At 33.3% G+C, this 72089-nt stretch overlaps 2 protein-coding genes and 1 long non-coding RNA gene across 8 annotated transcripts; 2 read left to right on the top strand and 1 right to left on the bottom strand.

Moving 5' to 3' along the window:
• Window positions 1-7484: 7484 nt before the first annotated feature.
• LOC107961825 (uncharacterized) lies at window positions 7485-12144 on the bottom strand. Of its 2 annotated transcripts, none has more exons than XR_001701435.2 (6): window positions 11849-12144; window positions 10973-11036; window positions 10397-10498; window positions 9499-9577; window positions 8953-9052; window positions 7485-7754 (listed from the first exon to the last, which is right to left on the bottom strand). It is a non-coding gene; the product is annotated as an uncharacterized lncRNA (long non-coding RNA). The 2 variants fall into 2 exon arrangements; XR_001701436.2 differs by having other exon boundaries at window positions 10926-11036; window positions 11849-12100.
• A 12950-nt stretch (window positions 12145-25094) lies between these two features.
• On the top strand, window positions 25095-32434 carry LOC107961824 (ornithine aminotransferase, mitochondrial). Of its 4 annotated transcripts, none has more exons than XM_016897989.2 (11): window positions 25095-25267; window positions 25391-25902; window positions 26537-26645; window positions 26894-27124; window positions 27536-27695; window positions 27863-27918; window positions 28510-28662; window positions 29690-29787; window positions 30016-30096; window positions 30590-30823; window positions 32067-32434. In XM_016897989.2, the coding sequence occupies exons 2-11, from the start codon at window positions 25748-25750 to the stop codon at window positions 32224-32226; spliced, it is 1437 nt and encodes a 478-aa protein (XP_016753478.1). In that variant the 5' UTR covers window positions 25095-25267; window positions 25391-25747; the 3' UTR covers window positions 32227-32434. The 4 variants fall into 4 exon arrangements, 3 of the variants coding, with proteins under 3 accessions (XP_016753478.1, XP_016753479.1, XP_040971535.1); XR_005928597.1 differs by lacking the exon at window positions 32067-32434 and adding an exon at window positions 31176-32056 and having other exon boundaries at window positions 25135-25267; window positions 30590-31048; XM_016897990.2 differs by having other exon boundaries at window positions 25155-25902.
• A 33534-nt stretch (window positions 32435-65968) lies between these two features.
• On the top strand, window positions 65969-68554 carry LOC107961822 (F-box protein At5g46170). 2 transcript variants are annotated; one of them, XR_001701434.2, is made up of 3 exons: window positions 65971-67453; window positions 67803-68054; window positions 68148-68554. XR_001701434.2 is itself a non-coding variant. In XM_016897988.2 (2 exons), the coding sequence occupies exon 1, from the start codon at window positions 66263-66265 to the stop codon at window positions 67439-67441; it is 1179 nt and encodes a 392-aa protein (XP_016753477.1). In that variant the 5' UTR covers window positions 65969-66262; the 3' UTR covers window positions 67442-67453; window positions 67803-68554. The 2 variants fall into 2 exon arrangements, 1 of the variants encoding a protein (XP_016753477.1); XM_016897988.2 differs by having other exon boundaries at window positions 65969-67453; window positions 67803-68554.
• The last annotated feature ends 3535 nt before the right edge of the window (window positions 68555-72089 follow it).

Here is a 72089-nt window from a genome sequence, read left to right on the forward strand (position 1 = left end):
TGTTGGGTGAACCACGTTGGCTCGTGTTAAAAATGGGACATCCTTCAAAAAAACCAAAGACTTGAAATTTCTCGTGTTTTGATCGGATTACGATTAAAATTTAAATTGAACTCATATTTTTTAAAATTAAGACAACACATGTTTAACGAGATACCAATTTTGGGCGTCGCGAAGGTGCTAATACCTTCCTCGTGCGTAACCGACTCCCGAACCCTATTATTTCTCTAGCTTTTGACGTAGACCTAAACTCGGCCTTCTTTTTGTTTAAAAAATAAATTTTCTTTTAAAAAGAGGATTTATTAGGTGTCAGATCACACCTAGGAAAAAGGATCGGTGGCGACTCCCTTTTTTAATAAAATCGAAAGTTGATTTTTAAATTTCCAATAAATCGCCTCAACTAGCGATCGAAAGAAAAAAATTTACGTCGCTACAGGCGTATTCGGTGAGGCCCGTGTGGTGTATTCTATAATGGCATATTCAGTAAAGCCCATGTGGCGTATTCTATGATATTTGTATGACGTGTTCTGTAAGGTCCTTGAAGTGAAGTTTGGTCAAACGCTTCTATGTCATGATCTGGGTAAGCTTTGAGACTTCTCTGCTAGCTGATGCTATGATAAATTTATAATAAGTATAATGGTATATCTATTTGGTTAGTCTTATGGTAGAATTTGAATTTGACCTAAAAGATACTCCTAAAAGAGTTCCCAGCAGCATTATCTGTATGTTGAATCTGCCATAGTAGTCTGTCAGTACAGGTAATTTGGTGTAATTGAAATCATGAGTAGTTTAAGATTTGTCATATTTGAATTTTTTTATGCTATTTAAAGAGGTAATTTTAATTATTTGGTATTGGTCAAATCTGAGTGTTTCAAATTGTATAGAAAAGGTTATCGAAAGTTTAAGTTATTTGCCAAACTTGGCGTTCTTATGATATGTGATATAATTGTCTAAGACTTCCTAAGTTGACTTAAAATGTTACCTCCGTCAAAATAAGGTGAGGATTGGGTTGTTTCGATATATGATCTGATTGGTATCTGGTAGTTTTCAAATTCATTATGAGGACTCATCTAAGATTGGATTTGTAACACCCCTAACCCCCCCCCTCCGTCGTCAGATTAGGGTTACGAGTATTACTAACACATCATACAATTAATCAATCATAATTACACACACATATATATACTAGTCATTAACAATATAATATATAGGGCCAAGTCATAAACAATCAAATCATATCATAATAGAATATTATACAATCGAATAATGATTCATGCTATGCAATGCTAAACTTGGTCTTCCACTGCCTACACTCTTATCACTATTTATCCCTTCTAGAATGTCAGAATTTGGATACATACAAGACTATTCAAATTATTAGCAGCATATTATTGGTCTATACTTTGTCTACGATTATCTTTTTAATTTATCTTCGATAATGTTAGTAGAATGCACCTAATATAGGTTTGCTAATTCGTTCCAATTCAGAGTAAAAGTTACTCTTACAACCCTTATTATGAGTCTACGGGACCCTAAAAGTAGTTTAAAAATAGGTAGGGACTAATTTGAAACAATTCTGGAGGTTTAGGAAATAATAACAAAAATTTTGATTTCAGGGGTCACACACCCGTATGGCCAGGCCGTGTACCTCACACGGCTGAGACACATGCCCATGTCTCAGGCCGTGTAACTCTCTTACTTGGGTCACACACCCATATGTGTTGCCCTTGTGTGACACACGCCCGTGTGGCCAGGCTGTGTGCACCCAAAAGTACCTTAAAACTTAAGTTTACCATTTCCTATTTACTTTAACACTAAGGAACTTAATTACCAATCATTTAACCTATTCAAAACACGAGTAAACACGCCCAAAATACACGAAATTCATCACCTAACATGCCCAACCAATGTACCCTTATTGGTACCATATTTTATATGTTCAAATACATCAACAACACATCAAACATTCAAAACTTTCATTCCTATCCAGCTTACCATATTTGAACTACCTTTCAATCTTCTAAAGTTACCAAATATGAAGCTAAGCACATACCAAGCATTATGCTAAGCTACCAAACTTTAAACTATCACATACCAAAATATAAACTAGGCTAGCATAGCAACATAGCCTCAACCACAACTATATACACATTTAACCATTATTTCAATAGCAACTAAGTTAACAACATCATATAAATGATATCAACAAAAGACTCCCTAGGTACATGCCATTACAAAATGAAATATCACCACACTTAAGCTCGGGATTTGTGATTTGATGCTGAGCCGGCAATAATTCGAACAATACGTAGTCTACGCACGGAAAACAAAACCGCACGCTGAGAAAAACTCAATGGTATTTCTATAATCTGAATAACATAAACTTGATACAAGTTTTTAAAATGCAAAATGCAACAAGTAAGCTATGTTCGTGTGTTTCAATTCAATAGTATAATTTTTTTTCATTCCTTATTCACATCTACTAAGATTTTTTCACATGTTCAATTATATAAGTATATATCAATGACATTTCATTTAATATTTGAATACATCACCTCATGTAATGGCATGATTCATATCTTTGACTAATACTTGAATTCATTCAAGTTTCACATCTCAATTCATGATTTCATATTTCATTTCTCATTTCATAATCATTTCTCATATTTGCCACTTCAATATTTTCTCATCTCATAATCATTTCTCATATTTGTCATTTCAATATTTTCTCATCTCATATTCATTTCTCATCTTTTTCATTTCAATATCAATCACATAAATTATTATTTTAGTTTTCCCTGTTAACATGCTAGACTCAGAGAGATACACAGATCCAACCAACACACCGGTTTGGCACCCAATGCCTCATTGGATAAATTCGAAGTAATAACTATGCCCAATGCTATATAAATTGACACCCAGTGTCTTATTGGTTAAACCAAAGCAAATTGGCACCCAGTGCATCATCGACTCAAGGTCGAAGCAATCCCTAAACTCTTCCTATCCTATGGCATGCCATCTATGTCCGACTCAGCCCCATACAGTTAATAGGGTTTCATTTCACTTTTCAAATACAACCAATATCCAATTTCATGAATATATATCATCACATATAAGCATATATTCAATTTGATAATAATCACATTTATCTCAATACACATATATTCATAGTTAATATATTTCATAATATACAAAATCAATCCATTTCATTTTAATTATGAATTTAATTCAATTCCCAAGTACCAAAATACTCACCTCAAATGCTTACCATATGCAAATAATTATATATGCAATAATCTACTATTTAATTCGGATTATAGAAACACAAACCGTAATTTTCTAGCTATTCGATGTCGATTTTATCCTTCCCCTTTTTACTCGAGGATTCCAGTACGACGTTAGCTACGAGATAAAACAATTAAATCACATTAATATTACATATTTCAATTTCACATTAAATTTCAATTTTTACACTATATTTTGTTTATTCTTCAATTTAGTCCTTAAATCAAGACTAATTTTAATCATCACATTTAACTTCATTTATTAATACTAATTTCACTCTAGACTACATTTAGCATCCTCTTTTCCAATTTGACCCCTTAATTTTAAATTTTTCACAATTTAGTCATTTTCCATTTCTAACTTAAAAATCTATCTATTTAATCCTTAATACTTAAACTACTCAACAATGTAAACATCTAAAATCTTGAGCAATATTAAAAATTACAACATGGGTCGAGTAGCCCTAAGTACCAGGATTCCAAAAATATAAAAATTACAAGAAAAGGGGACTAAATTGACTAACCAATTGAAATTTAAAAGTTTGGAGCCCTTGGTGCCATCGACCACTTTGTTTCTTTCTTTCTTTTCTTTTCTTTAATTTGCATGCAACTTTTTCATCTTGCTTTCCACTTTCTTTCTTTTCTTTTATTATAACTTTAATTTTAATTATGATTATAATATATATACATTAATGTTAACACATATATATAATATATACATGCATTTTACTTAGCCATATTCGACCACCTATACACAACCATTTATTAAATGGTTTAATATTTATTTTATCTCCTTTAATTTATTTCAATTTATAATTTAACTTTTATCTGTTACGCGATTTAGTCCCTATACTTTAATAACTCCTAATTTCACAAAATTCACTAATCCAAAAATTAATTAGCTACCTAACTAGTTTCATAAATATTTAATTAAATATTTATAAGTCTGGTTTACGAAAAGAGAGTCTCGAAAATATATTTTCTGACACCTCCGACTATTGGGTCGTTACAGGATTCGTATGAAATTTGTCTTAAAGATTATTTACTCCGCCAATAATAGTATTCATGAGTATTCTAATCCTGAAAGAGTATACATTATCCGTTTGAGTGAAGATCTATCGAAAATAAGTTTTATATAGGTATTGTTCTAAGAAATGTATCTACTTTCTGTAAAGGATATAAGATCCATATTGGGTAGTGAATTCAAAAATCTGTCTATGAGATAAATTTTGTATAAAATGATCAAGTATGGAAGTTGGCATATAAGCATGCACCTGATAATGGAAAGGTATCCGCCAAAGACAGAAAGGAAATCTAGAATAATTAAAATAAGGAAATAAACAACAATTACTGCAAGGTAATTTGGGGTAAACTCACTAATTTCATTTGGACTTAAAAGTGTTTGGTTATGTTGCAGGTTCCACTTTAAGAGTGGGTACGCTAGAAGGGACCAAGCCAGGATTGCGCCAATGTAGCAAATCATGTTGCAATATTATGCATACAAAGAACATTATAGGAATATGATGATTAGTTCACCATGCCATAAAAAGTCTATGTTAACTAAGTTTTATGTTGTAACGTCATAACCTAATTTTTGTAAGTTGATGTAATCCTTAAACAGTTTCTATTATAAACTTTTGATGTAATTCTTAATGCCATAATAAGTATTTTTTGCAGCAGTTATAAAAATTTTACTAAGTGTTTGTGTTGTAACATCCGATATTTGGATCTGGTAATTCGGGTCAGGTAGAGGGTGTTGCAGTATTGGTTCACATTTTCGTCGTCACCATCTTTTCGTCTCTGTTTCCATGTCACCATCACCACCAGCCACTATTAGGCTATCTTGGGTCTCCATCACACTGTCATCGCCCACCACCATACACCGTCAGACCATCATTGGCTATCACTAGCCACCACTGTTGGCCACCGTCATTGGCCCTTGTTGTCAAACATTACTATCGGACCATCGATAACCTTTTGCTACCGGACTACTATCAGTCTCACACTGGTTTGGCTGGATCGGGTTTGCATTGTCCCAATTAGCTTGCATGTGTCTCGATTCTCCAGGTTCCATAGAAAAATTTAGGTTACATAATTCCTATGTCCATTTTCAACTCACATAATTTATTCAAAAATAATAAAATTAAACCCTTCATTGAGATGATAGTCTAGGATCTATTTTATACATGCCCAAGAAATTAATAAAATTATATTTAATTTTCTAGGAATCAGAATTTTGACAAAATTACTTTTTCATTCATAACAATAAAATAATAGCATACATTCATTTGCATGCATTCCCCTAAACATGCATACAATTACAAAAATGTCACATTTGATCAAAATAATGACACATGAAGAAAAGAGAGAATTTTTGTCTTGGTTTATATATAAACATAGCACAACCTAACACTCTAATACTAATTTTTAGGAAAAAAATTGAGCTGGTTTGTGATATTTATATCTATAAACCCTTTAATAAAATCGCACCTGTGTTTTCGCTAGATGGATCCTTATCATTCCCGGCTTTCAACCAAACAATTTTCTTCTCTATTCTCCTACCAATAAGTGTTTCGAGTGTGGGGCCGAACTAATTCAAATCAAAGACAGAACCAGAAATAGTTTTCTTTTACTTTTAGTGTGAAAGCAAAATCTCTTTCAATAGAAACTAGTAGAATTATTATTTCGGAAAATAGATTTTAAAGTTAGAGAATTAAACTCTCAGTATTTTTGGAAAGTAACAATATCTCAAAGTATGTGTATTTAGCCCTACCGGTGTCATTTATTTATATAGAGAAGAGGTGAAATCCTAATTGAATTGTAGACGTCTATTTTAAATAAAAAAAATGAACTCCTAGCCTAACTAAGAGTATAGAGGCAACAACCCTAGATAAGTATACTAGGATTTATCATCCCTATCATTATCATGAGGGGTTTTTGAGACTCTCCCATTCGGGTCCAATTATAAGTAATTTTTGGACTTTTAACCCAGTATTATGTAATTCATTCCAACCCGACTTCTGCAGTATGTAGTGTCATTCACAATAGTGGAATTCATAGCTCGAGACATGGGGAAATGATATCCTCTCATTGGCATTACATGGTTGATGAAAAGTAAAGGTGGCCACGGGTCGTTCGTCTTTGAGATAAATGACTTGATTACTGTTTGATAGTAATTGGCTTTTCGTGAAGGAAGATGTTATGGTTACCATTAGATAAAATAAAATTATATTGGGAGAACAGATTTATCTCAAAGAGATTAAGGGTATCCTATGAGGGTAACACACTTATGACAAGGTCATTGGACGAACACTAATCGAGTTGCTTTCGCAATGGTATGCCGTTAGGGAGAGCTCAGTCACGATACTATAGTAGAATGACTTGAGTTTATAATTAATAGGTGAAAAGTTGAAACTTAATTATAATTTATTTGAGCATTAATCACGCATGTTTAATCAAATGAACATAAATGATAAAAATGGAGAAATGAGAAACATTTAGAAATGCATGTGGTTTTCTCCAAATTGAAAATGACTTGAAAATGAATTTATGATTTTCGAATTAAATGAAGTTCGAAAATGGAAATAAATTGTAATAAGCCAAATTTTCCCGGGCATAATAGACCCAATAAATTAAACCAAATAAATAAACACTACAGCAAAACAAGTTTTTAGCGACGTTTTTTTGGGCCTATAGTGGCGCTTATAAGTGCAACAAAAAGTGCCGCCATAGATAACGCTGCTAAATTTTACGGTATTTTTTTTTGTAAAAAATGCCTCTATAGAACATGACCTTTAGCGGCGCTTCTCATAAAAATGTTGCTAAAGAACATGACCTTTAGCGACGCTTCTCATAAAAACGTCGCTAAAGAACATGAACTTTAGCGGCGCCTTCCCCAAAAACGCTGCTAAAGGATATGACCTTTAGCGGCGCTTTCCCAAAAAAACCGCTAAAGAAAATAACCTTTAGCGACACTTTCCCCAAAAACGCCACTAAATACATGATTTTTAACGACGCTTTCTCCTCAAACGCCGCTAAAGACATGACCTTTAGCGATGCTTTCCCCAAAAACGCCACTAAAGACCATATCAAATTCAACTTCCTTTTTAGTCATCTCATTTACATTCTTACCTTAAATGATCATACAAAATTTAAATGACCTAACAATGGACACATTTTAAATTGTTTTTTAGTTCAAAAACATTTACAAGAGAACTTTTCATAATTTTTTATCAAAATGTTAACATAATCATCTTTGAAAACCCAATCTAATTACTACAATACACTTTCTTCTAAAAAGTAAAATCTTTGAAACTTCTGCCAAATAAACAACATGATGTTCACTATAAGAAACTTCAACTACAAGCATACTACAATTACTTGTCAGTTTAATTCCAGCAGAACTTCTTGATTGACCTGCTCTAGACTTGCACAAGTCCTTGTCAGTTGAAGCTACTGCACCCATGATCATACCTAAAATTGCAAAAACATAGAATCAATGAACTCATATAGAGTATAACAAATCATCTGTGAGCTTTGAAGTTCTTAAAATGCTACACAAATAACATTTAAACACTTCAATTTACAGCATTTAAATACTTTAATTTACAACATTTAAACACTTCAATTTACAACATTTAAACACTTCAATTTACAGCATTTAAACATCAGCAACCATCAATTAAATAAAAGGAATTTTAAACATTTAATAGTCATTTCCATCATAATCGACAGCAAATCATCCACCATTTAATTAGCTTAGTTTCAACATTAATTCGGTAATGAGAAACAATATACAGCAGCATTCAATCTACCATACAAAGATATTTCAAACATCAATTTACTCATTTCTGGACCTCATTAATAGCAGCAATTTAACTGATTTCTTTCATACAGTTTTTCCAACCCAAAACAGCAAGATTAAACCACCAAGGATTGAGCATTTTATGTGACAAAGACCAAGAAAAGCTCACCAAAAGATCTGTTCAAAGTGCCGAGATCATCACACTAGCATTTTATCAAGAAAGGTTTGAAACACTAGTACCGGATTACTAACTAAAAAGTACTTTGTAGTGCAAATAATAGTAAACAATTGTAACCATGATAGATTTGCATTCACCAATATAAAGTTGGTAAAACCAAGATCATTGCATCAGTATCTTGATAACATATAAAACAAATAATTAATCAAAGTTGAGATACCTTCATTAGTGATGCACTAGCAGGTTAATTAGAGCCTGAAATTGCTTCATTAAAAAATTATAACATATACTTCAAACATTTTACTTTAGAAATTGAGGGTAGTAAGCAATTTATTAAAAAATTAAAAAAAAAAGTTATATAAGATTTTTATTATAAAATATTTAATAAAAAAGGTAAAATTACAAATAATTATAATTAAAATCAAATGAATATAATGAAACTTAACCAAACCGAGAGATATTGATTCATTAAAGTTATCAAAACCTAAATAGTTTTTGTTCTTAATTTACGACAACATTAAACTGATTATTTTACGACAAGTAAGATCTGGTAATTGATTATGTTGACTAAATGCCATTTGAAACATGAGTATGATGACATAGTAGCAAAGATATGAATATAAACATGCAAACAGATGCATGTAAGCCTGCAAACAAACACATCAAGAACATGCACATGTCTATTAAACCTTTTTCTCCATCACACGGCTCAACCCAATTTCCAGAGATTTTTCTAGCTGCTGTAGTTCTTCAATATCTAATCCATGGAGTTCCTCACCTCTCATTTTCCTGTTTCAAGGCAAAATCCATGGATGAAAAAGTCAATATCATTTTTAAGTAGATAGAATTTAATGGTGAAGATACAATAATCATATTCAAAGGCTTGTATTATCTTATACAAATATTTAGTTTTATTATCTTATACAAATATTTAGTTTTAATGGATATATTTAATCCTTTTTAAATATTTTCATATATTCGAAAAAAACCATACACTGATACCTTTATACCTAACTATGTATGCATATGTATCGAATACAACGAATAAAAATAACAAAATAATGTGAAACAAGAGGCTCACCAGTTAGACTTTCACATCTACTGCTCTATAAAATAATCCAAATTTTCATTCATCCCCAAGTAATTTTCCAGCCGACTGATTACATATTAATGTAAGAACTAAAAGTAAAGAAATATATCTACATATATACAAGAAGAAATAAAAAGCCACTAACCTGCAGCCCAAGACAAGGTTGTTCCAGCTTCTCAAGGTTCTTTGAGCGCAAATGGTACCTTTCTAGTATATCCTTCATGCTTCAAGTCAAAATATTAAACCATCAGTTTTTATTTTTTTTATTTTTATCTCAACCTATAAAAATGGTTTCAATTCAAATATGATATCCTACAACTTTTTTATGATAACAATTGTATATAGTTTTAAAATATCATTTTTCAAATATAATGTCAAGCTTTTTGCCCGCTAACTGCAATTATTATCTAAGTTTATCTAATTTGAGTAGGAGTATTGGATATAAATATATATTTTAAGATTTATATAATATCTAAATCATCCTTGTTTTACATAATTTGAGCATGATGTGTAAATAGATTTTTTTTCTAAAAATCCCACTAATAGCTATATTAGCATATATCATAAGCATAAATACACACCTACATGCATATATATACACGCATATAGTTAGATGAGTGTCCATTCTCTCAAAACATACTGGAGTATGCTACTGCAAAGTAATTTAAGGTGAAAAACAATATGTTTCAGTCCCTAATAGTTTCCCTGAAGAAAATCTGTAAACTAGCAAAACCAACCAAGTGACACTAGAGGGTAAAAAATGAATTAGAAACAAAAAAAAAAGATCCTGACCTGAGACCAATACTTAAACTGTATATATATTATACATGAACTATTTCAGAATTCAACACTTCAAACAAAATATATGCACAAACTATTTCATGCATGCTCAACGAATCAACAAGCATTCAGTTCGGTCACATATTAAAATAACACGAAACTTATTAAAGATTTCTTGAGGAATAATCATGAGCATTAAAGCTTCAATAACCATTAAATAGCAAAAATGCAAAAATAAGAGAGAATTGATTAAAAAAACATACCAGTCCAGCACTCCATTCTTGCGCAAGGAGATATTTTTATTACATCAGGTGGATCAACACTGATATTTAAACATAAACTAGGGTCAAACATCCTGTCTTCATCTGCATATGAAGTCGTAAATCGTAAGTCAAATGAATATGGTCAAGCACACCATATCAAGACAAATTAAAGGAAAAATAGTTCTTAGGGGATGGTTTCTAATATTTATTAAGAAGAAACATACTATTATCTAAGAATCAAATTCAGTTCCAAGAAAGAAAATATTACTTAATGTATTGCAAAGAAACCCGAGCAATTTAGCAATACTTTCGTTAAGTTTTAACCTCCTATTTAAGTAAACCAGGTTGTAAACCAGCAACTCTGTACCACTACTGTTTACAAAAATTAGGCAGAAGATGATAAGAACAGCGTTTAAAATATGCTATTCTAATCATCTAGGCAACGGGCATGACATTGCAATAGAAGAAAATACCCTTTTAACAAATTGCAAAATGCAACCAGTCTCAAGTAGCAGGTAAGGATACTTACAACAATTAGCTCAATTGCCACCTAAGCAAGTTCAAATTGCCACCTACCTTGTTCAGTTCCAAGTGCTAGGCCACCTGAATCTCGAATCAATTCTGATAGCTTCTTGCCAACCTAGAACAATGATGAGTTGAAACCAGTAGCATTAACTAGTGTATCACCATACCAAATAGATCATAACATCTTTTTTCAAGGTAAGCAATTCAAAGGGAGAGAAGCAATGAACTTTTGAATGCAGAGAAATACAGCAAAAGATAAAAAAAAGTATAAGTAAAACTGAAGCTAAATCAAATAGAATGCGGTAACAATCATCTTTACCTAAAGCTTGGTCAATATATATGACAATCTGTTGGAACAAGATGACAATCTGTTGGAAGAAGATAAAAGCTTCTTATCCATGACTAGACCAAAAGTATAAGTAAAACTGAAGCAATGATCATACATGTTCCATTCACACAAGTTTTATTACACAATTACACTATTTTCGAAATTCAAAAGTTCCTAAACTAAATTAAATGAACTAGGGAAAGAATTTTATAGTTGTTGTTTTTTTTTAAAACCTAGAGATTTAGGAAAGATAGAACAAAGGAAAAATTAGAAAAATTAACACATTTCACAGGAAAACAATTGATATTGCTTTAGGCATAGAACATACAAGATAAAAGAGAAAAAAGAAACAGAAACAACTGACTGCATCACATAGAACTGCACCAACAAATTGAAGCTATAGAAGGAAACTAGAAAACTATATAATAGAAATAAGAAACCCAAACAAAAAAAAATCAAAAATTTCTAAGACAATTGAAAACTAATATAATAGAAATAAGAAGCCCAAATTAAAATTTCTAAAATTTTAAGACGATTGAAAATTAAAGGAAGTAAATTTCAACAAACCCAAACAAAAAAAAATCAAAAACCTCACATACTTGCTAAGACTGAGTTCGCTGCTAGGTAGAATGGCTAGGCGTCGGGACACTGGGTGTTTAGGGTTTTGGGAAATCAAAGAACAAACTAAGAAATAAAATAAAATAACAGGTTGAGAGGATTTTCGGATATAAAATAGAAGAACAGGTTGAGAAAGGATGAGAAAAAAAAGGAAATTGGGAAAGAAAAGGGAATTGAGGGAGAGAAATAGAGGAACAATCTGAGAATGGCTAAGAAAGAAAAGGAAATTGGGAAAGAAGAGGACATTGGGGGGAAAGAAATAAAACGGCGTCGTTTCAATCAAAACTAAAAATTAGTGGCTTTTATATCAAAACGGCGCTGTTTTCTTTAAATTGATTTTTTGTGGCATTTTTATCATAAGCGCTATTATTGTTTGCCTTTTGCGGCATTTTTATCATAAACGCCGCTAATGCTTGACTTTTTTATAATTTTTATATTGAATTATTATATCTTTGAAATCAATTTTAAATAAATATTTTTTAAAATTTTAAGTAATATTTAAAAGAATTAGATAAAATTTGTAATTTTTATATAATTTTTTATTCAAGAAAAATAAAAACAAAAAATTTCAAAATATGAAAAAAAAATAAAAGAATTTTTTTTAAAAAAATCTCTTTTTTAATTATATATTCTTTCAATATTTTAAGAAATTTAAATAACTTTTTTAATTTACTAATTAATTTTGTATCTCTAAAGACGTATAGGTTAGCAATTTTTTTAATTTTAATATATATAAAGTTTATCTATTATCTCTTAAATAATTTAAACTATATTGATAATTTTAATATATTAAAATTAATATTATCTCTTTTACAATTATATAAGAAATTATTTAATATATAAATTAAAAAACGCTAATTAATCTAAACCCTTAACCCATATCCCATAAACCCTAAACCCTAAAACTTTAACCTTAAACCCATAACCCTTAACCCATAACCCCTAAACCTTAAATCCCAACCCTTAAACCATAAACTATAATCCCTAAACCCATAATCCATAAACCTTAAAATAGTAACTCTTAAAGCTTAAACCCTAAACCATAAACCCTAAACTATAATGATAATTAATTCAATATTTTAAAATTAATACTATCTCTTTTACTATTATATAAGAAATTATTTAATATATAAATTAAAAAACAATCAGTCATATACCCAAAAACTTTAAAATTATTTTAAATAATTGTATTTTAATTTTTTTCATTTTTAACAAATATTTTTCTATTTTTTACTTTCAAATTTTTTCTACGTGTCATTATTTTTTTAAGAATTTAAATATTCAATTAAAAATAAATTGTATTTTAATTAATATAAATAAACCAGTTAAATAATAAATAAAAAGATAAAATGTTTTTTGCGGCCTTTTTGGTAAAGCGCCGCTAAAGCTCGATCTATAGTGGCGTTTTTCAAAAAGCGCCGCTAAATGCCACTAAAGTTTAACATAAAACGAAGACATTGTGCTTAATTTTTTTGCGGAATTTTTCAAAAAGCACCACTAATGGTCGACCTATAGCGGCGTTTTTCAGAAAGCGCCGCTAATGGTCGACTTATAGCGGCGTTTCTAAAAAGCGCCGCTAATGGTTAATCTATAGCGGTGTTTTTCTAAAAGCACCGCTAATGCCACTAAAGCTCAACATAAAACAACGGCGTGTGCTTGATTTTTTTGCGGCATTTTTCAAAAAGCGCCACTAATGGTCGACCTATAGTGGAGTTTTTAAAAAGCGCCGCGAATGGTCGATCTATAGCGGCGTTTTTCTAAAAGCGCCGCTAATGCCACTAAAGCTCAACACGGCGTGTGCTTAATTTTTTTGCGGCATTTTTTAAAAAGCGCCGCTAATGCTCGATCTATAGCGGCGTTTTTCAAAAAGTGCCGCTAATGCTCAATCTATAGCGGCGCTTTTTGAAAAATGTCTCTAATGCTCGATCTATAGCGGCGCTTTTTGAAAAATGCCGCTAATGCTCGATCTGTAGCGGCGTTTTTATCCAAATGCCGCTAAAAACCTGTTTTGCTGCAGTGAAAATAAAGTTCCAACTTAATAGCCCAAAAATATTAAACCCTAGCCCAAAATATTACAAGCCCGTAACCCAAAAATGTTTAGCAGAAATGAAAACCTAACCCTAGCCTCGTAACCATGTGCCGCTTATGCCTCTGTACACCCCACGCCTCGTACCGCCACGTACCTTCGTACTTCTGTACCTGCAAACCAAAAACGACAGCCAAAGGGACAGCACAGCAAGATAACAGATAACAAAGAAAGACGAAAGCAAAAAAGGAATAAACTTTGTAATGAATCGGCTATAAAAGCCCTACAAAACACAAGTGTATTTTTCACACACATGAATATTAATCAAAAACAAAATAGAAAATTTCAGAGGTGATTCTTTCTTTTGATCTTTTTATATTTCTTTTTATTTTTCATTTTATTTTTTTTAAAAAAAGAAAAGGAAACCTTACCTTTCTTTTTGTGTTTGTGCTGCCATGGATGGCCAAGGAGACCATCTCCGATGATAGAGGGTGTGAAAATGGGGTCGAGAGTCAAAAAAGTCAAAAAATGGTAAATTTTTTTATTACCGGTCACCGTGGACGGCGACGCCGGAGCTAGGCCAGCTATGGGGGCTGAGGGTAAGAGAGGTTGAGAGAAATTTTGGTTTTTTTTTAAATGAGTGGTTCAAATGTTTTTTTTTGGTTTATTTTAGCTTATATATATGTATAAAACGGCGCCGTTTTATTAGACCCCCCAGATGCCCAAAACGGCGTCGTTTTAAGGGCCGACCCGCGACTCGACCCACAAGCCTTAGGATCCGCGTGTTTCTGCAAAATGGGCTATTTTCCCTTTTAGCCCTTCCGCCTTTTTGGGTTTTTTTTATTTTAGTTCTTTTATTTTTTTTAATTTGGCCACGCATTTTTTATTCTGTTTCAATCTGGTCCTTGGGTCAGTTTTAAAGGACGAACGCGAAAGGGAGCCTGGAAGAATTACACATTTAATCCCCATTCATTTTCGTGCATCTCATTCTAGCCCTTAATTCAGTTTTAGCTATTTATTTATTTACAGATTATCCTTTTAATTTTATTTTGATTTCAATTGAGTCATTTATTAAATTTCAGCCTTTTAAGAGTTATTTTTTTTTGTATTTACTTATTCTTTATTTCATTATTATCTATTTATTGTTTTATTATTTTAATCTCATAAAATACTTTTATATATCATTTATTTATTTAACTAAGTAGTATTTCATTTGTTCGTTTATTATTTTTACATTTAAAATTAAAATTATTTTGTATTCTTCTACTTGTGCAAATTTTATTATTATTTCTATTATTTTTCATTTGTTTATTTCATTTCGGTTTTTAATCGCATTTATATTAATTTTTAATTAATGTTTTTGGCATATTCTTTTTACATTTCTATATACATGTTTTTATTATTCCATTTCATCCATTATTTAGCTATTTGTTTATCTGTTATTTGTAGCACCCCAAATCCGGCCCAGACGTTATGACCGGATCTGACATGCCACATCGAAGCGTTCAAAACATTTTATATTGTTGATCCAGAAAAAACTTACTTAGTGTTTTAAAAGATAATTTCATTATAGGTTAAAGTAAATGGAAGTTGTGCACCAGGTAGGAAACCGAAAAAGAGGTGGTGAGTCCATCGGACTGCTTAAGTACCAAGCTCCCTTCAGATCCAATCCTAGATGTGCATACCGCCATTGCCACACCTTAACGTCATGGATATTTCTAGGAAACCGATTTTGATTAAGTCATTTTTAGGAAAAGTGATTAATTTTGGAAAATACTTTCATTGCGGAAGCTTTGCTTGTTGTCGTATTATTTTGAAATCAATTGTTGTTTTTGAAAACGCGCCCTAAAGCTATCCAATTTCAACAGTTAAAATAAGTAATACCTATCTTAGTAATACATATTAAAACCATCAAAAATAATTAAGCGGCCTTATTACATTTAAAAAACCCAAAACTTCAAACGTAAATAAAAGGATGTCCAGTTCACCAGAAGAAAACCAAACTTTCAGAACGGGTGGCCACTCCGAATTCCCTCACAGCTCCAAGCCCACTATGGTTGGGGATTTCCTGTGTGGATGAAAATAAAAGGGGTGAGTTTGGGGAAACTCAGCGTGTAAGGAAAACCCATTCAAAGCCCAAGTCAGCTCAAGCCCATTGGGCCTAAGCCCATTCAGGTAACAGTGATACTGGGCCAGAGCCCTTTTCAGATTACAATAAACTAGGCCTTAGCCCCTTATTCAGATAACAGTATGGCCCATAGGCCCATTTCAAAATACATGCAACATCAATAACATATGCAAGCCCATTTAGGGAGACTACTCAACCCACCAACCACTACACTCCACCCGTACCAGCCCTACACTCCATATGGGGAATAGCTCAACCCACCCAACCCAACACTCCACAGTTGCAGCCTTGCTGCTCAGTTAACAGTAAATTGAGGCAAAGCCTCCAGTACGTGGACAAGCCACTTTCAGTACTTCCTCCGTCAATATCCCAATCCCATGCATCAGATAATAACAACATGGCATGCAGTAAATAACAACAGTCAAACATGCATTTAGGTCAATTTAACTCTAGGGGTATTTCGGTAATTTATCTACTAGGGGTAAAACTGTAAATTTTCTACTTTTTAAAGGTATTTCAATAATTTATCTATTTTAGGGTTTTTCATGCATATTCTTACTTTTCATGTACTAACAGAATCACGCACCGAGGGTTCTTACCAAATTGGGCCCGTTGGCCCATCATTCCAATTTTGGCCCATTAAGCCCAAAAATATCGAGGGCACAGAAATCATGCACTTTGCAGTCCAAATTTTGCAGCTTACCAAAAACATTAATCGATTTACCTCACGAGCATTCGCACACTCGCAAATCTACAAAATACCAGTTTTTGGCATTTCGGCTTTTCGACTTTTGCCGATCCAAACTAAGAAAGAGGGTGCTAGTTACACACCTGTTTGCGACGATATGCTGACGAGATCCACACACGAACCGCCTACAGTTGGATTACTAACACGTTAATCTAACTATTCAAATACAAACTACGTATTAACCCCTTACGATATTCGGCCAACCACACCTACAGATCATAGTAAGCTTATAAGAAATCAATAAGCAACTCATTAACAAATTTTTGTCAATGTTTACCACATAATCATAATTTCACTGCAAGCTGTCTTCCTGAGCAACAGTTACTAAATCATTTATAACTGGAGCTACGAAACTCCAAATCAAGTACCGTTAAATTTCCCTGAAAATAGACTCATATATCTTCTATCCATAAAATTTCAGAATTTTTGGTATGGCCAATCAATACCAGATTTTTCTTAAAGTTTCCCATGTTTCACTGTTTGACTAATATGACCACTCTTCATTACAAATCAAATTTCTCATTGTACAGAACTCAAAATATGTTCTAGTTTATTTCATTTGAAACTAGACTCATTAAGCTTTAATTACATAATTTATTCAGCTTCTAATTCATCTCCCACAATTTATGGTGATTTTCCGAAGTCACGTTACTGCTACTGTCCCAAGCAGATTTATTACCAAATCACTCTTTCATACACCTATCTTGCATGCGTGTTATTTAAACATGTATATCACCAATCAATCATCACATATCTATGATTTTTACTTAAGCATAATCTCCATTTCATCATTTTAAAGTACAACATGTTAGCCGATTTTTCCCTTTAGCATCTAAGGCACATGCATGCTCATTTGTTTGGCTCAACTTCATATATCTTCCATTTTTCATCAAAAGAACATGAAACAACAACCATTTCCTTCATTTTAATTCATGACCAAATGCTCACAACACAACCAAAAACCAAAATATGCTTCAAGAGTTAAGGTAGAATCAAGAAGAACTCATGAACATCAAGATAGAAGCAAACTACCATGAACTTACCTTTAATTTTCTTCCCCAGGTGACCAAACATTCAAGAGCTTTCTCCTCTCCTTTCTCTTCTCTAACTTTAGGTTATGATTAACAAAGATGGACAAAACTCCTTTCTCTTCTCTAACTTTAGGCTATGATGAACAAAGATGGACAAAACTTTGTTCTTTTCACCCCTTTTTCTTTTAATAAAATTTCATATTTCATCCATTTAATTCTTTAATACAAAAGACATGAAATGCCCATCATGGAACATTTACCTAAACCATTATCATGGAACATTTACCTAACCCATTATCATGGAATATTTACCTAATCCATTATCATGGAACATTTACCAAACTCATTATCAATTTGTACCATGAATTATGGATATCAAGTGCTCATATTGTCTACAACAACATGATGGCTAGCCACTTCATGTAAAATGGGAGGTTTGTCATGCAAATCCTCCTATTTTGCACTCCTATTTATTTGACCACTTCAATTTAGCCTATAGCATTTTCAAACATTTTCACATAGATTCTATTTCATAATTTCACCCCCTTTTTCTTATGGAACAAAAAAATTAACTAAAATTTTTCTATCTTAAGCTTGGGCCTTCTAGAGGCCCACTAACATAATTAAACCTATACCAACATTCACAGAATTCCCGAAAATTGGGGCGTTACATTATTATTTTGTATGTTCTTTCAAAAACATAATTGTTTATAATCCCTTATTGCGCCAAATTTTACTATTTTTTATCATTACCACTTTTTTAATTTTTTCTTTGTCACTAATTTTCTTTTTATTTTCATGTTTATTATTATTACAATCATGCCATAAATCGTTTTTTAATATTTATTAGCCTATATTATGTCTTGAATAAATAAAAATCGGTAATATCTCGCATTTTGAAAATTCGAGAAAACCATGTCCTAACTTACAGGATTTCGATTTTCTCGTTAAACCGAAATAGCTGCATATTCCTTTTAAACTTTAAGATGCATGGATTTTAAATAAAATAAAGGCAATATTCTGTGTTTAGAAACTGAGAAAGTCATGCTCTAACTTACGGGGTTTCAATTTTTCTCATTGGATCTAAACAATCGAATATCCTTTTAAGTTAAAACTCATAGAATTTCAAATATAAATAAAGGCAAGCTTATTTTCGAGATTCAAATGTCGTGTCCTAACTTACGGGATGTGACATTTTACCTCGAGATGAGAAGGCTTGTAATGCTCATTTTAATCTATTCAAGCTTGTTTCCTTTAATCAACGTTAATCAAGAAGGAGAGGATCGTATTTTAAATTTTCTTCGAGATATTAAATAATCAATTAGGTACCAATTTTGGGCATTACGAGGGTGCTAATCCTTTCTCGTACGTAACCGATTCCTGAACCTGTTTTCTCGAATTCCGTAAACCAAAATTGTTGTTCAAAACGTTTTATTAAAATGATCGATCATGAGGTGACCCGATCACACCTCATCAAAAAAGATTGGTGGCGACTCCCAATTTTCGTTTTCAAAATAAAACATCGACCCCGTTTTTTTTTTGCAATAAAAAAATGGTTTCGACATAAATCATTTGGTAACAAGTGAATCCGTTGAATGTAGAAATATTAAATATATTTTTCATAAATTCTTTTACGGTAAAATCGTCATGATTTTAATAAAATTAGAATTGAGTTGAGAAAATTATTTAATTAAAAAAATTAATTTAATATATTTATTTTAGTGAATTCTTCTAGATTCTACAAACGTAAAAAAAATTAAAACTCCGCAAACAATTTTATTTCCCGTTGTGACAGTTGTAGCAGCAATCGGGCGCTATCGCTTTTTCTCATACTTCATTTCTTGCGGGTTCACAACTAGTTCAGGTCAACAAAATTTACTTAATTTCTATATTTACTTTTTACCTAAATCAGCATAAAAACAAGACATTAACAATTCAACAAAATCTGGAAATACGAATTCTTTATAAAACAAAGCGGAAGAATAAAAAATTTAGGAAGAACAAGAAAAAAAATCAATTACAAATTAAATATTTGTAAACATGAAATGCATAAACGATTTAAATTGAAAGAAAATGTGAATATATGCGTTTTCTACTTTTTATTATAGACAATATATAAAAAATTAATTTAAATATTTAATTATCTAAACTTTAAAATTTCTGATTATTTAATCAAAATTATAACTTAATATTTTATTATTGTAACTTCAAATTTAAAACTTTCATCATTATCTATTAAAATTTTGAAGATTGCTTTTAATTATTTTAAGGTAAATGTGCTTTTTAAAACTAAATTAAAGTTTATAAAAAAAATCTTAAAATCTATAAAATTTAAATAAAAAAACACAAATGTGTCAGTTGTAGCAATTTTAGTGTGCAAACCTTGTTATATATAATTTTTTATTGACTCTTAGCTCAGCGGATATCGCTGCTATTATAACAATGAGGAGAACATGGATTTGAATGTGCTTAATCATAGTTGTTCTTTGGTTTAAGGGTTGGGAAGGGGTAATGGGTAGTTATAGATATTGTATAAAAACGTATATGTATATTATATACAACAGAAGTTGAGTAAGATGATACATTGAATGACAAAAGACCATTACGTGCTACTAGTCAAGATGCTCATTGTAGAGGTTCTTTGATGGAGAGGGGAAGTATTACAAATAAGTGATTGGAATGTACCGAAAGAAGACGAAGAGGAAGATTGGAGCAGAACCGGTATCACTGAACGCATCGACATGTGGTGGTTGGTAAGGTGGAGAAAGAAAATATGTGGTTGACAATAAGGCTCAACAAAGAAAATAAGTTGAAAGAATTTTAAGGCGAAGAGAGAGCTTTGAGAATCAGAATGCCAAAATGTTAGAAGTCCCCTCACTAGTTGTGAAGGGCTCCTATTTATAGATATTTGAAAATATGTGCTACAAAGCTAGGTAATTAATATGACTAGTTAAATTAATTTTCAGTTACAATTGCATTAATGATTAAGGACATCTATCACACACAACAACAACATTCAGAGTAGATAGAATGCCTTCAACAGCAGCACTCAAATCGGATCGGAAGCCTTGAGCAGCAACATTTAAAGCACTTTGACCAGCTTTAACTCCAACAGGATCGCATTGAGGCCTATCTAGAGCAGTTGTGCCAGCATTTTCATATCACTTTACCCGATCCCCCTATTGTCTCTACGCCTCTCAATCCTAACATCCTACATGTGGTCAACTAGTTATTTTTATTTAGTTTTATGTTTTTTTTTATTTTACTTTCATTTTTATTGTCATTTGTTTTTCTTTTCTGGATTTATATATTTTTAATGTATTTTACTGTTATTGCTTTTTTTACTGTTTTTCTATTTGTTTTGTCACATTTTTACCTTATTTTATTTTTGTTTGTTTTCTTACTAGTGTGTACGAAACCATGTACATAATTTAGGATCTCCTACGTTTCCGAATTTCTCTATTCCAACACAATTATCCCAATTCAGGGAAGTTTCAATTCTCTTCCTTCCTTTCTTATGATACTTTGCTTATTGTGATTATATTTGTTTATATATTGAGGGCAATGTACATCTTAAGTGTAAGGAGGTTTTTATATGTTTATGCGATATAGCCCCTGAATTGTTGTTTGTGTTTAAATAATTTTCTCAAACATAACATTAGAGTTAATTTTTCTAAATTTGGAGTTTTTATTAGTTTTGTTTGGGATTAATTGGTGGATTTTTATGCATTGGTTTATTTATACTTTAAGACACGAGAGAGTCAAGCATGATAAGTCGTTTTAAGAAATTATTATTTTAGGTTGTCTCCCTGAGCTGAAGCATTATCTTGAAATTTTAAATTTACAAGTTTGATAAAAAAAAAAACCATAATTTTTGTGAGCTTTTGAGCTTATAGAGTATTTACTGTTTCATGCTCATTTTATTTTTGGTTGTGATCATGTCAACTTGATTTGTTATTCTAGATCTTGCTTCGGATATACATGCCGAGACCATATTATCTATTTGATATACTAAGATGATAGAAGCACTTAGGATTTAACCCGCTTAACCTTTAAATAGCTTTCCATTGTATTATCCCCTAGTAAACTCTGTTGATCATAATCCATTTTTGTATACTTATCACCCGTTTATGTTAACCCAAAAACTGTATTAATTTTTTAAATCACCCTTTTTACTGACTCTCTTTTTGTCGAGATTCGATTTAGCTAGTCGCCTAACTATGTTTCATCATTTGTATTGTTGAATTTCTCTTTTAAAAAAACACTGAAAAAAATTTCTGAAAAAAATAATAATAAAAAAATTGAAACATTTGCCCTTAATTGCTAAGTAATCCTTCCACTCTTTGCAGTTAACCTTGAAGTGCCTTTTTCTTATTGCAGAAAAACACTTAGACTTAGATAAGTCTTTAGGCTTCTTAGTTATCTTCCTTTTCACTTTAGGTGGCCTAAAGGATTTATGTAACGACTCGGATTTCAGTTGTGTTAAAAAATGCAGTTTCGGAATCTCATTTTTGTAAACTGTGTCCGTAAGGACAAAATATAAGGATTTATGAAGTTAATATGAAAATATATTGAAGTTCAGTTAAGTAATTTAACCAAGAAGTTAGCTAATTAAAGCTCGGGGATTAAATTGTAAATGTCCAATCACTATGGAGTTTTAATTTGGAAAAAGTTTAAGGCCCTAGATAGCAATTATCCAAAGGACCAAAATCATTATTAAACCATCGTTATTATAAAGTTAGTAGAGAATGATGATAATAACCATTTATTTAATAAGATTATGATTAAAGACAAAGGCGAAGCTAGAAAAGTTTTTTAAGGAGGCCAGATGAAATTTTAATTTTTTATAGTTTATATATTTATAATTTGTAAAAGATTAAATCGAATTTTTATAATTTTAGGGGAGCAAAGTGTAATTTTACCTTTTTTAATTTAAAATTTTTAAAAAATTTTAAGGGCCTAAAATGTAATTTTACATTTTAGGGGGGGCCGGGGCCGAGCCCATGCCAACCCCTTGGCTTCGCCCCTGATTAAAGAGATGTAAATAAGATTAGATAAAAAAAGTAATGATAATTAATTACGTTTAATTAACTATTTATTCTATATATATATAATTTTAAGTGGATGGAAAGAGGAAATTCATTCATCTTCTTCCACCATTTTCTATTAAAGAAGGAAGGAAAGAAAATTTAAGCATCCCTTCAACATTCAGTCATAAATTCAAGTAAGTTCTTAGTCCATCAAATATCCTTAAATGAGTTTGGGCTTCTTTATCATTCCGCAACACTTGCAAAATCCTTTGTGCAACCTATTTTAAACTTAACTCAACATGTGTGTATATTATAAAAAAGAGATGATTATGAATAATTTTTCATAAATTGTATCATATTCAGTAAGGTTCCATTCTTTCTTTCTACCATGAATATCAAAATTAATTTAGGTAGTCTAATTAGGTTTTCCAAACTTACATTTCATCAGCCGCACTATAAAAACCCCTAAATTAGGAAATCTAACAATCTAACTCTTTTTTTTTAATTCATTTATAATTCTTTTTATTTTATAATCTTTAATAGTTTTTATAATTTTTTAAAATGCTTATAAGTTTTATAATTTTGTAGTTTTCCGATAACCTTTTTTTTTAAATTTAAATAATGACATGATATAATTTTAAAGTGTCACATCATCACCTCTTAACGACGTTACAAAAAAATGACTAAATTGTTTGATGAAATCTTTGTTCAAGTACCAATATAGACCAATTTTTTTTTAGGACCAAGATGTTGGGGATCAACCTGTATAAATAATGAACAACAAAATACAGAAAATCAAACAAACAAATATTTACGTGGAAAATTCTCAGATAAGAAGATAAAAAATCAAATGCAAAAGGAGACTTCACTAATGAGAAAGTAATCTGAAAAGTACAAGATAGAGATAATAAAAAATAAACCCTGAACGCCGAATACAAAATCCTCCGACTAAAACACAAAATTCTCATAAAGCTCTGTTAAAGTTATTTCTTAATTGTGTTATGTTATATTTTTCATCAACTATTCTAGGATTACTAAAGGCCCTTTTATAGACCAAATTTGGAGGTCAAATATGACTAAAATATCCTAGATTAATTAGAATTTGATTGGGGAAAACAATTAAAGTTTAACTAAGAGAAGAAACCCGATTATCGTGGGAACACCTCATCACGTCGCAACGTCCCAACACTTCTCGTCATGACATCATCATCATCATGACATCCGATGTCGTGTCATCAAGACGTCGTCTGCTTCATGTCTCCAATTGGCTTCATGTGATTGCAACGTCACGTGGATCTTCGTCGTGATGACGCCTCTGTTTTGGCTCTTGATTTGTCCAAAATGCGAGGCACACTCCACACAAGATGAAAAAGGTTGCCAAGTTCAAGAACTAAATATGGCCTTGTTTTGTCTTTGTAATTACTTTTTAGTGATATGATTAAATTGTTGTCACTACAGTCAATAATTTGGTGATAAATAACGATTCATCATTGTAAAACTTTTTATTTAGGAATTCATTTTTTCGTCACTTTATTTTCTTGTGGTGAATTAATTTATGTCAGTAAAGCCCTTTTTGCCAATGAGTAAACTTGCGTCACTTTTGATAGATGTTATATCGTTGCATTGAATTTCATCACTATAAGCATCTTTTATCAGCGGACAAATTTTCTTTCCCTATGGTTGACACATTTAGCCAAGGTTTATAGATTAGTTAGGCCATTGATTCATCAGTCTAACTACTTTGATTAAAAAATCATTAATATTTTTTTAAAATGAAAATATTAAAAAAAAACCCTATTTTTTTAGCTAGTTTTGTTGGTTTGTATCAATGTCTAATCTAACTAGTTCAATATCATTCTTTGAATCGATAGCTCAATGAATTTCCAATCCAATCCAATTCAAGCATCATTGTCTTTAACAATAGCATATTTTCTCTCACTTTTGCCTTTTGCATGAACTAACTCTTTTAACGTTATAGTTTAGTGATTTAATTTATGGATAATAACTTTCGTTGTATAATTAACTTTTGGTAAAGTAAATTTTTTAGTGTAAATTTTGTGGTAGGTAAATAAACATAAATAAGAGTATATTTAAGGGGCTAGCAGGGGCGACCCTTTTATTTTAAAAAAACTTTTATTTAGACCTTTTAAAAATTTAAAATTTAAAATTAATAAAAATAAAAACTTCCTAAAATAATAAAAATTTAATAATAATAAAATTACCATAAAAATTACAATTTAAATATTTTATGATTTCCATAGCATGAACAACTCCCGACCCTGATCCCAAAGCCATAAGTGGAGGGCTCAGCCACTCAGCACGGTATCATATGATTGGTTAACTCTACCGGTGACTTGTATATTAAAAGACTTTGATAGGTGCGGCAAATCGGATTATTTTGGAATTGGATGGAATCTTACGTGTAATCGACTCCAAGGTTGGCATATTTCCCTTATCTTCCGTTTCCTTTCTAAATATAAAAATAACTCGTTAATGCCATGATTATAAAGAAAGGGAAGCCATGATTATAATAATACAAGTTTTTATTGCTTTCATTCAGTTGTTTGTATGATCTTCTACCATCTGGAACACGAAAAAGGAGAAATTATCTTGAAAAGTGTAATTGAGTTTTTCTAAACAAAAGAATGGGAAGTTTTTGTCGGTTTCGTACAAAGCTCGGGGTATTATTAGATAATTGAGACATTGGGATTTGGATTTGGATTTGGATTTGGATTTGGAAGACTTGCGTGCGGTTACACTCAGCTTGCGGATACAAAAGAATTTATGCCGGAAAATAGAGGAGAAAAAACTTCCCATTTTACTGTGCACCGTAATATAAAACATCATTATCTAATATAACCCTCCAAGTCCAAAAGAGAGAGAAAAAAGATAACAAACCTGTTGGTGTCACCCGGAAATGGCGGCAACGAGGAAACCCTTACTGTCTTTGCTAAGCAGAGTGAGCCGAACAAGCAGGAGGACCTATGGTGTTCTGGCTGAAGGCAGCTCTTCTTCTTCTTCTTCCTCTTCTAACCATCTCATCAACCTTGAATACGAATATAGTGCCCACAAGTAAGTTCTTTTCTCTCTTTTTTCATTTGATTCATCCTTAATCTCTGGGCTTAATCTTTCTCTTCTTCTGGCAATTCAGTTTTTTTCTTCTTGTTTTGGGTTCTGGGTTTTGGTTCTTTGATCTGAAAAGCATCTACTATCACTTGTATTCATGTTTTCGGTTTTGCTTACGTTTATCGGAAACATATTTATTATAATTAGTATTTGTGGTTTTGGTTTTGCTTTGTTAGCTTCAAGCTTTAGTCTTTGTTGATCGTTCCTGTTAGAATGATGGATTATGTGAGATTTTTCTTCGATAATATAAATGGGTTCAATTGATCTTTCCTGTTAGAATGATGGAGTATCTGTTGCTGTGTCCAAGTTCAATAGGGTGAAATTTTTTAACTTCTGTATTCAGGTTTTGTTGATATAATTAGACCATGCCCTAATATGTAGACTCAGCCAATTAGATTAATGGATTTTGTTGAGGACCTTTGATTGAGTTTCAATGTGGAGAATAGGAAATCACAAAACTTTTCCATGGAGGATATTTTTTATGGTCTCTGAAGTTGCCTTTTCATTTGTAATTTGATTCCATTGCCTTTATTTTTTCAAGGATAGAGTAAGCAAAATTACTTTTCTTGTTCAAGTACAGTTATCACCCAATTCCTGTTGTATTCTCTGAAGCAAAGGGATCAATCATATGGGATCCAGAAGGCAAGAAATATCTGGATTTTCTATCAGCTTACTCAGCTGTTAATCAGGTATAAACAGTGTAATTTATGTTGTAGTAATCCCTACACCTGTAGGTACCTCTTTGCTTTGTCTTATTAATCCATTTGTTCCTTCTGTTATGCACTAGATCGGGGGGTGGGGGGGCAGAGGGAATTCCTCTTGCCGAGCATACTCAGCCAAAAGGCAGAGTAAAAGCAAAGAAATCCACCATTTGCATTTTTCTTGGCAATTTGAATTCAATTTTATCTGTAGTTTATGTCATTGCTTGCCACTGTAGGGACATTGTCATCCAAAGATCATCAAAGCATTTCAAGAACAGGCAGAAAGACTCACTCTCAGTTCTAGAGCCTTCTACAATGACAGGTTTCCAGTTTTTGCTGAGCGTTTGACAAGCATGTTTGGTTATGAGATGGTGCTTCCTATGAACACTGGTGCTGAAGGAGTGGAAACTGCTCTGAAGTTGGCAAGGAAATGGGGTTATGAGAAGAAAAAAATTCCCAAAAACGAGGTAAATCTTTTCAAGCTTTGCTAACTGATCTTTTGTTGTGTCTAATAGTTCCTCTTACCTGATGTGAGGCCATTAGCTGGGAAAGTATTGTAAGTTGGTTTTGGGGGCGAGAGGTGTATGGGATAATTCTGATTTTATGTAATTACTATTTTGCTTCGTCCAATGACCTTAATTGGAGATAGATACAAATACTGGAGTTCTATACAAGGGCAAAATAGTAGTTCAGGAACAGAAAACTTGTGGTGTTCCTTTTTTATTTAATTTAGTAGCAAGGCACTTCTGATTTTGGATGGCAGCTTATGTTCTATATTGTTTATCTTCTTTCTGGCTTGGTATTATATATATGCATATATATAATCTAGTAAAGTTTTATTTGTTTTTATGTTTGATTAAATAATTGTGCATATGCAGGCTATTATCGTCTCTTGTTGTGGTTGCTTCCATGGTCGCACATTGGCTGTCATCTCTATGAGCTGTGACAATGAGGCTACTCGTGGATTTGGGCCATTAGTGCCTGGTCATATTAAAGTTGATTTTGGTGATGCTGTTGCCCTTGAGAAGATCTTTAAAGGTTTGAATAGTCCCAGTACTTTTTAGTTTATTTTTTATTTGGTGCTTAAGAGGCATCAATTATTCTGGATGATCTATCTCAGTAATTTATCTTCAATGTCTTGATATATGCAGAAAAAAAGTACTTTTCTTCTATTCTAACACATTACTTATTCCTTTTGAGTGCAGAACATGGAGACAGAATAGCAGGATTTCTCTTTGAACCTATTCAAGGAGAGGCTGGTGTAAGTTTATTATCAAACATTATAAGGCTATTAAGTAGTTTGAATGGACTTGATTGATCTTTTGTGGTTTTGCTCCCTTTAGTTGTGGATATGGGAACTTTTATTGAGCCAGCAGTTTGTTCATCTTTTCCATGGTTGATATGTGTGTGTGTGTGTGATATGCTAAAGTGTTTTTGGTCTTGGTAGCTATAACTTGGTAGTTATGGGAGCTTCTTTATCCCTACCCCATTATAAGGAAACTATCCTATATGGTTACATGATTAGTACAGGGATTGATAAATTAAGGGAGATTTGAACTAGAGATCTTTTTGATGGATAGTTTTCTCTACGAATTAGGTCCCATTGATGCAGATAGTCATTAACAAGTTAGCACTTCCACCAAGTGTATGTCCTTTTTAGAAATAGAGTTTTACATAATATACAGAATTACAACCAATCTTTAAATATGAGAGATCACAGAAGATTCACACACAGAGAAAATTAAAAAAAAAGGGCGTTTTTTGTTTCCTTTCTCAAATTATATTGTTAAGTGGTTATTGCTTTTGTCCATTCTTTTGACAATGTGTTATATATTATCCCTTTCCATTTAAGGTTATAATACCTCCAAAAGGTTATCTAAAAGCTGTCAGAGATCTTTGCTCAAAATATAATGTTTTAATGATTGCTGACGAGATACAAAGTGGCCTAGCACGGTCAGGAAAAATGTTGGCTTGCGATTGGGAAGGTGTTCGTCCAGATGTTGTGGTAAGGCTGTTTTCAACTTCAAAGTTTTGGTGAAATTCCTGTACTATTTCACTATTAACCAGTGTTTAGTTCTAATTTGTAGGTAATAAATTCTGCTGACCGAATATGCTAAAACCGTGCATAATAAATTTGTGATTGTTGGTTTACAACTTTATGCCCTTTGATTTCTGCAGATATTCTAGTAAAGTAGCCATTAATAATGCATCAAGTATATATGATCCTTTTTCTCATTCTTGTAAGAAAAATGTAAAACTGGATATTGAAATGTGTAAGAGGGGGGGAGGGGGTTGAGTTGCTACAAAAATAATGAAGTACCGACTGAGACTTTGATCTGCACAAATCAAATATATTCTTGTACTTGGTGTTTATTATTTTAATAGTTTCTGTAATTTGCTTCAATGTGAGTCAGGATTGTTGTACTGTTCTCCCCTCAATTTTACTTTCCAAGCATTGATCGCATACTTGAAATGTATCTGATATACAGATTGTGAAAATAGAAATACATAACTCATAATTTGCTTTTGGTTATTCTAAAGAGGTGGTTCAGAGAGTAGAGTATTATTTTCACTTCTTTATATTGTTTATTTCTGCAATGTTTGTTATCTGCTTACAGGATCAATAGAAAGTCATATTCACTTCTCATTTATGGATCCATTGTTTTATGTAGATAATTCTTTTCTTCCCCCGTATTATAGTTAAGCATTTAAAAAATAGAAATCTTACATTGTTTATTCTCTGCTCTGAGCATCAATACAAATTTGTATTTGCTGATCATGTTTCATGTAGCCCTTGTATTGGAGTTCGGCATTTAAAATAAAAATCTTTAAGTTCAATTCGCATTGTGAGATCAGCGCTGAAACAGTTGAATGATAGCATCCTGGTCTAGAACTGCTGAGCCTGCTAAATTCATGCATTCAACATGCTCTATATTATGCTTTATTTCAAGCTTTCATTCTTCTTAAATCAATGTATGCCACAGGTTTAGAAACTTCTCTTGTAAATATTTAATATTTATTGACTTTCTCAGATACTAGGAAAAGCTTTGGGTGGTGGCGTAATACCTGTTAGTGCAGTGCTTGCTGACAAAGATGTAATGCTTTGTATTCGACCTGGAGAACATGGAAGGTTTGTAGTTATCCCTAGTAATCTCTGGTTAATGATGTTTCTTCCATCATTAATAAACAACTTAGCTTTCAAGGAAACTTGGTAGTTCTTCTTCCATATTGTGCACATGACTCTTTCCAGTGCCTGAAGTGCTTTTCTTCTCTTTCTGCTATTTGTGATAAAATTGTTTTACAGTATCACTTTGTTTATGTGAAAGCTAACTGCACTTTTATTGATGTTTGTCATCAGCACTTTTGGAGGGAATCCTTTGGCCAGTGTGGTGGCCATTGCCTCACTAGATGTAATCCAGGAGGAGAAACTTGCTGAGAGGTATTGAAAATTCTTTCTGAGTGTTGCATTATCAAGATTAAATATGAAGAAGAAAAGTTGGAAATTATGCTGTTTCCTGGGAAACTACTTGATCTTTTTACAGTTTGGCATAAATGAAGATTTAGGCAAGATAAAAATGTAGAGAGAATTCAACATCTTAAAAGAAGTAATTGAATCTCATACAATGTATAAATCTTAACATTCTGATTGATGTGCATATTTACCCTAGGGTGTCTTGTCAAATGCATAATCTGAGAGAAGACATGGTAACACTCTGCAGGGTAAAGTTTTCTTGACATTATCAATTCCCAAAAGGATCAATGTGAAGGGTTAAAAAAAAATCATTATTTGATTAAAATTGGATTTAAAGCTTGCTTGAAGTATCATCTGGCTTGCTGCAATTTATCTATTTCTTCCTGCCCTCCCCTTTCACTGCCCTTTTTCTGCCCAGAGATATATATATTTATTTACTGGTTTATTTCCTATTTCGTAGATCTGCCCATTTAGGAGAAGAACTTTTGTGTCAGCTTGTTAAGATTAAGGAGGAATTTCCAAACTACGTTAAGGAAGTTCGGGGAAGAGGTTTATTCACTGCTTTAGAGTTCAATAGCAAGAGTTTATTCCCTGTTTCAGCATATGATATCTGTCTAAAGATGAAAGAAAGGGGAGTTCTTGCCAAACCCACACATGACACCATTGTACGGTTGACTCCTCCACTTTGCATGAGGTAAGGGGAAATGCTTGATGACAATAGTTTTCTGTCCACTGTCCCTTGAAGGTTCAAATTTTTGCAAGCATCCTACACCACCAAATCAAGGAAAACAAATGTCTAGAAAATGTTTATTTTTAATTTGTGATTCTGTAGAACATCTTAACGTGTGTGGATGGAGGTAATACTTTTTAACAAGGTTGATGGGTTGAGCGGTGCTGATCCATCTTGGTGCTAAAATTGGTTAGTACTAGTTCACACATTTGCTTGTTTTGGCCTAACAATATGGGGCTGCTGGGAAGAGCTCACTCATGTTCCTCCCTATGTTCTCTAATAAATTTATATGGCATTATCAAACTTCATTGAACAGGTTATATTTGGTATCGTGTGACAAACTGGAGTTATGTCTGTTACTTTGGTACTCCTCTGTCATATTTCCCCCTTTTTCTATACAATTTATTGACCATACCCCTTGCTTTTGGTGGTGATTTTAGTTAATTGCTGCTTTTAGAAGTAGGGAACTAGGATCACTCTAGACATTTCTGTGTCTTCTGGCCATTCTCGTCTAAAGCCTTTGTCCTTTAGCTTTTGCTGCACTGTTTTAGTTTCTATTTGTTAAATTTTCTCGTACTTAGTCGTAGACTACACCCAGCCATCCAACACTGCCCCAAAAACTTGCTCCAATCACCTCTAATACTTCCTATAGGAGGAGCAAGAAAAAAATGTATCCAAATGAGACTAGATGTTTTGTTGTTATTTCTCATGAGTTAATGATTATCTTTGCCCTTTGAATTGAGGAACTATTTCTATCATTGTGTGATCTCGACCATACTTGTCTGGAAGTTGTGGCCGCCTGCTGAAGCTTTCCTTTATCCTTTTTCTCTTATAATTGTATTTACAAATTGGGATTCTTTGGAAATATTTTGTTACCCGATCAGGGGTCCAGATATTATTCAGGATTATATATGCAGTGTTGAAATTAATGAGCTTACAAAGTTTATGTAGATCCATGCTTGAACTAAGAGCTATTTTTGGTGCACAGTATGTCATTGTTTCCTTCTGGGGAGTCTTATATGTATATCTCCATTTATATTTAACCCTTGCAATCACAGATGCTGTTGCTAGGAAAACAACTTAGAAGCAGATATTCTTGATGATGTGTGCTGCTTGTCTAGTTACTTGCATTGGTTTAAGAGATGATCATCCTTTAACCTGCATTTGGTGTTGTCTAATTTTATGCGTATGATAAATGTGTTTGCAGTCGGGATGAGGTCAAAGAAGGATCAAAGGTACTGCATGATGTTCTGGAACTTGATCTACCAAATATGCAGAAGGCCAAGCCGAAAGATTCTCCGACCACCGCTACAATTTGCGATCGATGTGGGAGGAACTTGTATGATCCTTCAGATAGAGCTCTCTAAATCATTTGTTAAATGAGAGAGTTTATATATGATTCATCCTTGGACATGGATTCTCTCTCTTTTCCTCTAAATAAACTAGACATTGATATCTCTTATGTTATTTTTATCTTTTGCTGCTCAGGAACAAGGCAAGAACACTACTAACACACACAAACTCTATGCTTATATTGTTATACCTAAAATTAAAATAAACATTTTGCTCCTTTAACTTAATTTGTTCATAAATGGATGATTGATTTAGTTTTAATTACTTCTTGAGATGGTAAAATACAGTTGAACAGTCCGTTGCAAAAAGTCTTTATTATTCATTTTTATTTGAAATCAGAAAATTAATTCATATTATGATCGTTTAGGTAAAATATTTCTTATTATTTAGTAAATTTTCTGATCATTTTTTTTCCAAAACAAACATATAAAGTTTTTATTATAATTTTTCTAAAAATTTATGTTTGATAAACATTATTTTCAAAAGTTCCTTTTTCCTAATAATTTAAAAAAACTAAATTAAATAATAATACATTAGTTGAAAACTTAGGCAACAGCATTATTGTAAAATACACATTGTTATGAGAAAATTAACTCTCTAATAAAGCTCGACGGATATTATTCCCTTGCATGGTCAAGAAAAAAATCAAATGCATAAATTGAGCAATTAATTACCAAATTGTCCACGAGCACAAATTATTCAATATACTATCTTTTAGAAAAAATAGAAACAGCATTAAGCGATTACAAAAATAAGTAGAAATTAAAAGCACAATTGGATTAACTCTCGTACAGCTTGAGGAGATTCAAAAAACACTTATAGACTAGTAAAATTTATACCAGCTTGCTTAACCATGAAATCCACAATTGCATTATGATCTCTAGGAATATGACGGATACAAAATTCCCAATTCCTTTATAACAGTGAATGGATGGCCCATATTTCCGTGACAGGGCTATCAAAAATTTTGCCAGGCAAAATTCATTTCACCAAAAAAGCATTATTAGATTGAAGTTCAACTTGTTGGTATCCTTTTTCCCAAGTCAGATATAGCCCTTCAAGCATAGACGTTGCTTCTATCCTAAAAACTTCATCTCTCCCTATAATCGAATAGCCACATAACCAATTACCATCCTCATCTCTAATTACTCCTCCAATTGCAGTCGAGTAAAAACTAAGTGAAACTACACCATCAGTATTGAGTTTGACCCATCCCCTTTCTGGCACAGACCAATTCATACTAGACACCATATGTCCCCTATGAATCCTAGAATTTGAGGTTAGTGAGTAACTTATAGTCCAACTGATACCATCCTGGATAAAGCTGTGATTTTCAGAAAATACAAACATATTCTTGTTTTTCCATAGTAACCAACAAACAATAGGAAACAACATTTGCGAATCCATCTTCTAACTACCACTCCTCCCTACATTTTGCAAGTTCCAGATAATCCATTTATCAAAAGGTAGGGAGAAAAATAATACATGTTTTTGCGGTGGTACAATTGAATTCCAAACTGCCCATGGGAATCAATAATCTTCGATAGCATGCAACTCAGATTCATTGGTAAAATTTTATCTCGAAAAATTGCTTTTACAAGCCATATGTCTCCTAACTCTCTCATCATTCGTCAAAAGTCTGTTCTTCAATAATAGCCAAATGAACACTCTAACCCGCTACTGTACATTGACTTTCCAAAACAATTTTTAAACATTAGAATTATTTGTCAACTGAGATTGGTACATACATTTTATATGTATCCCCCATGGAAAAGGAATTTCTAGTCACTCATCTCCATGATAGTCGATCATTTCCTGCAACCAGCCAAGGAGGCAATACCAAGGCTATTTGCATCACAATTGGATCTGGTAGGAAATTTTTAAGATGAGTCCAATCCCAGTTCCCAAATTCATCAACTAAATCGCAGACTCGTAAAGTTTCATCTAACTGCTCGGATCCCATATAGAAATTCCTTAGAGGACCCACTTGAGGAATCCAATTATCGTTCTAAAAATTCATCAAATTTCAATTTCTAATAGTCCAATAAACATTATCCACCACTGCCAAACCCGCATTAAGGACTTCCATATATAGGAGCAATTACTCCTAGCAATAGAATTCGGAAGCACCCCACAAATTTTGTACTTACTCCTTACAACACTAACCCATAACTTATCAATGTTGGTTAACAAAAGGAAACCAAGTTTCAAAAGAAATAACTTTTTCTGAAGAGCTAGTATAACACCCCAAACCCGGCCTGAAAGTTTGGCTCGAACCTGGCGTGTCACATTGAAGTGTTTTTCGAAAACCATGTTTCCATTAAAAACCCTTCTTAATAATTAAAAACTTATACCCTTTTTAAAAACCTCAGCTGAATAACATTCTTAACAACTTTGTAAAAATCTTGGCAGTTGCAGAAGCTTAATTTAAAAACAATTGTGGGCACATGATGTTTTGAACAACAGTAGTTGCTTTGAAAAACCGTGTTCTAATACTAGCAATTATAAGAACAATAAATAAAATTCCAAATTTGAAATCTAGAAAATTACAATGGCTTTACTACAACCCACATAAAAACATTTAAAAGTAATAATCAAAACTATAACATAAATAGTGTGTGTGGCTTCTTCCGAGCCCCTCGCAGCTCCGATCCGTCTAAGGCTGGAAATTACCTGAAAGGTTAATAAACGGGGTAAGTTTACGAAAACTCAGTATGAAATCCCCTACTATATAAAAGGAACAGTCAGTCATATAAAAGAATTAAAAGTCTGGCCCCAGCCCTACTTACGCATTCAGTATCAATTGGGCCTTAGCCTATTATAACAGACAGTACCAGATGGGCCTTAGCCCATTACAGAATAAGAAACATTATCAGAACTAGAATCAAAAAGAGAATCAGAATCAGAATCAGGTGACAGAATCAGAATCAGAATGTGAATGCAATCCCAACCCAATCCAGCCGTATACACCCCGTACCAGCCTTACACCATGTGGGGAGACAACTCGACCCGCCCATCCACTACACACCACAGAATTTGCAGTATGGCTGCCATAACAGATATTGTGACAGAGTCACCAGATACAGATATTGTGGCAGAGCCACCAAAACAGATATTTGTGGCATAACCACCAGAAACAGATAATGTGGCAAAGCCACTTAACAGAATATGTGGCACAAAGCCATCGATAACTACATTATGTTAGGCACATAGCCATCAACTAGAGTAACATAACCGGCACACAGCCCTAGGTAAATGTGATCGACACAGAGTCGTCAATAACCATATATTGGCACATAGCCTTAGGCAAATACGTTTGGCACACAGCCATAATTAGGTTGGCACAGAGCCATATGTAGGTTGGCGCAAAGCCATAATCAGAATAATTGGCTTTAAGCCATTGGTAGTTGTATCATGTTAGGCACATAGCCATCAGCAATGGTAATATAGTTGGCACACAGCCTCGGGTAAATATGATCGACACAGAGTCATCAATAATCATATATTGGGCTTAAAAGCCACCGGTGGATCCACAGTCGCCAAGCAACCATGCGATCCTAACAGATCAGATCTTCCTCCGTACAAAATCCCAACCCATGCAACATGTCATGTATACAAAATGTCATGCCTATATTTGAATCAAACAATCACAGTCAAGTCATTCAAATCACCAACATATATTCACAATCAAATCTGTCAACCACAGAGTCCAAGTCAGTCACTTGCCCACAAGGGCAAAACAGTCATTTAACACCCTAAGGGCAAAATGGTAATTTTACCCCACGAGGGTATCTTGGTAATTCTACCCTACAGGGGTATTTCAGTATTTCTACCCTACAAGGGTATTTCGGTAATTCTACCCTACAGAGGTATTTTAGTAATTCTACCCTACAAGGGTATTTCAGTAATTCTACCCTACAGGGGTATTTCGATAATTCTACCCTACAGGGGTATTTCGGTAATTCTACCCTACAGGTTATTTCGATAATTCTACCCTATAGGGGTATTTCAGTAATTCTACCGTACAAGGGTATTTCAGTAATTCTACCCTACAAGGGTATTTTAGTAATTTTGTAAATCGAGGGTAAAAAGATAATTCTGTAAATTGGGGGTACTTTGGTAATTTTACAAGTCGAGGGTATTTCGATAATTTGGTAAACTAAAGTATTCTAAACAGAGATAACAATACGAATAGGCCTAAAGCCCATTCTCGGCCCAAATGGGCCCACACGCTCGTGTGGCCCTTTTAGCCCAAATCTAGCCACAAATCTGAGATTCACCTAGCCTAGTCTAATATTTACTACACAATCAAACAACTTATCCAATTGGGCCCGTAGGCCCACATGGCTCATTTCGACCCATCGCGGCCCGAAGTAGCCATCCTACAGCTAAAGTAGTGAGAAATACACACCTGATAGGAGACTGGAGTTAATCTGCACTCTGAGCACTCTTAGCCGACGCCCAACCCAAACGAGCACGCCATAAAGCGAAAGGGATCAGCCAAAAAAGGTACCTTTACTCTCCTCATGGTTCTCTCTATTTAAAGCCAGCTTTGCATCCACTCTTATGTTAACTTCCTGATGTGGGGATCCCTCCATCATCAGAGTTTAAATTCAACACCAACTCTTGCCGCCCCCTGTTAGCAAAATAAATGCTCTTTGATTGCCATGAGTTTCGAACCCTGGACCTCCTTGCCAACTCTATGACGCCACCTTCCTGTCTCTTATGTGGCGTTACTTTACCACTAGACTACAAGGCTTTTTGTGGCACAATTTCTCCAACAATATTCTTAAGGCCTACCTACTACACCCAGGGTTTGATTCACCTTAAACCAAAATTTTTTCTAGAGTCCAGGTTTGAACCCAAGACTTCTCCAACACTTCTCAGCACACTTAACCACTAAAACAAGCCTTCATTAACGAAATTTACATGCACAACAAAATATTATAAGCTGCCTTCAACCGCTTCCATGCTCAAGGCCCAAAACTTCTAGGCCCAAATTCAGGATGTTACAGCTAGATTTCTTATACCTAAACCTCCAACGTCAATCGGACGACAACAATGATCCCATTTTAAGATAGCCGACTTCCTATCATCAGAAGAAAATCCCCAAACAATATTACGGGCTAGCTTTTCAATCTCAGCACACACCGTTACAAGAATGCAAATTGTAGACATAAAATAATTAGGAATTGATAACAACACTGACTTAGCAACCTATTTCTGCCTGCTAGTGATAGCTTTTAAGCCTCCCATCCATTAAGCCTACAACGAACTTTATCGATTAAAAAAAATTAAAAGTGCCTGTTCCAACTCTCTTATGGATAATTGGAAGTTCAAGATAGATTCCCAGGTCATCTACTCGACCATATCCTACCTTCATACATATATCTGATGCAACAATTTCCGAAACATTAGGTGAAAAGAACACCTGAGATTTATTTTTATCCACTTTTTGTCCCAAAAAATGACAGAAGGTACTCAGAATATCAATAATCACTTCAGTTTGCTTCGGATCCACTTTCCCAAAAAGCATAAAATCATCAGCAAAAAAAAGAAAAAAAAAAGAGAAAGATATGATAAGGCTAGACCTCCCCTAGCCATAACCAAAGGCTTTTACCTTCCATTACTCACTACTTCATCAATTAAGTGCCCCCAATCTCTCCATGCATAAAACAAATTAGTAAGGAGATAGAGGGTCCCCTTGTCGTAACCCCCTAGAAAGCCTGGATTCTTCCATCACTCCACCATTCCAAAGAACCAGGAATGTAGCCAAAGACACACTATTCATAATAATTGTGATCAAATTGGATGGGAACCCTGCATCTGAAAGAGTATCCCTCAAAAAGTCCTAATGAATTTTATCATATGGCTTCTTGAGATCAATTTTTAGGATCATCCTTGATTTTTTCCCTTTAAAGTTCCTTAAAGAATAGACCACCTCCTGAGCAATAACAATATTATTCGAGATGTTTCAACCCATCACAAAACTAGCTTGATTTTATTTAGTAAGTCTTGACATTAACGGACGCAATCTATTAACAATTGACTTGGTAATAATATTGTGTAATACTGAATAGAGACTAATCAGACAAAATTGACTGATGCTTTTTGGACTATCAACCTTTAGGATTAAAACAAGCAGAGTTTTATTAATTCTGTGATCCACTAGACAACCTTTAAAGACCTATCGTACCAGCAAACAAACATAAAGTCTAACAAATTCCTATTGAGATTGATAAAACTTTGCATGAAAACTATCAACTCTTGGAGCTTTAAACAGAGCCATGCTAAATACTGCATTACAGATCTCTAAATCGGTCACCACCATTTTAAGGCTGCCTTTCTCCACTTGTGACAAAATCAAAAATTGTCATTTGCAAGGCAATACCCTACCAACTGAATAGTCTAAAGCGAAAAGACTCTTGTAAAAGTTAATAACATGATGTTCTAGAGCTCCAGGATCAAAACACCAATAACTCCATCCACCTTAAGGCCCTCAATCTTGTTCCTTCTACGCCTAGCAAGGGTCCTACCATGGAAATATTTGGTATTCCTATCACCATTTAGAAGCCAAGTTGATTAAGATTTCTAAAACCATAATAATTTCTGATTCTTCAAGACCTCCTCTATCTCCTGCCTCAAACCCATTTCCCGAGTTCGAAGCCTTTCAGAAGACCTTAATTCTAGCACCCTCTGAATTTTCTTCAATTCATAAACCACTTGTCTTTTCTAACTAAAAATATTACCGTAAACCCGCTTATTCCAATCCTGAACCTTAACCCGAAATTGCTCCAAAATATTCACCACAGAATCATCATAGTTTCAGTTACTACTAACCAACATCCTAAATTCAGAGTGTAGTATCCTACTTTCAAGACACTGAAAGGGTCTAGTCCCCCCAACCTGATGCGATTTAAGGGATCCTAAAATCGGACGGTGGTCAGATTTTAAACGATGTAGATTCAGAATCAAACACTCAAGTCAAATTGATCAAAGTAGGAATTCCCTAGAGCTCAGTCTAATCATTAAGATAACCCCCCTCTACTCCATGTAAAATGAGACCCACAACATCCCAAATCACGAATCCCATTATTGAATAAGAATTCCTGAAAATAAAACAGCCAGTTCTTGATGTATCTGCCCCATCGCTCATTTCAGATCCATCTAGAATCGAATTAAAATCCCCAACAATAAGCCAAGGTTTATTACTTGTATTAGCCACAGAATTCAAATACTCCCACACCATATGCCTATTATTCCTTTGAGGGCTAACATACAGAGCCAAACACAAAAAACCCGACAAAGTTTAGCAATTACTAATCCACATGGTTATAGCCTGAAAGTGTAAACCCAAAATTCTAACATTAATTTTATCATTCCATAATACCCAAATTCCACCAAAAAAACCATTCGCTTCAATTCGACAAGAATTTGGATACCCCAATTCGCTTATAACTCCATTACCACGAGAACCACTTATCTGGGTTTCAAATAAACAAAATACATCAGGACTAAACTCACGTCTATATTTAGAGATAAATTTATGGAAGCAGAGGTGGCCCGTTCCTTGAGAATTTTAAAAAATCAAATTCAAATCCATAAAATTAGAATGGACTATCACAAGCAACACAAGAACGAGTACTAACAACTTACCCCAACACCCCTCCTTCAAGGATGAACTCTCCACACTAAACCGTTCCCTATCCTGATAAAGGTTTCTAACAATACCCTCTATGACTGACGGAAGTTCCAAGGTAGGTTATTAACATGTACCATATTATCGTCAGGAAATTTCCTTCTAATAATAATATCTACATTCGATTCATCTTCCACAAGTTCTTTTCATGTAGCTCCAAACTGAAAAAAAATATTTTTCTTCCTAATCTCGAAATCAAGTGAAACATTCTTAATAGCCCGGAAAGCCATATACTTAGATTTATCCAAATTGGACTTTAAAACAACACTTTTGAAATTTTCCTGGCCCAAAACATAATTATTACCCATTCGACCCAACATGTCATCTTTACCAGACCCACTAGGATTCTTTTCAGAGATAGATCCAACTCCTCCGTTATTAGGCTTCAACACTCCCCCATTAGTTTTAAGCCCAATTAACCCACCAATTCATTTACCTTTAACCCTAGCCTCCTTTATTCTAATCCCAACATCACCCAACGCCACCCTACTTAATTTTCTTCTCGATAAAGATGCTACATTCCTTATTTTTCTAGTTGCTTCTTTTCCAACCGATGACACCAGCGAAATTTCCTTTATAACATCAGCCTTTAACCCATATTAACTATCGACCCTTGTCCCCTCCATTACAGCCTCCAATGCGTCAAATTTGGAGTCTCCAAGTCAATTAGTGCCACCGGTGGTTTTCCCTTCCGATGAACCATGTAGTTTCCCCCTTAACCGTCATTCAATCAGCATCCAAGGACCAAAATCTTCCTATTCCACCCTAGTTTGAAGATCTGAATTCACAACCCCTGAACCTTCAAAATCGATCGCTTTCTCAATCCCCGAGTCGTCGACCACCGCCACATCTACCATCGTGTCCCATTTTCCCCTAAAGCATAAAGTTGAACTATGGCCATAAAGTTCACATGAGAAAAAAACATTAGGTAAACCTTCATGCTTGACCCTTTGAATTCTGTAATTGACTCTTATTTTTAAAATCAAAGGTTTTTTCAGATTCACATTAACAGCTAGTCTAGCAAATCTCCTTTTAACTGTCGTATCAGTTCGAGCGTCAATACGGAACACTGGTCCGATCATACTGCTGATAGCCCTAAGTAGAGGTTTCGAGTAGAAACCCTCTAACAACCCCGGTAGACGGATCCATACTACCTGAGTGTCCACCTCACTATTGGTCGTCGAAAAATCAGCAGTCTAAGCTTTCACTGACAAGTAATGCCCAAAAACCATCCAAGGGCTACCTAACAACACCCTACCAAACTCATATTTATCCTGAAAACGAGCAAAGTAGAAATCATTTTCTAGATCCATTAACTAAAATCAGCCATTGATGTTCAATAAGTTAGACACCTTATTAAGTACTGAATGCTATTTTCCTTCCTATTAGTTTGATCATAATTGGCAAAGCCATTCCCTTCTCAATAAATCGTTGAACACGACCTGAAAATGTTATTGATGGAATTCCATTTACCATCTCTGTCACTACATTCTTGTCCTTTAATTCGAAATCCTCTTTCATACATATATTCCTATCAGGACTCGTTTCATCACCCAACAACTTAGCCTTGTACGAAACCTTGGCCATGTTCCCCTTATCACCGTAAGTCCATTCCCATCCACAATCGGCTCATTTACCTCCATAGATAACTTTGGTCACCATCTTACCTTTTTTGTACCCCTTCCAATACCACCATTCGAGGCAGTGGAATTCACACCCACTACAAACTCAACCAAAGAGAGAGTTTCAAACATGTTTTTTTTTTGTTGGAGCATCCTAACCATAGTATCATTAATTTGGGTGAAATTTTAAAGTTAAATTTTCTTATGCTTCTTATTTTTTGAGCTTCAAACTCGTACATTGATAATAAAAATTAGTAACTCAATCTCATAGACATCACTTTTGCATTATAAATAGAAATAGAATCCCCATCAACTTACAAATAAACAATTTATGAATATTTAATCTTGCTTTTAATTCAAGTTATAACAAGAAGTTGGATAAGCAATCATTAAAAGTACAAACTTTAAAGATATAGCTAAGTAACAATAAAATCTCTCAATTGTGCTTTTCTTTATAAAAGAAAAAAGATAATTGAGGTCTTGTTTCTATTTATCAAATCAGACATAATGAGTACACTAACCCAAGCAAAACTTCAGTATACAATCTAAAGGGAAAATTTTATCAAAACATTCCTATAAAAATACAAACAAGTGAACCAAATTCTAGGTGTAAACATAAGAGAAAACACAGATCTAAACTGTAAACTACTACAATTAACACAGCTAAGTTCCAATTACCAATGCATAATGATGATCCTAGACTTCATGCCTTGTGCTCTCCATTTGACTATTGCTACCACTTTCACCACATATATCACCTTTTATATTGTAGTCTTTTCTTTGTTGGCACAATTTTCGACTTCCTTAATATATTCACTTGTGTCATGGGACTAAAACTTAAATTTCACAAACTATGCAACCTTAGGCATAAACTTAATTTCAAATCTGTTTAAGTTAGCTTAACTCTTAAAAAATAAGAATTCACAATAAAAATTTTCTAATGTACCAAAATAAAGTGAAAGTAAACTCCCAAACAAAGAAGCAAAAAACGAATAGAAAAGTCACAAGAAAACCAAGTAATGTGTTTGAGTAAATGCTCTCAACATTAAAACCTATCTACAAGATGAAAGTCTTAAAGAATTTAAACTTTACCAGTCTTATCCCTTAGGATCACAAATATTAATCATGGTAACTTTAGTTGTTTCACTAGGCTATTAATGCTTTAAATAAATGGGATTATCCATATGTCTACGAATCGGATCAGTTTAAGTAGGTCAAATGAATCCCATTTAATCAGTTGATCTCTATGAGACATTTTGTGTGCATTTATCACATGCTTCGATGTGCGGCCCGTGGCACTTACGCGCATTTCATCTATCTCCTTTTCTTCTAACTAGAATTGCAAACTCTTGATGATTCAATAGTGCCCAAATTAATCAAATCAACAAGCGACCAAATTTATTTTTTTAAAAAAAAGGAAAACCTTAAAGCAAGTCAATAATCTATCTAGAACCAATGCTTGTTCATTTGTTTTATTCTAGTGCAACATGATTAAAGAAAAATCTAGGTTAGCCTTTAACCTTATTTCATTAAAATTTGATCATTCAACAAGGTTACCTTACTAAGCCATTTCATACATAATCAAATAAAAACATAGGAAAGAGAAATAGAACCATCAATTTTCTTATCAAAATAGAACCATCAGCACAGGTACTCTGTACAAATCAAATTCTCTGACAAGTGTATTAAACAACTGATCTCTCCAATCACAATGTATTATAGCTAATTCAACACAATAAATTCCTGATGTCCTTAAAATTTTGGCATAATTATCGAATATACCCTCAATGTTTAGGGGTTTTGGGTTTGAGCCATTGATCTTTTTTTTTGGATTGATGCCCTTAACGTTACAATTTTTTCAGAAATCATCTCAATTTTAACAATAAGCGTGAGTTGATCGTCAATTAGTAACCTATGTGCATGCAAGGATGAAGATGATGTGCCAAAAAAAAGAATTAAATATGAAATTAAAAAGCAAATAAATAATCTAGAAAAGAAATAACTATAAGTAAAATTAAAAACATATCGTTAAATCCCTAACCTTTATTCCTAGATCGTGAAATCCCTAAAACTATTATGATCAAGATCCTTCAGCAATCTCCAATCTACGACAGCAAAAGAGTTTGACTGTAGAAGAAATCTCGTGAAAAAGAGGGGGGAGCCAAAGACTGATACGATTAGGGCAGACTCCGTAACCGAGATTGAAAGGTCGGTGACTTCTAATTGAGTTTTTTTGGGAAATTGTTATGGTTTTTAAAAAAAATATTTTGTATAGTTTAGAAACCCAAAAGCGAAGGGTTAACGATGACAATCTAAGGTTGTTAATCATAGTTTCAATGGCCAAAAAATGGGTTTTTTTTAGCCTATAGTGGTGGTTGAAATTTGTTAGTGCTGTCGATTTTCGATGAGATAGTGGGGCAGAAGATATAGGGACCAAATTACATAGAAAAACAATAATTCCAAGCAAAAAGATTTTGAAAAATGTTTGAATACCAGAAAAGGTGGATGACTACTGTGTTGTGTTGTATACTTTTATTAATGTCTGACTGTTGTTATTGTACTTAAAGAAGTGGTCCTTACGTTGTTTTGGATTTTTTGCTGGTTTTTGCTGAGTAAATTGCTTGTTTGTGTTTGCATATGCCGTGTGATGAGGAATATTACCTTATTTTGCACGTGGGTAGGCACTTTGTAAAAGATCCATATGTTAGATATATAGGTGGGAAAGTGATTAGGCTTAAAGAGGACCCAAACACAATATCCTATTTTAAATTATGTAAAATAGTTAAAATTGGGTTAGGGTTTCCCACTATTTTGTTAATATATTTTCATGAGTTTGGTATAGTAGGGTTGCAAAAAAATCTAAGAGTGATTTATGATGACACTACAATAATAGTTATGTTTGGGTTAAGTTTAAGGAGATTGACCTATATGTTGAACATGAGGTGTACAACCTTGTTACTGTATATGATATGTTACCATTGACTACCCCCATTTAGATAAAATTGATAATTAAGGAGAAATGAGCACATTTGGTGATGTTAAAGAATTTAATAGGGAGGATGATGTTAAATGGGTAAAAGCTGCTAAGAAGGGTGATGTTGAAGGTGTAGAAGCTGCTAGAGAGGGTGATGTTGAAGGGGTAGAAGCTGTTAGAAAAGGTAATGTTTAAATGGTAGAAGCTGATGGAGAGGGTGTAACTGTTGCATAGTTTGAGGCAGATGAGTATGGTGGTGAGTAAGGTGGTGAGTAAAGTAGTGGGCATATGAGTTTAGGATCAACAGTTGGAGAAGATAATGATAGTGGTTTTGGATCATCTATTGGTCATGAAAATGTTATTGATTTTGCAACATCAGTTGGAAAGGACAATGTTAATGCTATAGCTAATAGAGAAAAGGAATCAGAGACAATGTTGGATGAGAATGAAATTGAGGTATGGGACCCAAATGAACATGGAAGCTTGGTTGGGTCAGATGAAGAGGAAAAATGTGAAGATGGTGAGAGAAAGAGAAGCAAGTTTCCCTTATACAATGACCAGTTGGATAGGCAAAAATTTATTTTGGGAATGTTGTTTAAGGATAAGAAACAGTTTAGGACTACAATTCGAAACTACTCCAAAGATTGTTGAAGACAATTGAAGTTTCTTAATAATGAACCAAAAAGGGTTGTTTTGAAGTACATTGCTTCCCCTAATTTGTCTATGGAGAATTTTGGCTAGCTACAGTCTTGTTGCCAAGTGTTTGCAGATTAAAACTTTTCAGGATGAGCACTATTATTCAGTTAGTTTTAAGAGTAAACTTGTGACTACTGCTATGATTGTCCAACATTTTGTAGCAACTATTAAGGATCACCCTAAAATGAAGCTAGGAGGAATTCAAAGAATATGTGCTTCAAATATGCATGTAAATGTGAGCATTGATTATTTTTACAAAGCCAAGAAAATAGTGAAGGAGAAAATGGTTAGGAATTCCAAGAAAGAATTTGGCATGTTATGGGACTATGCTCAAGAGTTAAGGTCAAAGATGTTAGGTGGCACAATAAAAACAGTTATTCAAAATGTGACAACAGACTCCCCTCTTCATTTTAGAAGGTTTTATGTGTGCTTTGATGCACTAAAGAGAGGCTAGAAAGAGGGGTGTAGGCCACTCATTGGGCTAGATGGTTGCTTTCTAAAAGGCCCATTTAAGAGTGAATTTCTCACAACAGCTGGAAGGGATGCAAACAACCAGATGTTCTTTATTTCATGGGCCATGGTTAAAATGGAGTGCATTGATTCATGGGTCTGGTTTCTTAGTCTTCTATCGGTTGATTTGGGTTTGAAAGATGGGTATGGGTACACAATTATTAGTGACCAACAAAAGGTTAGTTAATTAACTCATTTGGACTTGGTATTGTCTTATTATTTTGTTAATTATGATTAACTAAAATTTTCAAACAATCTATCTGGTTCATTATGGTGAACAATCTATCTAGTTCATTATGACACAAGTAGGATCTTGAGATTGTGATTTCTAACATACTTTTAAGGGTGGAGCATAGAAATTGTGCGAGGTACATATCTGCAAATTGGTCAAGGAGGAAGCTAGAAAAATCTTTTGAGTTCAATTTCTGGCTGATTATGAAGTCCACAATTGAGAGGGAGTATGAGGAACTATGTGTAGCACTAGAGAAGAAAGATAAGGAAGCTAACAATAATTTGATGAGAAAGTCTCAAAAAATGTGGACTAGGGATTTTTTTGGGACTACTTGTAAATCAAACCTAGTTGGCAACAATTCATGTGAAACTTTTGATTCAAGCATTATTGAAACTAGATTTAAAAGTATTATCAGAATGCCTGAGGATATTAAGACCAAGATGATGACTAGGATAGTACAAAAAAGGAAGTTATGTAATGGATGGAAGCAAAATTATGGTCTACTTGTAAAAGTTAAGATTGATTCTAGCAAAAAGGATTGTGTAGAGTGGAAATTAATATGGAATGGTAAAAATAGATGTGAGATGAGAAAAGGAAGTTATCAATATATAGTGGACCTAAGTCAAAGGAAATGCAGTTGTAGAAGTTGACAGATTAGTGGGATTCTATGTGCCTATGCATGTGTTGCCATGTATCACCTAGGGCTTTTGCCAAATGACTATCTACATGAATATTATCACATAGAAACCTACAAGGAAGCTTACTCATTTCCAATATAGCCCATAAATGGGCCATATGATTGACAAAAAACTAGTATTGAGCCAGTGCTATCTTCTATTAAAAAGAAAATGTCTAGGAGGCCCAAAAAAATAGGAGTATAACCAAAGATAAATCGAAGAAATTAAAGCTGGCTATTTAAGTAGGAAAGCTCTAATTATGGTGTGCTCAATGTTTGCATACAAGGAAACGAACCTACTAAACAAGTACAATATTGTTATTCACTTATATAAATTAATTAAATTTATTTTGTCTAATCACTTTCATTATGGTCCACTAGTCCATGTTTTGCAGCAAGCTGCACAACCACTCAAATAGAATGGAAAATCTCCCATTAAAAAGTTAACTACCTTAGATAAATCTAAGAGAAAGTAACCCAAGAAAGGAAAAATACATGGAATAGGGTTGTATACAGACTTAAATATCGGGAATCAAACATTTTATGTGAGTTTTCTTCCTTTTACTATTGATCTCCCAACCAACAACATTGTATATTATTTTGATCAACTTAAAACACTCTTGTATTCTGGTATAACCACAAGGAGCATGGTGACAAGTTCACGTAAAGATGGTAGTGGACAATCTTCTTTGATACCCAAGTCGCCAAAAAATAAAAGAAAGGCTCTTTTCAACCATCTGGGAACACAAGAATCGGTTGCAAGAAACATGAGTAATTCATCGAATAAATAATCACCAATTGCTACAATCGCCGCTGCTTTGACACATTTTGAGCCTACAACCTCCCGATTTTGGAATACACCAAGGGTGACTATTATTTTGTTATACCAATAACCAATATGCTGATTTTTTTGTTGATGCAGTTAGGTATAGCTCACTTACAGTAGTATGTTATATCTGTTACATCAAAACTTATTTTTGGCTGGTATAGCATAAATGGTGTATAGACTAGATCATTACCTGTAGATGTTTTTGTAGAGTACATTTTATCCTAAATTCAATAGGGAAATTATATGATTAAATGTGGGATGTTATTCTGTCTTATGTTTTTTTTCACTGCATTATTTACCATGCTAAAATAAATTACATAGACAACAACCAAAATAGGTCATTAATTCCAAGAAAACTGTATATCAAGGTTCCAAATTACATAAACAACATAACATGGAGGAATGTTGGAAAACTTTACATTCAAACCAAATTTCCAATTAGCAGTTGCATATGCCTTGTGCCATTACTGCTGTAACAGGCCAATTTTGGGCCTAGTCGGAACAGTGGTTTAGGTACCACGAATCTGATGTAGTGAATTTTTTTATTATATTTTTATGGTCTACATTTTTATGGAATGATTTTGTGAAAATTTCGTTTAAAAATTTTAACGTTTAAGCATTCAATTTAGCAAAAAGGACTAAATGGTAAAAAGTGTAAAAGTTGAGTTCTACATGCTAGAGGTGTCTAATTGTTATGAAATTTTAAATTGAAGGTCCTTAGATGGTAATTAGACCATTTTATTTTAAGTTGGACAAAAATATACATGAGGTAAGAGAATTTTAGTGTTTTAAGAAAAGGGTATTTTGGTTATTTAGTAATTAAATGAATTATAAAGCAAAAATCAAACCAAAATCTTGTCCATCTTCTTCATGCTTGTGCCAAAATTTAGAAAGGAAGCCATAGCTAGGGTTTGGCCACTTTCAAGCTTGATTGTAAGTCTGTTCTTGCCCTATTTTTAATGCTCTTTACATTTTTAAATCGCTATCACTCGATCTATCTATTTCTACCATTAATTTGAGAAATGATTAAGGCCTAGGGTTTGATCCATGTTAGATATGTGTGTATTGTGATGTCTAATGGTAGAAAATGTGTGCTTGGTGTGTGATAAACAACTTTTGCTAGGTGGTTTTTGATTAAAATGTCAAAAGGACCTATTTGTAAAAAGGTTATAAAATGTGTGTACAAGTGTGATTAAATGAAAAATGTGGGCTGTTATAAGCATGAAAGAGGTTCGGCTAGGCTTGGGAATTGAAGAAATTGAATCTATTTCATTTTAGGAGCCTAGCGACCAAAATGTAAAAATGTCAAAGTTTAGGCGAAAATATGTAATTTTTTCATAATGCGAATTTTGAACTGATTTGAGTAATGTGAATAATAAATGAGTTAAATTTGCTATTATAGATCAAAAGAAACGAGGTTCGGACCCTAGATCGGGGGAAAAACAAAGTGTTTGATGATTAGGTCTCATTTTTACTATTTTTCTACCACGGTAAGTTCTTATATGAATAATGTATTTTTTTAATTATGATTTAAATGCTTTATTATTTTATGAATTATGATTGACTCATGGACGTATTCAAAAAAGTTACGACAAGCGTGAAATCCCAATTGAACCTTAGGAATAGATAGGATATAAATATCATGACACTAGGGTTACTAAGACTTTGTGTAAGACCATGATTGAGATATGACATCTATATAAGACTTCGCGTAAGACCATATCTAGGATATGACATCGATATAAGACTTTGTGTAAGACCATAGCTGGGCTATTGGCATCGATACGGTATCCCATATAAGACCATATTTGGGATATGACATTGGTATGGTACCGTGTGTACGGGATTCCCGAGTATCCTTTAGTATTTCAAGTGGTTCAACGGTTAATTTAATGAGTATGTCAAAGATGAATTGTGTGTAAATCCAATTCGAGATGATTCAGGTACATACAAAAAACTCATACGTGATGAGCTCGTTATGTGATAAACTTCGGTAAGGTTATGATTGAGTAAGTTATAATTATAAGATCTTAATAATATTTATGCCAATTATCATCATGTTAATTGTATGTTAAATGTTGGTTTATGATGCCTATTATTTGCATGAGAACTTACTAAGCTATATAGCTTACTCCCATTTTCTTTCCCTTGTCTTATAATGTCACCAAGCTAGCTCGGGGATCGGAGACTGTCAGAGATCCACTCACACTATCAACTGATTATTTTGGGTACCAATGAATTCAACATTTTGAGTAACGGCATGTATATGATTTGGTTATTTTGTTATGTGTCATAACTGAATTGGCCTAATGTGTTGGCCTATATTGGTTGGTAAATTATTTTGTAAATGACCATTGAAATTGGCTAATATTGGTTTAAGTATTTATGCATATGATGATGTTTTCATGGATGTGGAAATTTGCATGGTTTAAGTTGATAAGTATGTGATGATTGTATGTGGTAAATGGTAGCATGTGAATGATGTGTGGATGTCTTGATTGTGGCTGAATTGGTTGAATGTAATTGCTTGGATTAGTGTTATGTTTTGTTGTGTAGGTGTGTGCATAAAAGGGTGACAAAATGGATTAGTAAATAGCCTTGTTTTTGTCTACACGGGTAGACACACGGGCGTGTATCTAGGCTGTATGTGACACACGGCTTGTCCAATGGGCGTGTGGTCCGGCCGTGTGTCCCCTACACCTTAATTGTTGTAAAAATAGAATGCTTAGAATTGAGCAAATGAGTAGAGACACAGGCGTGTGTCTCAGCCATGTGGATGACACGGCCTCAGGCACGGGCGTGTGCCTTGGACGTGTGAAGTCTGAACCTATTTTATGAAAAATTATAATTTTTAAATTGACCACATGGCCTAGCACACGGGCGAGTGACTTGGTCGTGTGTCTTCAATTTGTTCTTGGGTGACAAACAGAGAGTTACACTGGTTAGGGACACGGGCCTGTGTGACCACACGGCCTGCCCACATGGGCATGTCTTAAGCCACACGACCGTGTGGCTCTTAAAGCATGAAATTTTTTTCTATGTGTTGTGAAATTTTCTAAAGCTCTCGATTTAGTCCCGAACCGCTTCCAATGTATGTTTGGGACCACGTAGGCTCGTTTTAGGGACGAAATGAATATATATGAAAAGTTTTAAATTTGGATGAAAATTTACGTCTCGATTTTGTATGATTGCTTATGTATAAGTCCGGTAATGCCTCGTACCCTATTTCGGCGTTGGATACGGGTGAGGGGTGTTACAACTGCCAATAAAGAAACCTATGGCGATGCATAGAATACATAGCATGGAGCAAGAAAATAATATCTTATACATTGACTTCTCCTTCTTGATAACTTTCATTTTTTGCTTCATGATCATCGTTTTGGTCCTTAATGCTAGTTCTCCTTCAACACCACAAACTGGTCTACCTCCTTTAACCTCACTATCAACACCATTACTGCTACCATTATGGCTACCATCAAATCTAACCAAATCCATAACCTTCTTTCTAAGTGCTAAATTCTCCTTTGAAAGATTTCGTTCATTGTCATGCAATTAACATAGTAATTCAGTCGCACGATCACACATTTGCCTATTGTACTACTTAAAAAAATCACAACCACCGTCCTACAAACAAACCCTAGATGGATGACAACAAAAAATTTTAAATCATAAACCCTCAATCTAGGGAAATTTTTGAAATAATCCAAATTGAGCTGGAGTAGCAAATAAAATTCTTCACTTACGCAAAAACTAAACAACCATAAAATCTCTTCCCCGGATTTAAATCGCTTCATAAAGTGTCTCTTGGACCTAACTTCTTGCAGTAACATTTTATTGATTCCCCATCGTATTAACATTTTATTGATTCCCCATCGTATACATACTCCCTCTGTGATGAAGTAACAATATTTGAATATCTAAACTAGCTAATTGAACTATGTGATTCAGATTTGAACAAATTTCCTGAATCCATGATTTCAAATGAAAAGGAAGAAGAAGAACAACTTCCTAGGGTTTATGGTAAATTGAGACAATGAGAGAAGAGGGATTTCGATCCGAGTTTATTAAGAGATAATGGTTTCTTGAAGATTGAAGATTGCTGAAGGATTTTAATTGTAATAATTTTAGGGATTTTCACGATTTGGGAATAAGGGTTAGGGATTTAATGATGTGTTTTAATTTTACCTACAATTATTTTTTTAAATTCATATTTATTTCTTTTTATTGACACATCATCTTCAACCTCGTATGCTACATAAGCTACTTTGTTAGCAGGGCTTGACTGAAGGTCAACTCATGTCTACCATTAAAACTAAGGTGATTTCTAGGAAAATTGTAACGTTGATGGCACCAATAAAAAAAAGGGTTAAAGGCTCAAACCCAAAAACCCTAATTGTTGAGGGTATTTTTGATAATTATGCCTAAAATTTTCAATGTACTAATACTTTCTTTCCATCTATATAAAATGGTAAAGGTTAACAAGTTTCCAATTATCTCAACATAATGGGTTCTTTTCTCAATCTTTGATTCACATTACATATAATTTCATCCTAATTTCAAAAAGCAATAAACGTTAATAAAATCCTATGTCCAGGCCAAAAAGCTTCTAAGAGACTCACCTAATTATCAACTTAAAATATAACTTACCCAGCCCCCATAATCAAAATCTCTTAACCTAAATAACCATGTAATATTCTCAATTAAAATTGTACTTGAAGTTGCAAGATTTTAAAATTGTGAGTGAATATAACTTTGCGATATTTATGATAAGTTCTCAATTAAAATTATATTGGAGAATATTATTGATGAGACCTTGTTAGAGAAAACGTTTCAACTTTTTATGCTTCAAATATGATCCTATAGTAACAATATTGTGATTTTTTAAGAAATTTATATTTTGTTACTTATGGTTAAATAAAATAACAAGCTATTAAATAAAAAATCATAAAGCCTGATGTATTAGATTTGCTCTATTCCCAGAAGCGAATGTAACAATGTATAAAGACATAATATTTGATGTGGATGTAGTAAGTGGCTATTTAATATCGTAAAAGGGATGATGATCATAATTCTTCTCACCACCAGAAGTGGAAAAATGAAGATAAATAATAAAAATAGCAAGAATTCCTAAGATAACTCTTTAAGGAGTGAATATAACTTACATTATCAATATGGTATGAAAGGTCATTGGTTGCATGCTTGTCGTACATCTAAACATTAAGTATGAATTGCATTTTATGTGGATTGTGCTTAATTATTGGATTTCTTACTATTAATAATTCTTCTCAGCACTAGAAGTGGAGATATATATAAATAATAAAATAAGAGTTCTCAGTATAACCCTTCAAAGAAGAGAGGTAATTTATGAAAGTCATTGGTTATGTACCTTTCGTACATCTAGAAATTTTATTATTCAATTAATATTTATTAAAGGAAAGGAAATATATGTCCCGTAGACAATACGACAATGCATACTATTCTTAGAGATAATAAGCTTATTTCTTGTTTGATAATGAATTAACCAATCTTTGGTGGTACAAAATTAATTTAAGGCTACAGAAGAGCTAATATATTGTTACCCTATAATTAATGTGGTAATGGAACATGTTGATATTTCACAGTACAATATTAATTCAATGCTCCAGAAAAGCTAATACACTGTTATCAAAAGAAGCAAAGCAATAATTAATACACTGTGACAGCCCAAAATTGACCCTAGTCGGGAAGTGGTTTCGGGACCACAAAACCGAGTCTTATAAATAATTAAAGATTATATTCTGTGTTTATGATGTGCGTAAATGCTTGTGTGATAGTTCCATACTTTAATTTGGTCAGTGTATGTGGAATTTATTAGTAGGGACTTATGTGAGACAATTTAGAAATATGCTAGGCAAGTGTTCAAGTGGCCCATTAATATATGTGGGAAAGTGTTTGTCCTTGCATGTCAAATTAGCCAAATTAAAGCATAGTGGCTGGCCATGCTATGGGTGGAAACATGTCACCAACATGTTATGCTAGTGATGTATGCTAAGAAAAATAAAATAAAGAGCATGGTAATTAAACAATGAAAAGGAAGGGTGATGAAAAAAAAAATGGTCTCATCCATACCCCCCTTGTTGCCGTGAGTTGAGGAAAGAAAACAAAAAAAAAATGTGTTCATTCTTGAACACCTTTGGCCGAATAGAGGAAAGAAAGGAAGGGGAAGAGCTTGAGAAAATCGGCTATGGTGGTTTGCTAGACTAAGGTATGTTTGATGTTGTTCTTGAGATGCATGCATGTTTTAGTAGTTGACTTGAGTTCTAAAAACCCATGGTTCAATTTTGTGGATTGATGATGATTTTGTGTTTTGCCATTGATGAGTGCTTGAGCTTTTTGATAGTTGTTGATGAAAAGTGAAAGATATGTTAAAGATTAATATGTTAAATTAAGGCTTGGTAAGCTAGCTATTAAGGTGAAATGCTAATGTTAGTATTTGATTTGGCAATAATCTGTTTGGGGACAGCAGCAGTAAGGTGATTTTGGAAAATCGCCATAATTTGTAGGAGTTGAATTAGAAGCTGAGTGAATTATGCCATTAAAGCTTGAAGAGTCTATTTTCTTACAAAAGAAACTATAAAAACAAAAGAGTTACCGATCTTGAGATATTTGAAGTATTGTGGGGCTGAGTCAAAATGACTACTAGATTCCCTGTTCTGTTTTTAGAAAATCATTATAAATTGTACAAAAATGATTATAAGATAAAATTTATATGCTTAGACTCCTTAATGAGTCTAGTTTCAAATGAGATCAAATACAACACATTTTGAATTCTGTAAAATGAGAAATTTGATTCGTAGTGAAGAGTGGTCAGAATAGTCAAACAGTGAAACAGGGGAAACTTTAAGAAAAATCTGGTATTGATTGGCCAAGCCTAAAATTCTGAAAATTTTATGGATGGAAGATATACGAGTCTATATTCAGGGAAAATTAACGGCTAGTTATTTGGAGTTTTGTAGCTCCAGTTATAAACAATTTAGCGACTACTGCTCAGGAAAACAGCTCGTAGTGAATATGTGATTTTGTTGTAAACATTAATGAAAATTTGCCAATGAGTTATTTATTGATTATTATAAAGCTTACTATAATCTATGTGTGTGAAAGTCAAATCAATATATATTATTCTGAAAATAATACTTGAATAGTCGATTAATGACTATTTTAAATTTTGTCGAACTTAAGCTCAAGAGCAAAAGGGAACTAGATCCGATAAAGGCAAAGAAAAGATCACTGAGTAGCCGAGTTGGAACCGTCTTACCCAACACAAGGTAAGTCATTAAGCATGTAGTTGGTATTATTTCAAATGGTCATAATGTTTATGTATTGATGCTGAATGGAATGAATAAATATACATATATATATATATATGCATGTACGTATGTGATGATGAAATTGTTGAATGAAAAGAAAAGAGGTAAGATGTACTGAGTTGTTGATCTCGGCACTAAACGTGCGGGTATAACCATTTATGACCATGAGATTGGCGCTAAGTGCGCGGGATTAAATTGTACAGCACTAAGTGTGCGATTTGACTATGTTGCACTAAGTGTGCGAAATGAATATGATGCACTAAGTGTGCGAATTGACCATGCGGCACTAAGTGTGCGAGTTTGACTATGTAGCACTAAGTGTGCGATTTGATTACGTAGCACTAAGTGTGCGAGTTGATTATATAGCACTGAGTGTGCGGACTCAATATGCATTCGTGAATCATTATGGACACTATGTGTGCGACACTATTGAGTCGATCGCGGACAGCGGATCGGGTAAGTGTCTTGAGTACATGGCTAATAGGTGCTATGCTTATACTTGGTGTTGAGCTCGGTAAGTTTGAACCTATGTGACAAATATACTTGAAGTCACGTACATAAAATTTATCGTAGGATGGGTGAAAGGCCGTTTAGTCGTTTGATTGTAACGAAAATAAATTGATTTATGAAATTGCCTCAATGTCCTATTGATGAGTATATGGAATGTGAATGTATGAATTGATATGAAACTGAATCGATAGGTTGGAGGAACTATGGTATGGTTCGGTATGGATGGAGTAAATTGTCTCGTTCCATTTTGTTTCCTCTTGTGATAATGTTATTGATGGATGGTAGTGCATTGCTTATGACTTACTGAGTTATAAACTCACTCGGTGTTTCCTTGTCACCCATTATAGGTTGCTTGGACTCATCTATTTTTGCGGGGTCAGGCCGTCATCGAAGTCATCACACCGGATAGCAAGTTTTGGTACTTTCTTCTTAGTTGGCTTAGAAGAACATTTTGGCATGTATAAGCTATTACGTTGTGTTTGAACTTTGGCATGTAAACTTTAAGCCATGCGAAAATGGCACGAATGTTCGATTGAGTTGGATCAAGGGTAGGCATGAAATGGACCTAGTTACTTTCGTAACAGATGCTGGCAGCAGCAGTGTCATGGGATTGAAAAATCACTAAAAATAGTAGGAGTGGAATTAATTGATGAATAAATTATGTAATGGAAGCTCGATGAGTCTGTTTTCATGAGGAAGTAACGAAAAGATCATATGGGCAGTATATTAAGAGATAATCAGATTTTTGTGGGACAGGGCCAGAACGGTTTCTGGATTCCCTGCTCCGACTTTGGAAATTCATTATAAATTAACCAGAGATAATTAGGGGTCGTACCATATATGTATAGATTCCTCTCTGAGTCTAGTTTTCATAGAAACAAACGGCATCAGTATTGAAGCCCCGTGCAGGGAGATATCCAAGTCGTATCGGGCAAAGGTCAGTGTAGTCGACCCCTGCAACATGGGAGACTTTGACTAATAAACTGTACTAATTGGCCCGACCAAAAATTCTAGAAAAAAATACATAGATGGGCACATGAGTCTAGTTTCTGGGAAAAATTACGAAACTGATTTTCGAGTTACGAAACTCAAGATATGATTTTTAAAACGACTAGTAAACAGATTGGGCAGTGTCTGGAAAATAAATTTTATAAGGGGTTAAAGTCAGTTAACACCTCGTGTTCGACTCCGGTGTCGGTTTCGGGTTCGGGGTGTTACATACACTATGTTCTAGTCAATCTCAAATGAATTTTTTTGTTTTAAAAGAATATACATTGTAATGAATATCATATTGCGACTGTGGATGATGAGATGATTATTTAAATCTATTGTATTAGAAAGCTATCATCTTTTCCTCTAGTTGGTACTATGTATCTATATGGTTAAATCATATGAGATGGTAAACTAAAGTTTACATTAGTATTGTTGAATCATGTGTATAGTAAACCGAAAGTTTACTAGCCCAAATATACTAATTAGTTGGCATAATTAGTTAGACCATCCCGATCAATAATGATGCGACAAAATAAGAATTTACATGAATATTTATTAAAGAAACATGAAGATTTTTCATTTATCTAATGTTGCTTGCTCTTAATTAAAGAAGATTAAACCTTACTAGCAAAAGTTGAGATTGAATCTTTTGTATTTCTGAAAGAAATATAGGCTCATTTATCCAATAAGTGGATATTTTGATATTATTTTGGTAGATGCATCTACAAGATAATCACATGTGAGTTATCAATCGCAACCTGTCATCTGTGAAGTGTAACATCTCGAAATAGGGCCTAAATGGAATAGTGGTTACGAAACCACAAATCTGAGATAGAAAAGTTTATTTCGATTAATTTTTATGATTTACCGAGTGATTAGATGCATGTGTTAGAGTATTGATAAGAAATTTTATAGATTGCATGTTTAATTTGCCTATTAGGGCTTATTTGCAGAAGTTGCTGTAACAGCCCGATTTAGGGCCTAAACGGAATGATGGTTTTAGAACCATGAATTTGAAGTCGAAAATTTGTTCCGATTAAGTTTTAAGGTTTATTTATTGATTAAAATATTGTGTAAAAATATCGTTAAGTAATTTTACTGATAAAGTGCTTAATTGGACTTTTAGGACTAAATTGCAAAAGTTGCAAAATATGTGTTCTAATTCATAAGTACTTGATTGAAATGTGGGTTTAAAGAGGAGGTCCTTAAATGGTAATTAGACCATTATATTTTGTTTGGACAAAAATGGGCATGAATAGGACAAAATTTTAAAGAAAGGCCTTAAGAGCATTTTAGTCATTTGGTAATTAAAAGAAATAAAAAGGGAAAATAAAGCCAAAATTGACTCATCTTTTTCATGGAGGCCGAAATTACAATGGGGGAAGCCATGGCTAGGGCTTTCAAGCTTTCCAAGCTCAATAGTAAGTCCGTTCTAGCCCCGTTTTTCAAGTTCTTTACGATTTTGGAATCCCGGTAACTTGATTAAGCTTATTCTAGCAAAAATTTAAGCTAGGGTTCATATTTGGAAAAATAACCATAGGTGAAATGTGTTTATTTTTATGTTTTATGGTAGAATATGAAGGCTGAATTTATGTTAAACAACTTTTTCTAAGCGGTTTTAAGCAAAAATGAGTAAAACGGCTTAATCGGTAAAAGTTGTTATTGTTCATAACTATGTGTTAGAGTGAGAATTTGATGTTGCCATAGAAGGGAAAAATGATCAGCATGTCATAAAACATAAGAATAAGGGATGAATTTTAATTCCCGAGCCTAGGGGACAAAGTGTAAATATGCAAAAGTTTAGGGGCAAAATTGTAATTTTGCCAAAGTTTGAGTTAAGGACTTTTTTGAATAGTACATTAATTAAATAAGTAAAATATAATATTTTAGATTCTGAAAAACGAGATTTGAATCTAGAATGGGAGAAAAATTGAAAATCGAGAAAGTTGGTAAAATGACCATTTTAGTATCGAGGTAAGTTCATATGTATAATAAGCATTAATTTATCCATGTTTCAATGTAAAATTGATATATTTACTATGATTGCCGAGGTGTTGAAAGTAAGTATAATTATGATGATTTAAATGTTCAATATTAATTTGATATGGAAATGAGAAAGTATGTAAGTTTGTATGTAAATAATACATTATCTTTATTATGTTTTTGTATTTTAGCATTTTTATGTATTGTAACTAATTTTTGAATCATAATTTACTATTGAAAGCATAGAATCAAGTATTAGAAAGAGAGAGAAATCTCGATTGAACCTTCGAAAAGATTGGATGATACAGATGGTATGTAGCTAGGTCACATGTATGGTGCTGAGTGCACATCATGTGTACAAGAGAGCTACGAGAGATTATGATGTAGCTAGGTCGCATGGGTGATACTATGTGTACACTATGTAGACAAGAGAGCTACGGGATATATGTAGCTAGGTCGCATGCGTGGTTCCAGGTGAAGGACACCATGTAGACAAGAGAGCTACGAGATAAACTGGCTAGGTCACATGGGTGGTACAAAGTGTTCACCATGTGTACAAGAGAGCCAAAATTATGTGGAAAATCGAGCTAGGTCACATGAGTGGTGCTAAGTGAAGGCCACTATGTGTACAAGAGAGCTTCGATTTTAAAGGTGGGCTATGTGCGATACCATTGCGTATCTGTTATTATTCCGAAGCGTTCAACTAGGAAATTGATTAAATGAAATTGTGTATGACTTTGTGATGATAAGTGTAAGTATATACGTGTGTAACTTATGAGCAATATGCTCGATATGTGATTGGAAATTGGAAAGATTGTTATGGGAAAGTGATGAATACAATTGAAGTGTGAAAGATCAAAATTGACAATAAAACTGTTCTAGATAGTTGCAATGACGTGAATCTAAAAATTTACCAAAAATAGTAGAAATTGAATCAGAGACTGAATGAGATATCAAATTAGAGCTTAATGAGTCTATTTTCATATAACAGAAATAGAGCAAGCAAAGGAATTCTATATTATGATATATTTAAGTATTTGAGAGACTGGTTCAGAATGACTACGTGATCCCCTATCCTGACTTGGAAAAATCATTAAAAATTGTACAAAAATAATTATGGGATATAATTTATATGCTTGAAATCCTTAATGAGTCCAGTTTCAAATGAAATAATTTGAATTCTGTACGAGGAGAAAATTGATTCGTAGTGAAGAGTGGTCAGAATAGTTGAGCAGTGAAACATGGGTAACTTCAATGAATAAACTGTACTAATTGGCTAGACCAAAATTTTTTAAAATTTTATGGTAAGAATATATGTGAATCTAGTTTCAAGGAAAATTAACGGTTTGTAATTTGGAGTTCTGTAGCTCCAGAAATAAATAATTTAGTTGCTGTTACTCTGCTAGACAGCTTATTTTGAACCTGTTTATGATTGTAATAGTAAAAGTATGTGTGTTTGTGATGGTAATATTCTGGGAACATATTGTGACTTTGTTTAAAGTATGATAATGTATTGTTTATTAATATTTACATACTTACTTACTAAGCTATAATGCTTATTCCCTTCCTTTCCTTTTTCCTATAGTGTCGCAGATGTTAGCTCGAGTTGGAGGTCACCGGAGGTTAAATCACACTATCAAACTATTGATCGATATATAAAGGTTTTAAAGTATTTTAAGTCTTTGGCATGTATGGAGACTCGTTTAATTGTTATTAAGTTGCTAGGAATTGGCTTAAAATACTGACCTATGTTATTTGAAGGTCTCTATTGTATAAAGTCATTTAATGTAGATAGTCTTGATTATGTTATTAATTATGAATCAATTTTTATACGATGATTAGTGATTAAGTCTGGTAATGCCTCGTACCTTGTTCCGGCGTCAAACACGGGTAAGGGGTGTTACATGAGGTTACTTATTTAATGATTATTGCAAGAACAAAACTTTTAGATTATGTAATTTAGACAATTCTTACTAATGTTTGTGAGTTTATTTCTCAAGCTTTAAATGATTATTGTCAGATTGTCAATGTGAATAACTATCACAAAGCTTGTTGCATATACGTATAACATGGTTTGACAGAATTAATGATTAAATGTCTCTAGTTAGTAGCTAAACCATTACTTTTGAGAATAAAACTTTTTTTATATGTTCAATGATATTATATTTTGTATGAATTGGCACTTGTATGCATCATGCCAATAAGTTGTATGAATACTCTCTATTACAATTGGCTTTTGGTTAAGAGCCAAATAGAATCCATTTTAGAGTTTATGAATGTGTGATATATGTTCAAATTGCTTCACCATAATGCACAAAATGGGTATTTAAAAGAAAGTTGAGAATATATATTAATCATGAGTCTTATTGTATTATTTGATGTCCTGAATGAATTAGAGATTCAATTATGATATAATGTTGTGGTTACAATTTTGATTTCATAGTTTTCCCAACATTAGGGGAGAGAAATAATAATTGGATAAAATAATTACTTGGAATGAATTATCATTATTTAGGTCATCGTAGAAAGTAATTTGAGCCAAAAGTTCAAAAGGATAATTTGTTTTTTTTCAAGTTAATCGTCAGATGTATTTTCTGAACTAATGAGAATACCAGCTGATATGTTGAAGTCCTAATAGGACAACCTGTTAGAATAAATTGAAAGTAATGCATGCCTAAAGTGTGATAAATCGATTGGCTTGTAAAAGAAAATAATAAATATAGATGGTCATATAGTTAAGGCGAAAGCTCCTAAAGAGACCCATGACATAACTAATCATTAAAACTACAGAAGAGATTTAGGTACATGAAGATGAAAATAATGAAAATAATGAAAATAAAGAGATCTTAATAAGTTATGTCAATATGAGAAAATATGGAACCTTGAAAAATATAAAGTTGTCGACAACGATTTTGCTTGCAATAATATTATTTAGATAATGGAAGAAAATGAGAATCTTGAATAAATTTATTATGAAATACAAACATGGAATAGATTAGCCAAAATAGAAATAAAAAATTAAAGTAAAATTGAATTCGGGAAGTTTTTAGACCAGCAATCTAAACTTTTAAAGGTATAAAGCCAGTAGGGGTATAAATGAGTAAGTTTAACGAAATAAGAAAAATGAAGTTTTTCGCTAAGCATTAGCATTGATCATGAGAAGATATAATATTCTTTTGTGGTGGATACAATAAATCTTTAGATATTTCATTAGTTAGATAGTTCATGAAAGATTTAACATGTGTCTAAAGATTGTTGTTATAACATTTTATATAAATCACTGTAACAACCAGTTTTTCAATGGTGTCAAAAACAATGGTTTTGAGGCTACAAATCTGACAAGTAAGTTTGTAAATATTATTATTTAATATTTACGAGTCACTTTTGGTTTTTAAAAGGTTTTTGATATGGTAATTTTTGTTTTATGAATGATTAATTAAGTTCAAGTGGTAAGACCTAAAGTCAAGTGGTTTTAAAAATGAGATATTGGGACCTCGTTTCTATAAACCGAGCCATAAATATTTTTATAAATATTTACAGATTGTCATTAAGGTGTTATTAAAGTTTCGTCAAGAAATTTTAATGTTTCGATTGTTAATTAAAGAAAAAGGACTAAATTGTAAAAGGTGAAAAACTTGCTAATTAAAGCAATTAGATGATCATATGGCTCAATTAGTAATTGAGGGAGAATCTATTTAATAAATAAGCCATAATAAATGTGTGGGATGACAACTAGAATTAAAAATGATAGAAAATTTCAACCTTGCCGAAACCATCTTTGGGAGAGAACTTCAAGCTTCGATTCCTTCATCCTTAAGCATGTAAGTCCGTTTTAGCTCCATTTCTAATAATTTTTATATTTTTGAGATCACTGCAACTAGATCCAACTACCCCATACCTTTGATGTTGAAACTGTTAAAGATTTTGAATGTTGCCATTGATGAATCTAGTGATTTTTTATGTTAAATGATGAATTTGAGATATTAATTATTATTTAAAAGTATTTTTGTTAAGTGATTTTTGATAAATTTATTGATTAGTGACTAAATTGTTAAAATAATAAAAGTACAAGGATTTGATGTGAAATTTTTATAAATATGGGATGTATTGGAAGCTATGAACATTCAGCTAAGCTTAAATTTGGGTAAAAATGGTTAATTTCCATGTTTTGGGTTTAGGAACTAAATTGAATAAAAGTAAAATGTTATGGGAAATTTTGCAAAAATTTAAAAAATACAAAATTGTATTGAACAAATTGTTTTACTATCTAAAATAATAAATTGAATGAAATTATTAATTTAGATCAAATCGAGTGGAAAATCGAGGAGAATAGAAAATCACCAAAAAGCCCCTATACTTCGACATTTCTGATATTTGGCCAGGTAAGTTCGTACGGTTTAGAACTTAATTTCAATATGAATTATTGAGTAGATTACCATTGAACAACTTATATATTTGTTTTTAATTGTGGATAATAAATAGTAAATTGAGATATATTATTGATTTTGATACTCGATTTGGATTGAACGTGAAATTAGAGTACATTCATGCTTTGGTATATTACGGGGGTTTGGAGTGGAGATGGTATTTGAGGGATATATCGGTATATTACCCAAGTAAATCGAGGTTCAGTATTTGTTGCAAACTCTTGTGTTATACTTTCTATTTGGCATGATTTGGGTGGATCAGCTCTTTTGAGCTTCTGTTAAGTTCTTATGAGCTTTTGTTCAGCTCTTTTGAGCTTCTGTTCAGTTCTTTTGAGCTTCTGTTCAACTCTTGTGAGCTTCGTTGGAGTATTCGGGAGGACTAGCTCTTATGAGCTTCTGTTGACGATATACTCTTATCCGTAAGTCGTTCATCTTATTGTAAATCTCGGCAAGGTAACTTGTTTAGTGATTTTGATGGAATTGTCTTATATTTGAGTTTGAATTGAATATTTCAATTCACCTGATGATATTGTAGATGACAAGAAAACATAAGGTAAATTTTATATTTATATTTTGTACTATGCAAATGAGATGAGTAAGAAAAGGAAAGAACAATAAGTATTCAAATGACTTATATCATGAAAATTATGAAAAAGGAACGAAAAGAAAATGTTAATTGAAGTATGTCTATGTTCATGAAATTGATGATTTCAAGGGAGGTATTTCATGTTTAATGACTTATCTTATGTTAATTCAAGTGGATTATGAATTGATGCGTTAACATGTATTGTTGATGATGCTTAGGCTTGTGCCAAGCTATTGGTTGGATTGTATTATGTTAGCTTTTTAAGATATGCATTGGAATGGTAAATGACCAAATGGAAAGATGCTTATGTGTATGAAAGAGTGGTAAGAATCAATGTATGTAATTTCTTATGAAATGGCTTAATGTGCAATCGATTTTAAAAGAGTTATGCTTAAATGCACTAGCTTGTGGCTATGGTTAATGTTATGTTTATATCTTGTATGTTATACAAATGAAATGGGTGAGAATAGGTAATAAAATGATAAGTTCATAGTTGTGATGTAATGTGATGAAATAAAATGATTGTTGAGTTAAAGGACTTACTTGTAAGGAAGAATGTTACTTATGCTATATGTGAATTCACTTATGTCATGAATAAATATACTAATTCGTGAGTTAATAAAGTAATTAAGCATATGCTAAGAAAATGGAATGGTAAGAATGTTAAATGAAATGGTTCACTATTTTAAGGAAAAGTTGATAAATATGTAAGTCAATCTATGAGAATTTATTATGTTATGAATGAAAGGTGTATATGATGTTTATAAATATACTCAAATGTGAGTTGAATGGTGCTCAATAGGTTTATACCAAGTTTAAAGTATTGGTGTTAATCTATGTATTATAGTATTGAAATAATAAGTTATGTTTCAAATATTTGCAAACTTACTAAGCATTCATTGCTTATGTGGTTACCTTTCTCTTACATTTCAGATTATTAGAAGCTCAATCGGGTTGGAAACTAGTCAGGGATTTATCACACTATCCAGTGATTAAATCGGTAGTTTTTAATGTCTTGATCAAGGTTATAATGACATGTATAGGTGGACTTGTGTTTGATGAACTAGTTGTTATGTTTGACTTGTAAATATGGTAATATGGTTGGTGTTTTTATTGCCAAATTGATGCATGGTTTAAACGACTAAAATGGTATGTGTTGGCATGGTTGAAATGTGGTCAATTAGGTTATGTGTTGATATGGAATTTAGTTAAAGTTGTTTGGATGAGACATGGTCATTTTGATGCAAATGTAAGTATGAATGCTTGGTTGTGTTTGAGGTGCCTAAATGACATATTGGTTAAATGGACTTATGGTATATTGAAATGGTCTTATTATGCATATTTTGGCATGTTTTGGTGCCTTGATCATAGGTTCACTTGGCTTGTAGGTACTTGTTGAAATTGGGTGAAAGAAAAGGCTTGATTTTGACCTATTTCTTGTCCACACAGCCTAAGACACGGACGTGTGTCTCAGTCGTGTGTGACACACGGCCAAGTGACATGATCATGTGTTCCCTGTAGGTTGTTAATGGTTGCTTTTCGAAAGTTGCATGACCTAGCACACGACCTGGCATATGAGCGTATGAGGCCATTTCGAAAGATACACAGCCTGGCACACGGGCGTGTAGCTTGGCCGTGTGACCCAAGTCAGAGAGTTACACGGGCACAGACACGGGTTGGAACACGATTGTGTGTCTCTATATTGACTGTTACCCGGCCTGAGACACAAGCGTGTGTCTCAGCTGTGTGACTCACACGGCCTGGCCACACGGTCGTGTGACTCCTACAGTTTAAATTTTTTGACTTTTTCCTAAACTTTCTGATTGTTTTCGGTTTAGTCCCGAATCGTTTCTAAAGTGATTCTAAGGCCTTGAAGGCTCGAATAAAGGACGATATGCATGTATTTGATTGAATTATGATATGGTTTATCTAATGTTTGGAAATGAATGTTTTATGTTACAATTGTACAATGATGCTCCATAACCCTATTCTGAGATAGATATGGTTTAGGGGTGTTACAATCACCATATAGTAAAAATTATATTAAAATCTTAGGAGGATTTAGAATTTTGGAAACATATAAGAAAATTTGGGAAATTGTTCAATATGTTTGCATAAATATTTGTATAAATTGAAATGATTTGAACATATATGGTAAATTCAACTCAATGGATAATAGTTGAAGGAATATTATAAAATGATAAAAAAATACCCATATGCATTTTTATAAAATGACCATGATCAAAGTTTGCTTATTATTGTTAGAATTATTAAAAAAATCAAAATATATTTTTCCAAAGTTCTTCCTCACTCATAACATTTTTCTTTTTCGCTTCGCTAAGAATTTTTTACCACAAAGTTTTTTTTATCGAGGCACATTATCTAATAATAAACACTTAAAGAGGAAATGTTATTAAATCTTAGGACTCTAATGTCCATTAGAAATAAAATTTTATATCCTGTATACTTTTTATGTTTATAAATATAGACTTTGGGGAAGTTTTATAACATCGTATTGATGAATAATTAAGAGTTCTTTTGCTTCCTTTATTTCTTTTGTTGTCTTTATTATTTATTTGATAAAAAATGTTATTTATTTATATGATTAAATTAAATAAATAAATAAAAATCATAAATAAATAAATAAAAGATTGATGATGAATTAATGTTATTGGTTTCAATTGCTTCCGCGCAATTAAAACAAAGATGGACAAAGTTAACGTTGTGTGTGTTCTTTTTTCCGGTCCCGTTCGCACCTTTCTTCTCTTTCTGTAACGCGAATCCTCTCTTCCTCTCTCTCTGTGAAAAAGACAAAAACCTTGCAAGTATCTCATCCTTCCATTTCCATCCTACTCCGCCCTATCTCCCTTCCCTTCCCTTAAAAACGATAGGTTTACCCTCAGCCCACCCCCAGATCTAACCCCTTTTCTCCTCCCAACCAGATAATCCCATTTAGAGAAACGAAAAATGTGTCCGGTTCGTTCAGATCCCATCCACAGATTCCATCCCCTGCCACTCGATCACTTCGACCGTCTTCCCGACTCTCTCCTTCTTTTAATCTTCAACAAGATCGGCGACGTTAAAGCTCTCGGCCGATGCTGTCTTGTCTCCCGTCGTTTCCATTCCCTCGTCCCTCAAGTTGAAAACGTTCTCGTTCGTGTCGATTGTGTCATCTCCGACGACGATTCTTCCCCTTCTTCCTCATCCTCCGACAAGTCATGTCCCGCCGGTCCCTTCTCCAACCTCTTGCGTCTCGTCTTCGGAGGCATTGTTAAACCCCTTCAAGCTTTGGGTCAATTCCTCGGCCCTAAACGCTCCCTTCTCGATGAAACGCTTAGCGCCCCTTCCACTTCCTCATCCGTCGGTCGCGCCGCTGATGATGATGATCCCGAAATGGGCCAAACTGGTGTCACCCACCATTCCCCTACTCAAGTGCTTAGAAATTTCAACGAGATTCGTTTCCTCCGAATCGAATTACCCAGCGGCGAGTTAGGGATTGACGATGGAGTTCTGTTGAAATGGAGAGCAGATTTCGGATCAACCCTTGATAACTGCATCATCCTTGGAGCTGCCTCCGTTATTAATGACGTGCATTCGCAAGTACCGGAGTATGGCAACGATGGGTTTTGCAGCAACAATTGCATTACCGGCAACGGTGATGATAATGGGAGTATTCCAGAGTCGTTTTATACCAATGGAGGCTTGAAATTAAGGGTTGTTTGGACGATTAGTTCGTTAATCGCAGCATCAGCAAGGCATTACTTACTTCAACCGATAATTGCGGAGCATAGGACGCTGGATACCTTGGTTTTAACCGATGCGGATGGACAAGGGGTGCTTCGTATGAACAGGGAACAGCTTGAGGAGTTGAGAGTCAAGCCATTATCGGCTTCTTCAGCTTCAAAAAGGACGCAGGTGCCGGCATTGAATATGAGGCTTTGGTATGCCCCTCATTTGGAATTGCCTAACGGGGTTGTATTAAAAGGTGCTACTTTAGTTGCAATTAGGCCCAGTGAGCAATCTGCTTCTAGAAAAGAGGTCTCCGATGCTTCTTGGTTATCAACTGCTTTCGAAGAGCCTTATGGGACTGCTGCGAAGATGCTGATTAAGAGAAGAACGTATTGTTTGGAGATGAACTCCTTTTGATACCCTGCAACGGTAAAACTCTCACATGCTTGAAATACTTGTCTATGCTGATTAATTTGTTACATAAGCGACTTTATGTTCACCGTTAGTCCTTTAGATATATGGTTTTAAAATATAAATATGCTGTTGAATCTTGATGTCTTCTGGTTCTATTATGATCGTTTTGATTTGTATAATTCATTGTGAATTAGAGGGGAGAGCAAACATGATTATGCTAGGAAACATCTCGGAATGCATGCGCTGCCTGAAATCTAACTAGCATGCCTTAGCATCTTCATTCCTTTTTTGAGTTTTGGATCTGCATTCATATGGTTTATCTATTCATCTATTCTGAATTCAAAGTTCATTTTGCATTGATCAGGGAGAGCAGTCAAGCACAATGGTCAAGGGGAAGAAGATAGCATGCTTTTTGAAAGCTGATGACCAAACAACAATTTTGTTACATGTTGTAGCTTAATCTCGGTGCTGTGTCCTATGGAAGCAAAACCTTGCTTGGGATCGCCAGTGAAAGCAATCCATGAATGTTGATAATGCACTGCAAGCGTTTCGGCTTTTGTGCTTCAACTGATAGCCTAATGCACTTGCTGCTTGTTTTTATTTCCGGCATATGCTTGTAAGAGTGCACACCTGTGATCAGATTGATGTTGTAAGAGCTTTGAATTTGTAGCCCTTTAACTCTGATCCCTCTTTTATGTGTATATTGTAGGTATGAAGATGTGATGCTTTATGTTATATACTTGTGAAGTTCATAAAGAAATGTTGTTTGCAACTTAGCTTTTAGCTTTCGTTGGATAAACTTATTGTAATTTTTTCAAAGTTAAATGGATACTTTATGGTCACAATCTTGGCAAATTCAGTTTAAGCAGATGCTGCAGACGCCTGGTAGAGGTTGGAACTTGGATGTTGCTGCGGCTGTTATTCCATTCCATTAGTTGTGATACAAATCCAGGTGATGATAAATCGATATGTGCCACTTTGAACAACTTAAGTGGTGAAAGGGATCTTGGTGTGGTATTAGTCAAACTGGATTTTTGAGTCTTATATATTGTTTAGCTCATTATGTGTTTAAAAGTTAATTCAATTTGCAATATATAAAATGTGCATTTTGATCGAGTTCTGGTTAATTGATTCATGTTCCAGTGAAGCCTGTCCGGCCCAATGTGATTAAAGATTGATTATTATATGTGGTGCATAAATTGTCTTCTATGCTAGACTTAGATGTATATTATATGTTTATGGGTTTGGAAACAACCAGTAGAGTTCCCACATTTGATTTTCCTCATCATACATGAGAGAGAAAGAGACAGATGAATCAATTTCTTTGATTTTTTTTTTAAATTTTCATATTTATTTCATACCGTTGGGGGGTGTTGGTATGACATTTGGCAATAAAAGATTGTGGGGATCTGGCTGAGGCTGTACCAAAAATATGAGTAGCCATTTTCATCCTCTTGTTTTAAAATATTGATTGAATGGCCAAGTTTTTGTTTTATTTATTTATTTATTTATTCATATTCAATAACATAATTAAGGTTCAATTAGCTGGCTCTGCTCCTTGCTTTTATCATGAACTTTCTTCCATTTCATACTTGCGTGAATCAATCGTCCTTCAAAAAGAAATTACGCTTAATTAAGTATTGAAGAGTATCTCAAATACTCGCTTTAACTTCGGCCTTGATTATTTATTTTATTTAAGATTACGGAACATATGAGGAAATGAAGGCTCACATGCTTATATGGAAAGGATATAAAAAAGAGGATGGGAAATGGAAATCCTTGCATCAGTATATATAAAAAAAAAAGAAAAAAAAAGAAAAAGAAAATTCACCTATTCCAAAAGAAGAAAAATACACTTTAAATTTTCTACTAAACTAATATCTAAAGTGAGCATTTTTAATCATTGTTTCTCACTGAATTAGGGGTGGGCTCTTATGATCAATATTAAAATTTAATCGGTATCATTAGACAATAATTAAGCTTTTAAAATACGTATATTAATGAATTATTCTCCCTTTTTTTTTTCTAAATTCAGTAAAATAATCCATTTAAATGCAGGTGTTTTATAAAATAAGTAGTTCTTAATATATACTAAAGAAAACTGGACCCTTATCATCATCATCATCATCATCATCATCATCAGCAAACCAGTCCTGATTTCAGTTTTTCTCTCTTCATTCATGCTGCCACTCGTTTAATGTTTAAGGTCTCCTTTTTACAACATGCAAGAAAATGGTCCAAAAGAAATCATTCATGAATGCGAAATAAAACCTTCAAAATGGGCTTTAATGTCTACCATTTTCTTCCTTATGCTCATTACCAAATCCACAATAACAGAGAGACAGAAAGGGCATGTCTTTTGGAAGCTCTGTTGCGGGATAATAATAAGCAAGAATCTATAATTACACATTTGTCGGCTTCATTTTTTTGAAGCACTTTTGCAGCTTATAAAAAAACAAGTTTTTCTTTATTATGAAAAGCAATAGAACAATGAAACACTACTTACATTACCAACCAAAGGCCATTATCTCAAAAAGGAAAGAAAAAAAAAAACAAAAAAAACAAAGAAATACTAAAACATGAAAAACTCTTATAGCAAGTGGAAGTAGTGGCCAGTGGGCTCACGTGAAACTCAACAAGTGGAAATGATGTAAGCTCCCAAATTTAGAACAATCTCATAATGTGAACCCCAATCAAGAAAATTGGTTTGAAAAGGGTATATAAATTTAGCAGGCAGAGAAGGTCATTCACAATCCAAATCATGGGTGGATGTACTGCTTTTATTGCCTCACTATCGTCACAATCTTTGAAATATCTACAAGTGTCTAATACAATGTTATATTTAAAAGATGAAATCCAATAGATTTAAGATTGAAATCTGTAATTCATTTTCTGAGAACTTAGAAGTCAGTTCAGATTGAAGTTCTGCTTACTTGTAAGTGGCATTGCTTGTCATACCCATAAACTAATAATGGGGTGAATGAACCAACCTCTGATAAGCTTATGCATTAAGCAAATTAATCATGGACAGCTTATAACTTTTTCTTTGTGTACCATATACAGTCCATAACATATGCCTAAAATAATGGGAGTTTAAATACATTGGCATTTGATCGAAAATACCAAGCAAAGCTTAGCTTGGCCATTTTTGTGATGCAAGTGAAAGAAACCAAAAACTTAGTATGTTGTACATTAATTTTGATAACAAAGCACATATCTATAAACAGATTGGATAAACATACACGCAAAATACAGAAAAATCGGCTTTTACAAACTTATTAAGAACAAAGTATACATCTATAAACAAATATTATGCTAATCTTACTCAATGGTGTTCTCAAACTACATCTACTAAGGTTCCTCTAGCTATGAGAGAAACCTAATTTTGATAACATAATGGAGAGGTTTTCTTTTGCATGTACAATTGTTAATTCCATTGATCCTGCCTGACTTCAGCTAGTATTTTCAAGAGCCAGTAGTGTTTGGTTTGGAAGCTCTTGGATTTATTGTATGGTCTAAAATTTGTCGAGTTCATAAATCCAAAAGGATAAGATAACAAGAAATCCCTTTCCTTTTAAAATTTTTTTTTCTGGTTTATTTATTGTATGTTAAGATCTTGAGCATCTGGTCCAAGTGAAATATTTACAACCAATATTATGTTCAAAAATTTACTTTCCTAGTGAATGTCAAGAATAATATATCTTAAAGCATATATGAATATGAGTAATTAGCAATCAAGAACATTGATATATCTGAAATGCTTCTACATAGGCTCAAATTCCACTCTCCCCTACAAAGTTTCAGAGTTTAAGTGATGCCAAAAGCTAGCACTAGTCATTTTTGGTCTAGTTTATTTATGTTTTTTGATTAGTCAATTATATATGACTTTAATTTGTGGTGATAATAAAGTTGGTGGTAATCTTTTTAGTTTGTCAAAGCTAGAAGAATACTCCTTTAATCACAGGAAGCTTTTCTAGTTTCCCAATAATTTTAGCTTAGCAATTCCATGCCTTAATGCTATGCTTCGTAATCTTGCAACAAGCATAACATCTTTTGGGAGGGAGAGAAGAAACAAAGAAAAAACTTCGAAAAAGGAAAACTTAAGAGAGAGAAGGTAAGAATAAGCTTTGTTGTTCTTTACTTGGATGCAAAACATCTTACACATATTTACAGTGGAAAAATCCTTATCTAAACTCTATTTTGATATTTTTATTCAAAACATAACCTTCATCCAAATCATAGTCATCCTCCTTATCTTAAAGCCTATCCAAAATCAATTAAAATAACTATAATTGATCACTAAAAAAAATAACAAATCTAGTTAAGATAAAATAAAAGTAACAGTATTTTAAACGTTAAAAATAGCATTGTCATCAACATTCCTCCTCGTTATTTTTAATGGAAACATCAAGATTTTTCCTTAAGGCTTCAAACTTCTTTAGTCAAAATATTTGCAAGTTGGTCTTCTGAGTTGCAATGGACCAACTTTATTTTCAAATACAGCTTCTCGAACAAAATGATACTTGATTTTTATGTGCTTGGTTCTTTCATGGAAAATAGGATTTTTTTCCATTGTCATAATTGATTGATTGTCACACTTGATCACAGTTGCCTGATTTTGAGTCAATCTCAAATCATTCAACAATTTCCT

Source organism: Gossypium hirsutum, chromosome A06 (assembly GCF_007990345.1).
Source record: "Gossypium hirsutum isolate 1008001.06 chromosome A06, Gossypium_hirsutum_v2.1, whole genome shotgun sequence".
In the NCBI taxonomy this organism is placed as follows: Eukaryota; Viridiplantae; Streptophyta; class Magnoliopsida; order Malvales; family Malvaceae; genus Gossypium; species Gossypium hirsutum.

What these genes read in the sequence shown, in the direction of transcription:
- LOC107961824 (XM_016897989.2), top strand. Translation starts at nt 25,748, where the DNA reads ATGGCGGCAACGAGGAAACCCTTACTGTCTTTGCTAAGCAGAGTGAGC. An exon ending in CTTACTCAGCTGTTAATCAG is followed by an intron (nt 26,646 to 26,893) that starts GTATAAACAGTG and finishes TTGCCACTGTAG; the next exon opens with GGACATTGTCATCCAAAGAT. An exon ending in ACTCCTCCACTTTGCATGAG is followed by an intron (nt 30,824 to 32,066) that starts GTAAGGGGAAAT and finishes ATGTGTTTGCAG; the next exon opens with TCGGGATGAGGTCAAAGAAG.
- LOC107961822 (XM_016897988.2), top strand. Translation starts at nt 66,263, where the DNA reads ATGTGTCCGGTTCGTTCAGATCCCATCCACAGATTCCATCCCCTGCCA.